The sequence below is a fragment of the Anoplophora glabripennis genome, unplaced genomic scaffold (genome assembly GCF_000390285.2).
Source record: "Anoplophora glabripennis isolate ALB-LARVAE unplaced genomic scaffold, Agla_2.0 scaffold63, whole genome shotgun sequence".
NCBI lineage: Eukaryota > Metazoa > Arthropoda > Insecta > Coleoptera > Cerambycidae > Anoplophora > Anoplophora glabripennis.
Window position 1 is genome coordinate 139504 of NW_019416222.1, and position 72089 is coordinate 211592.

General features: G+C 32.7%; 3 protein-coding genes across 3 annotated transcripts in view; all 3 read right to left on the reverse strand.

Annotated features, from left to right (window-relative positions):
• LOC108912729 (UDP-glucuronosyltransferase 2B7-like) overlaps nt 1–390 on the reverse strand; it is a 5782-nt gene extending 5392 nt beyond the window's left edge. Inside the window, exon 1 of the mRNA XM_018718055.1 lies at nt 1–390. This exon is cut by the window's left edge and continues 426 nt beyond it. Within this exon, the coding sequence (XP_018573571.1) occupies nt 1–384 (384 nt within the window). The 5' untranslated portion in view covers nt 385–390.
• A 10772-nt stretch (nt 391–11162) lies between these two features.
• On the reverse strand, nt 11163–26094 carry LOC108912727 (UDP-glucuronosyltransferase 2B15-like). The gene is made up of 4 exons (XM_023454434.1): nt 25753–26094; nt 16839–17061; nt 14600–14822; nt 11163–11617 (listed from the first exon to the last, which is right to left on the reverse strand). Exons 1-4 carry the CDS (start codon nt 25960–25962, stop codon nt 11320–11322), a joined length of 954 nt encoding a protein of 317 aa, XP_023310202.1. The 5' UTR covers nt 25963–26094; the 3' UTR covers nt 11163–11319.
• Nucleotides 26095–26851: 757 nt separating this feature from the next.
• On the reverse strand, nt 26852–52082 carry LOC108912726 (UDP-glucuronosyltransferase 2B33-like). The gene is made up of 5 exons (XM_023454463.1): nt 51430–52082; nt 47612–47645; nt 38251–38473; nt 36528–36750; nt 26852–27225 (listed from the first exon to the last, which is right to left on the reverse strand). Exons 1-5 carry the CDS (start codon nt 52080–52082, stop codon nt 26928–26930), a joined length of 1431 nt encoding a protein of 476 aa, XP_023310231.1. The 3' UTR covers nt 26852–26927.
• Nucleotides 52083–72089: the final 20007 nt, after the last annotated feature.

The following is a 72089-nucleotide window of genomic DNA, read 5'->3' on the forward strand; positions in this document are numbered from 1 at the left end:
TACGTCAAAATGCTTCTGCTTGTTATGTAAAAAATCTTGAATTTGTTGTTGTGATAATAATGCTTCTGATATATTGTATGACATATCATGAGCCCATTTATGAAAACTCCACATGGTCAAAGAGTTTTCGGCCAGATCACTTATGTCTGCAAAGAATTTGTAAGCCCAGTTTATATCGATTTCTGTTAGATTGGTCAGAGTTTCATTCTTTTGTGGATCTGATGTAATCACAGTCACTTTATGACCTCTTAGAGACAATTGATTCCAGAAATCGTAGTAAGCTTTTTGATGACTGTACGATGGGGTCGGTATAATTGCCAAAATATTGGCACAGAACGCAACAGTCGCGACGTGAACGACTAGGATAATATATTTGGAAAACATTTCACGTATTCACCATGAATTAGTGTATAATACTGACGAATTGCATAAAATATAGTTATATTTAACAGTCTGATAAGATAGTAAATTTAGACAAAACGATATGGTATGCATGATTGCATGCATATTACTTGCCTAGTCCAGTCTTCGTACACTTAAAAAATTCAGTGTTCTATTCATGCCATATAAGAGAGATGTGGTAATTGATTTAAAATTTGTTCACTGGGTCACTGTGGACGTACCGCAGTAACCTTCTGGAGAGAGCAGTTGAAGCAGGAAGATGATATGTTCCCATCGGGATCCCTATACTGACAAATCTCGGGTGGGAGATGAGAATTCAGGAGGAAGACAGAGATATCCAGGAAAGTTTTTCACTGACTACATAAATATCACAGTCTTTCAGGGAGAGGTTTTCGCAAGTAAGGAGAAGGTATGGAGCTATGTAGAGGAGAGGCCGCATTCATGGAGTTAGCTCGCAGAGAACAAGGTCCTTGTTCAGGGGAGATGCCCTGGGGTTACTGGCAGAGTTAGAGTTGGTTTAAGTTCCGGGCCACATGGGTATCTCTAGACAGAGCAAACCATTTGACTCGTCTTAGATTCAGGGGACATGAACAGGGACCTAAACCAATTCTCGGAATTACACACGGTAGCATTAACAGGGCCCTTAATAAATGGACCTATCAAATATTAGGCTAAAATAAGAGGATGAATAGAGGATGTAGAGTCCATAGTTTTATGGACCTAACAAATCTAAGAAGATATGGCTGCTGAGTCTTGATCAATGAGCCCTAAACTAAATTATGAGGATCTTGACAGGTCAATGCATACTTAGGAGGCACTTAAGCTTAATAGAAATTGAGGAGGCGCCTTAATGCCCAAAATCAATCTTTTAGGACACTGTGCAGATGATGAATGATATGTGCATACTGTTGCACCCCCCGTACTCTCGTACGTTACGCTTACTTTATTGTTGGCATATTTCGGAAATCATAGCGAATCCTTCTGATTAAATTGAAATGAATAGTAATTTATTAGTTAGATATTGAGAATATCTAATTAATTTAGAACGCAATTAATTTCTCCCCATGCTAATCTGTTCTCATATACTGGTCTCTACTATTTTCATGTCATTTAAAAATCTTTGAGAGCTGAAAGACCGCTGAAAAATTCGTATTTACTGTTAGACATTTAATTTTCACCCAACAACTTATTTCACATAACAAAGTATACTACCAATAAACCTTTCAAAGTAACCGTTAAAAAATGGCGTGAGCTATTTCTACAAACAGGTATGCGAGAAAGGTAAGCATATAAACATGCATTTGTACGACATGAATAAAGAATGTGTCTTTGTCGTAGTGGTGCCACTTGTTCCCAAACTTCTTTCATTAGCAAAATGCCTTTATTGTGATTAAATTAACCGAAAAAAAACTGGTGTTGGCACTAAAACGTTTCCTAATTTAATGGATATAACAATATTGTCCTTCCTCTCCTATGGCATTCAATACTCAGTCATTTTTAACTGGACTATAGTTATTATATTATACCTATGTGCCTTAATTAATAAAATTTTATCAATTTTTAACATATATTTTTTTTTGTATGATAAAACCTCTACATGCACGTTGATATATCAAAACATCACGCTACGTGATCCAACATAACATGCCAGAACGCATCTTGGAGTGAAATGGAATAATATCAGTACACAGATCCTCTTTAGTTTTTTAGCCAACTATTTTACAGTTTTTTTTTAATTATTCACATTTCCATTAATTCCGAACAATGTCATGGAATTGTTGCATATTCTTCAATTTTTTCGAGCTTTAATTAAAGAAGCTATGAGTTCCTATGACAGAGCGAAATTTCAGAAAATTCTGAGTCTTCTATTCCAGTTTTCCCCTCTGACGTCATATATATGGTTGTTCAGTATAAAGGATGATTCAGAACTTATCCAAAAAAAAATGGGAATAGATGCGGCATGAGAAATGGAGTCAATATCGTAAAAAAAAATTGTAAAATCCTTATAGTTTCCGAGAAAAAAATTATTGAAGTTATAGTACATTCAACGACTACATAGCTGGACAACTGTAGTCTCTAGCATCATTTGCAATGCCCGTGGAGAGCCACGTGGCCTCAGCGACTCCGAATACTGAAATCGTATTTTGCAATCGTCGTTGCAACAGTATTTACCTGTTATCTGTTGTGTTTACAATATTTTTTTTAGTAATTAGTGTCAAAAATGGGTAGTTAGTGTCAAAAATGGTTTGCGTGTAGTTGCTATATGGATATCGTTTTAATTTATGGTGAAGCATTTGTGTTATGGTGAAGCAAGACAACATTTGTGTTAGTTCGTAGAAACTGAGTAAGACGGACCCAAATGTGTTTACACGTTGGTGGATTTTGAACAATTGTTGTAAAATCGGGAAAAAACAAATTAATTGTATTAATTAATAAAGGCAAAAGCAGTTGAATTTGCCGATATAAAATAGGTGCGATAAAATTCTATTGACGTATTTCTTTCCTTGCGAAAGTTTTTGTCCGTTTTTATCACACCGCCATGCCGGTCGCATTGTACGAGGTCAGGTTTTACAGTGGACCAGTTTCCAGTGCCGTGCAGAAGTGTATATTTTTAAATCATTTTCGAACTGCCCTTTTTGATTATTTCTTTACAAAATTGTATTTATAAGGGTCTCCTGTACATCCAGAATTTTTTTTTGGATAAGTTCTGAATCACCCTGTATATAACAACAGAACAGTGGATTCCCATCTTTAGGAAAAAAGCATGTGATTATACATATTTTGCAGTTAAATACTCTTTTTATAACTATAATTTAATGTATTAAATGTGTTACAGGTCTGTTATTTTGAATGCAACCCTTTCCAGTACTCCTGGAAAGCTACTTTGTGACTTTGGGACGATGTTGGAATGCATGCTAAAATTTTAGCCCAGTTCGTATACTTCCGTATAGCAAGTGGAATACTAGATACGTGCGGTCAATAGTACTGTTTATTTTTGAAGAGCATATTTTAGATAGGATTCTGGTCCAAATTAATTATCTTATAAATTTATGGAGCCCTTACTATAATTGTCATTTTCCTAACCGTATAGAGAAATATTAGACAATAATATATTATATTTTAATATTATTTTTATATTATTCTATTTGTCTAAAAGATTAAATCAATTTATCAATTAATTGTATTTTGTTAGTGAAAAATCATTATTGTATTATAAAAGTTCATTTCTAAGCAACCAACAATACTAGCTGAATATATCTAATTCACGATATGTTATGAGTAAATATGAAACATGTGTAATACTTTCTGTTTATGCGCAATTAATAAAATATGTTATATTAGTACTTTACAAAATAGTTATAGTTTTGATAGTGCATAGTAATAGATCAAAGAACTTTGTTAAACTTACGCAACGATATACAGGTTGAAAATATATTGGTAACGCGGGGAATAAAAAAAGTATTAGCGAATAAACTCTTATAAAGTAATCATCAACGTTTGGTTTTACACATGGAAATCGAAATATTGTTATTCTGTGTTTTTGTGGCATATATGTATGTATATCATTTGTTTCATATGTTTTTATGTATCTTGCAAAATCATTATTCGATACAACATTTGTTATAATAAAACAAAACACTCTATAACTCAATTTAATTTATTACTTAAAATGCTACATTCAAGTAGTTATTGGGATTTTTTATTGATAAAATCAAATCTGTCACAAAAATAAACTTTAAATAAATTAAATATGTTGTACAAGAAAATAAGAATGATCAATAATGCAATCACCGTAGCAGAAATAAGGAAACCAATAACATCTAGTAGATAATACTGATATAGAGGTAAATCTGCTGCAGGATTTCTTAGGTGTTTAACTCCTTTATTCCTGATGACGTACTCCGTCCACCATATTGCTTTTTCCAAACCTGTTATTGGAGTGTCTAAGGACAGTCGCTTGATCCTCCTGACTGCATTTTTATATCTAAAGATAAGAATTAACAGTGAACTTAAATACAAAGTAAAATGTTCAATTTGTACCAATTCATATATAAATTTGAGCTTTCTGGTATGGTAACATAACAGCAAATTAGAAAAAATTTAAGATAGTTTTAGTTCAAGGTCGATTTAAGAGTTTTAATATGCAAGACTTCCCACAAGCATAGGAAAAAATAAAATAGTTAAATCCTTGTTTTGTTTAGTCTTTCTATTCATGTTTCCACTAAAAATGTAGCCCCTCTTTTATGAGATAATCCTGACTTGACACAGTACTAATAAAACGTCACTGTAGGTATCAATATATATTTCTCGTTTTTTTTCTTTAGATCTACATTGACTAATATCGTTGCTCATATCATTGGCATATCTAAATTATTGTTATTACCAGACTGTTTTATGAAATTAAATAATTTTTTTGTTAATATAATGTATTTATTCTATATTTAATATTGATTGTGGTGGGACCAACTGCCCTCACAGGTTGTACCACTGGATTCACATACAGAAACAACATATCGATTTTACTCATTAAGTCACTTACTGTAGAAGTTGTATTAAAAAATGTTGTCATGTGCGCTTGCTTCGCGGGATAACTTATATAATTATAAAAATATGACGTGTGCAAAAAATAAATGGTATTTATTATCGTTCCATTAAAATTTTGCGGTGCCTGGAATGGCGCCCCAATATTGGAATCCAAAACAGGATGAGAAGGGTTTCCTACTGCCTGATGAATATTTGTGAGCACATCAAAGGAACTGATTAGAATCACGGGACAATTATACTGGGTGTTTTCACTTTAAATTTGGAAAATCCAGGAATGTATTCCCTATCAAAAATTAAGTGTAGTTTGCTCTATAAAAATTTTTTATGAAAGCCTTTGTTTTGGAGATACAGGGCGTTGAAGCTTAAGAAAAATAAACACCTTTTTGACATATCTCGGCTATCCACTAGTAGATTTGATTTAAACTTGGTACACATTATGCGTGTTGGGGGTTCTCATAATTGACAGAATATTAGTCCTATCGCATTAGCCAGTGGCGTGCAAAAGGGGGATGCGTGGCCCCTTTTTCAAAAAAAAAAGTACGCCATTGAGTTTTTCGAAGAATGTAAAGTAAATTTAAATCTTAATAGTCCAAGAATCTCATGAACGCTGCGTATTATCGAAAAATACCAAGAGACCTTTTAGATTGCTTTTGTATGGTAGTATTTAAACTTACTTTACATTCTTCGAAAAAACCAATGTCGTAATTTTTTTTCATGCATTGAAATCTTAATAGTCTAAGAATCTCATGAACGCTCCGTATTATCGAAAAATACCAAGAGACCGTTTAGATTGCTTTTGTATGGTAGTATTTAAATTTACTTTACATTCTTCGAAAAACTCAATGGCGTACTTTTTTTTTAAAATGGGGCCACGCATCCCCCCTTTGCACGCCACTGGTTAATGCGATAGGACTAATATTCTGTTAATCATGAGAACCCCCAATACGCATAATGTGTACCATGTTCAAATCAAATCTACTCGTGGATAGCCGAGATATGTCAAAAAGTGTTTTTTTTTTAGCTTCAACGCCCTGTATCTCCAAAAGAAAGGCTTTCATAAAAAAATTTTATAGAGCAAACTACACTTAATTTTTGATAGGAAATACATTCCTGCATTTTCCAAATTTAAAGTGAAAACACCCTGTATATTAAAGCAAAACCTAAATATTTAGGATACATGAATTCCACAAATATTACATCAAAATGTCTGTTCGTATCATGTATAATATCTTGAATTTGGGGCTGTGACAATTGTGCTTCAGCTATTGCATATATAGAATCATGGTGGAAATGGTGGAAATTCCATGGTGATAAATATTTTTCAGCCTCACTGCTTATATTTGTGAGAAACTTATAACTCCAACTCAAATCAATTTCTATTAGATTCGTTAATTCCTTATTCCTCTGTGGATCTGTCGTGATCAAGGTCACTTTATGGCCCCTTCTGAAGTCTGGAGTCTGGAATTGTGGGGAGGGTAGCAAAGCTACAGCACTTAGGCCCCATTGGGCCCCTTGTACATCCTCCCGTTAGAGAGATCAATCCACCTGAGCCGCCAACCAGCCTATTACAGTGAAAAAGGTGGTGACGTTGCTCAGGGGGGTCTCTCTAATATAGGCCATTGAAGGCCAGCGCTCTCCCAACATGGACTTTCTTGTTGACGAGACGGTAGTGCATTCACATAGTAAGTGCAACACCGTCTCGTCTTCCTGTTCACTTCCCCTACAAAGAGGTGTTTCACACTTCCCCATATTGTAAAAGTGTTTCCTTAGCCAACAGTATCCAGTTTGAATACCTGTCACCAGGCGAAGATTTGACCTAGACATAGCCAGGTATTTTTTGGCTGTGTCTTTGCTAGGATACACTAAGAACTCCTTAGCAAAGTGACAGCTGATTGTTTCATCCCACCGTTTTTATGGCCCCTTAAAGAAAGCTGTTTCCAAAGGTCGCGAAATGCTGCTTGGTAACTATACATTGGGCATGGCACAAATGCCAAGATATTAACACTAGACACCATAGACTCGAAAACTACCACTAGAATTTCATATCCAAGAAACATTTCGAATATTCACAATATACTCACTAATGCCATATACTGACTATCAGTTTTTACACCGCATGAAATATTGAAATTTTCTGATAAGTTAAGAAAGTAAAAAATTTTAATGCAAACTAATTAAGTTGCATGGAAATAATGAAAATACGCAAGGAAACTTGTAAGTCGCTTGAATACTGGGGGTCCACATAAAAAAGGACATCTGCCTTATCCCAAGGATGTAATAATGAAGTAATAATAATAAAGTAATAAATATCAATTAAAATAAGTGATGCATTAATTAGTCTTAATTAATTTTACATTATTGGGAGTACATATTATTTTCTTCTCCAATATTCGCAATACCAAATAAAGGGTGTCCTATAATTCACGCAAGAAGTAATTTTGATAGAAAACACACGTCTTTAATTAAAAATGTAATTCTATTATTGATTCTGAGAGTATGCAGTATAGTGATCCGAATTTTATGCAGGAAACTTCGAGGAGAGATAGATCTCTTTAAAATAAAAGGTGTTTGCCTTATAAACATAGGTCTGGAACGGCCTCGTTTTAGAGACACAGGATGTTGAAGTTGTTAAAAAAATATATTTTTTGTTTATATTTCAGGAATCTATTAACCTATCTCAATAAAATTTGGTACAAATAATGTACGATAGTAAGCCTTACATTCCCTAAAATATGAGCTCTAAAGGTTTAACCAGTGGTGTACAACTGGACAGGGGTCACCCTCTTTTTATAGAAAAAAACCTACGCCACTGTATTTTATACAAGTTATTGTAACGGATTTATATTCTAATGCACTAAATACGTAAAAAAGGTGACTTGAATTTTCTCCCTAAGGTCCGCCAGTTTCAAGTTATTCATACAAATACAATCCCCTTGTGGCAGACACTTCAAATCATAATATTACAATAGTATATTGTGCAATAAGTGCGCTAAGTTGTCTATTGCCCACGAGAGCGCAGTTGCTCATCCGCTCAAGTGGGCAATAGACAACCGCACGAATTGCACATACTATTTTATGAAATCTGAGAATCCAGGAGCGAAGCCCCGGTGGGGTCCACATATTTTCATTCAGTTTAAGTTGACCAAATAACTGTCATTTAAATGTCACTTATTAATAATAATATTTTCGAGTGTGTAAATATTTAATTTTTGCGTGTTTTATTGCTAATTCACGTGCGACAAGTAATAATACCGCACGCAAATAAATAGAGTGGGCAAACGGCTAGTTACCGACCTAAAAAACATGCGAAAACATAGGACTTATCCGTCATGAGTAATAAAAAAATATTTATGTTTATGCTTAAAAGTAAATGCAATTTGTAAGCACACGAACAAAATTCTTTCCACATCACTTGTGAGGTAGTGTTCCTGGTGTGTTTTAGTTTTCCCTGTAGGCATTATCTTTACAAATAAGAACAATCTAAGACAAAATAATATTAAAAATACATTTACCAAGCAACAACAACTAAACAAGAAACAAAAATAACGTTACGTATTTACAGCAATTGTTTAAAATGCGAACCACCCACATCGATACATTTCTGACATCTTCTATTAATGGAACTAATTGAAGCTAATATCATGTGGTGGTTTTCTTTTAATTCATTACACCCATCTTCTATTCGCTGCAGTAGTTGTGGTCTAGTATATATTGGAGTAGAGTAAACTTTTCAGGTAGATCACCCCAGACATAGAAGTCCAGGGAATTTAGATCTGGCGATCTGGCTGGCCAAGACACTGGACCCTCTGCACCATTATGGTCTTCTACCTATCCATCATCTCATACAATTTTCATTAAGCCATTTTTGTATTATTCTCCTAAAATGCGCAGGTGCACCATCTATTTGTATCCAGCTATTTTGTCGTATATTTAATGGAACATCCTCTAATAATTCAAATAGATGGTCGCCTTGTGAACGTAGCCTCATCGGTCCAAAGTATTTCTAGTAAGAATTCAAACTGATAAAAATTCAGGCGTCTCTCTGCATCTCCCGAAAGTAAATGTTGCACAGGTTGTAAATGCCATACTTACGTAGAACTTTTCAAATTTCCGATTTACTCACCCCAAGATGCCCAGACGTTCTTCGTGTACTTAGCCGAGGATCGTCGCCTAATGCTTTTAAAATTTTATTTATGCGCCTTTCATTCCTTTGTCGTGATTTTCCAAATATTGTTTTAATCCAAAAAGATGAGTGTAAAGAATTTTGTTGATGTGCTTACAAACTGCACTTACTTTTAAGCATAAACATTAATATTCTTGTAATATTATAGTTAGAAGTGTCTGCCACAAGGGAATTGTATTGGTATGAATAACTTGAGAACGGTGAACTTTAGGGAAAAAATTCAAGTTACCTTTTTTACGTATTTTGTGCATTAGAAAATAAATTCTTACAATAGCTTGTAAAAAATACAGTGGCGTAGGTTTTTTTTATAAAAAGGGGGTGACCCTGTCCAGTTGTACACCACTGTTAAATCTTTAGAGCTCATATTTTAGAGAATACAAGGTCTACTAACATACATTGTCTGTACTAAATTTTATTGAAATCGGTAGATGGATTCCGGAGATATAAACAAAAAATATATTTTTTTAATAACTTCAACATCGCGTATCTCTAAAACGAGGCCGTTCCAGACCCATGTTTATAAGGCAAACACCTACTATTTTAAAAAGATCTATCTGCCCTCGAAGCTTCCTGCATAAAATTCGGACCACCCTGTATAGTGTTATACATGTCCGCGGATTGAGTTTACAAGAGGACAAATGGACCAAAAAGTGAAAGATACGAAAAAGAAGCATTCTTGATAAAAGTTTCTGCTCGTTTAGAAAATACCAATCACCATGACGAACTTCAATTTTGTTGTACAGGGTGGATCAAAAACAAAAAATTGTTATTTTGCGTAAGAGCATGCCATTTTGCAAGATACGAAAAACAGGCATTCTTGATAAAAACTCCTGTGATGTCCCTTAGAAATCGTGCTAAATAATTAGAAATTGTGAAAAAAGTCATATTCAGAAGATTTTAAAAGAAAATATATTTCCTTTAAAATCACACTTTAATCAAACATTGAAACAAAATTTTGAATGAAAATATTGATTTTTATAAGTTTATTATGTTTTCTAATGAATATACATTTTCTACTAATGGAATTGTAACATCCCAGTACGTCAGGTACTGGCCTCCAGATAATCCTGAATTTAGAATAATGACAAGACAATATTTTACAAAACTAAACGTGTGGTGCGCGATATCTGTCCATGGCATTATAGATCCATATTTTTACAATAACACCTGTAATAGAATATCGTATTTAGAAATGCTGATACATTTTTTAGCGATAAACTCGGTGAGGTAACACAATGGCGTAACCATAGATTTGGTCCAATATGGATTGGTGGAAATGGTCCAATTTTGTGGCCCCCAAGGAGCTCTGACTTAACATGGCCGATATGTTTTTATGAACTCTGTAAGCATGATGATGCAAATATTTCATGAGAATACTCTGTAGAGAGCTTCTCGAAATGTCCAATTCTTGATCACAGTGCAGAATTGATGTTCCTGGACTTTCAGCAATATTCTCATGAACCGCTTCGATGTTTTGTGTTGAACTTCTTGAAGGACGGCCAGACTTTTTAAGGTCACTAACTGATACCGTCTCCCTAATTTCAAATAATCTCTTCACAGTTGATGGAGTTAAGTCGCTATTCCAACCATGTTTTGTACGAAATTTGCGAATTGTAGCAGGCTGCCAAATCTTCATTATTTTTAAAATATTGCTCAATAATGAAGCGCTCCATTTTTACTAACCCTAAACTGTCATCTGTCACGATGCCTTATTTGCTATACTGTACCGCACAAATGGCGCTAAATTAAAATCTTACGTGAATTTTGGGACACAAAGTATGCATGAAAAATAATTAAATTTTCTGCAGAATAACTTCATAAATATATATTATCTGAAAAGGAAAAGTGATTAAAAAATATTTTATGGGCAATCCATTTTTATTTCTATACTCAAATGTATTCATATTTTGTTTAACAATTTACATTTAGAAAGTTGTCATCAAACATTATTAATTTTAGTCGTTTCTTTAAAAAAATAACACAATAGTTAAAGATAACTTTACAGCTCTTATAAACTAATTTTGCTCATTTATTTAATTTCAAAATTTAAAACTTTACATAATACTTATCGTGACCTATGTCACTAACTAGTTAATCCTTTTTCTCCTCTTAATGTTCTGTCGCTAGATGTGAAAAACTAAAAAATTGTCATCAATAAATAAAAGTCAATTATAAAATTCGCTTAAAGCCTATTGTGATTTTTTCTTTGTTATATCTAGTCTACCCACTAGATGAGCTTTAAATAAGTAATAGACTTTCTTAAACAAAATAAAGAGAATTGATGATGTAATCACTGTTACTGAAATTAGGAAACCTATAACATCTAAGAGGTAATACTGATATAGGGGTAAATCAGCTGCAGGATTCCTTAAATGCTTAGCGCCCTTATTTCTGATGACGTATTCGGTCCACCATATGGCCTGCTCTAAACCTGTCATTGGTGTGTCTAGGGAGAGTTGTTTGAGCCTGCGCGCTGAATTTTTGTATCTGTAAGCAGAAACGAGTAATTCATATTTACTCAGTTTAATAAAACACTGTTAGGCCGTCAGCCCGCTGCAAAAAAACCGAATGATTCCTCCACCTATGCCCTTCAAGGTATCGTTAATTATGCACAGTGTACAACCGTGGAACAAACACCGGTAAAGGTAATTGTTAATTGAAAAAAAAATCGCGTTTTACAATTACATTTACACGCATGCCGAGCATACTAAACGGTATTTTAGCAACAACAATTAATCGGAAAACGGTCGGCATACGGGCAGAGTGGAACCAAAGGGTCTGGTGACACCCTTAAAAGTGTAAATAAATATTGCATTTGTAAATGATTGTTACACGTACGCCTATTCGAAATTCAATGGTTTTTGGCATAAAGTGCATAATTTCCAAAGCGCATACAATTCCTGAAGTTCTAATTAATTTCACGCCTGTATGACTGCGTATTAATTGCACAGGTATGACAATGATAATGCCAAATTACATTAAGATTGCAAAATGACTGTTTCATCATGAACTTTTGATTTCTTAAAGGGCATACGATTATCGTTGAACTCATTCTAAAAAAACTGTTTTAAAAAGAGCAAATTTTTATTTTTTTTTTGCAGCGGGCTGAGGGCCTATGTGTTGTGTCAGTAAAGTAGACCAATATTTATATATTTCTCAGTTCATCGATCGATCTGAATAATAACTTTCTTAAAAGGTTAAGTATTTTATCTTAGGTTTTTCCTTTTAATGCACTGAATATATCTTAATTTTGAAAGCATCCTTATACAGGGTGTTCCTTAATGATATGCGAATATTTAAGGGTGTGATTCTACATGAAAAATTAATGATAGTTTGCTTTGTAAACTATGGTCCAAAAATGTTACGTTGCGAAAATACGAGGGGTTACAATTTTAGTAAAAAGAAGGAAATTAATATTTTCGAAACCGCTTGAGATATTTCAGTGATTTATTACTTGGTGATAGTTAATTATGGTCCAAAAATGTTACATTGCGAAAATACGAGGGGTTGCAATTTTAGTAAATAGAAGGAAATTAATTTAATATTTTCGAAACCGCTTGAGATATTTCAGTGATTTAGTACTTGGTGATAGTTAACAAAAACGTATGATTTTCAATACATAATTTTTAACTCTTAACAGTGGCGTGCGTGCAAGCACTGACTGATATTTTTTAAGAAAAAAAATGGTACGCCAATGGTTTTTTCCCAAATAAAAATTTATTTTTGAAATCTCCGTTCAATTCGAAAGCTAAGAGCTCTTGAGTCTTGTCCGGCCATGCGCCGTTTTCGAGAAAAAAGTAAAACCCGTTGTATTATTAATTGTAATTAATTAATGTAATTACTTGAAGAATACAATTTTGCAATAAACCTAGTTAACCTGGAATGTGTCACTTGCATTTCTGACATTTTGGAGTAAGTATCTATCTATCATTCAAACCTGTTCGCTGTGAATATTTTCTTATTATCCCAATCGTGCGTGGCCAGATAATTGGGCCTTTTCTAATATGCATCGTCATCTTCTTGAAACTGGTAGTGTCCGAAAACGTACATGAAGGTAGACCTCGAAATAGTAACACCTGAAATTGAGGAAGCGGTGCTGCACTAAGTCGAAGAACATCCTGGAACGAGTACGAAGAAGATCGTTAGATATTTGAATATTTGCCACCAAATTGTTTGGAAAATTTTAGTGGATTTTTTCCGTACTACATTTTAAGAGTATAGGTATTACTTCTTAGAGATTTTCCAATGCGTGTGGCCCTTTGTAAGTAATATTTTCATTATGTTATGCGCAAAATCCGCAATTTAAATCACACATTCACGAAAGAAGCTAATTTTTCAAGAAATGCCAATCAAAATTTTGAAATTACACAACAGTCATTTGTGGGCGAATGTAAACCCATTTCCAACAATAATTTTCGGTCAACGTATGCGCAGGAATCATTGGTAGACACTTTATTGGACCATTCTTCCTGCCGGGACGACGGACAATCTTGCCTTTGCTGCTTGAGTATGTTCCGATAGCAATAAGAAGCCGAATGTACATACACGATGGTGCACCAGCACATTTCAGTGTAATGGTTCTCAATTATTTACAAACAGTTTATCCAAATCGATGGATTGGCCACGGTAGATCTCAAGAATATCCAACAAGTTCTACCAAGTTCTACCGAACTCAATAATTGGTTAGGTTCATTTTTAAGGGGCCATCTTAAGACGCTAGTGTACACAAGTCCCATTAATACTGTAGATGAATTAAGAGAAAGAATAATTGCAGTATTTGATAGAATAAAAAATACTCCGGGAATATTTCAACGAGTGCGCAATTCTATGAGAAGGGGGGCGGAAGCATGCTAATTAAGTGAAGGCGGTTATTTTCAACCATTTTTATTTTTAATAGTTTGATTGTTAGTTAGTTGTAATGTTATGTAAATGCTATATGTTGTTAATTGTTATTGCTCATTACACGCAGGTGCCAACCTGTAATGTATTTAATTTTTGCTATTAAATTATTAATAATTCTGATTTTTTTTTACTCAAAAACGGTTAATCGCAAAACAAAAATTCAAGAGAGCACTTACCTTTTGAATTGAATGCAGATTTGAAAAATAATTTTATGTGAGGAAAAAAACATTGGCGTACCATTTTTTTTCTTTAAAAATATCAAAGTCAGAGCTCGTACGCACGTCAGTGCTAGAGTTAAAACATGCGCCTTTATTAACTATCACTACGTACTAAATATCATTGATATATCTCAAGCGGCTTCGAAAATATTAATTAATTTCCTTCTTTTAGCTAACATTTTAACAGCTCGTATTTTCGCAACGGGACATTTTTGGATCATAGTTTATGAATCAAACTATCATTAATTCTCCATGTAGAATCACACCCTTAAATATTCGCATATCATTAAGGAACGCCCCGTATAAGTAGCAACACTAGCAACAGCTAGGTGTTTCCATTTTAACATACTTTGGGTTATTAATCACTTCAACAATGGCATTCTTGAGTTCCTTTTTCTTTACGTACGGGTGTCTTCCAACTTTTATAGCAAAACCTTTATTATTCATCAACCTAGCATTTTGCTCCTGATCACCAAAGAAAGGTATTACAACACATGGAACTTCATTATGAATTGTCTCCTCCATCGATTGCAAACCTCCTTGAGTTACGAATAGCTTTATGTTTGGGTGAGCTGTAATACATGAAATTGATTAAAAATAAAAATTTACTACTAATTTTAAGGCGATGACACATTATTTTGACGGTATACCACGATACGCTAGCCGTGCTTAATTAATAAAACTATATGAAATTTTTATGTTATTTATTAGTTTTAGTTTAGTTTTAGTTTTAGAGTTTTAATCCCGTGCTCATAGTTACTTTTAGGTTTCTGAGTGCTCAAACTTCAAACAAATTTCGATCTAATTTTTTTTTAAGATATTTTACAGGTATAATAAATTCCGATCATATTATATATATCTACATTTTCAACATGTGTCAAAACGGGAACGTTTTTGAACATTTACTGTATTTTGTAAGAAATAATATTCATTTGGAGTTTTGGTTGTTCCTATGTATTTTTAAGAATTAATTTGTCATAATGAAATTAAAATTGTATAATGTTTTAATTTTGACGCAACAACTTATCGATTTATGTATGACCAGTAAAGTTTTATTGTAACGTGTGATGGTAATAGTTTAAGTAACTAGATGGAAATCACAGGGTCTAATGACACTTAGAGTCTACGATAATTCAATAAACATAGCAATCTAAATAAAAAATTTAGATAAATTTGGAACGAATACATTGAAGATGAACAAAAAGTTTGAATCTGGTTCGGGCTGTATTGGGGGTCATTAAGGTTTGCAAAAAATGTAATACAATTTCCAGGGTCGTATTTAGAAAAATGAAGTTGATGATGGTCCCGGAGAGACGAAACGTTACATATAAAATTGATTATGCCATTCGATAGAGGGCAAAAAGTTGCCATGAGTAAATGTTCTTCTTTTTTCAATATCACCTCAAACAAGGCTGACATGAAACAAAAACGGATTTCCAAAATTTCGGTTTTTTCCAAATATTTCGAAAACCAATCATGTTAGCCTTGATTTTTTAAATGCATAATGTTGGTCCCCTAAGTATGCAACTTCGCCCCCATTTAACGTGGTCATATCCCTAGCCGAGACATAGTCAAATTTCTGGCGATTTTAGGTACTGAAATCTTGAAAAGTAAAACGTGTAGAACAAAAGTAAGCACAACAATAAAATCCTTGATGTTCTGTTTATTCATTGTTACTATTTAAATTTATTCAAACAAAATAATAACTAAAAAAAGCATTTGTAAAACATGCTTCTGCTGTTATCCTAACCCCACATTTTAAGAATTATTTTCACGTACTTATAAATAAAAGTAAACAATTTTATATGTAGGACTAAGCAAGTAAATGTTATAAGAATATTTACATGTGGAGTTTATATAAAAAGTTAGTATTTTCGTAGACTTCAGTACCTAAAAGCTTGATGGTTTGATCGTTTTTTGCACCTCTTTATTCATTTTACTTCGGTGTCTTTGAAAATACGCAGATGGCATGACATAACATTCCTATTATTTGATAAGCTTTAGATTATTCAGTTATTAAATGTTTGAAATTATTTGTCTTTGTGGAAAACACTATTTAAAGAATACGGCGCCCTTAAGCTACTTCATATCTCTTACCGTTTCCGATATCCCTGTAGTGAGAAGCGAATTTGTAACAACCTGTATATTCTAATCTATAATAATCTAATAATCTCTACAGTGTGTAACTTTTAGTGGGGGTCAGTTTTTTAGGGGTAATACTTCGTGTTCCCCTGAATACGAATCTGAAATTCTTTTTTTTAAATCATATAAATATTCGAGTTAATTAGTTTTTTAAAATGCACTTTAATTAGATATTATGCATGGATTTCCTTTTTGCAATATCAGACTTTTGTCAATATTAAAGAACAGACCAGTAAGACATTAAACGTTGAAGGCATAACGGGTGTTATAGGATAATAATGCCCTTGATGTACTTGAGTCAGAGCTCTATCTCGTCAACATTGACGCATTGTTATCCGTATATAGATACCTTATTTACTATTTGTTTCTGTAATAATTATTTCAATTTAAATTAACACATCAGTATGCTTCTTTTCTTAAATTATTAATTTTACTGAATTACTCACCTAATATACCAAGCTGGGGCGCCCATTTTATTAGTTTCACATTATCTGGTTTACCAGGTAACGTATCTGCTTCAAATTTCCATAGTACCTTATAGGGCAATTCACCCAAAGTCTCAAGGATAGCGCTTAGAGACTCCGCCTGGAGATCTTTGCTTTTAACGTTACTTCCTAAACTGAAGTAGATAAAACCGTTGGCAGCACTGTCCAAGAAATTTTTTATGTCCTGTAATAAATAGTGTTTGATTTATTATTATTTTATTCAAAAAACAGTTTAATATGTTATAATTTGTTATACTTTGTGACGATAGCGACTAAAATTTTAACAAATATAGAATATATTTCATATTGTAAACCATACAAAAGATTATTTAATAGAGGAGTATCTGGAAACAAACGGGCCATACTGTAAAGCTAACTCATTTGAATGAAAATAGACTGATTTAAATTCAATTACCTTTATTTCATACTGTACTGTAACGAGTTATTTCCCGGATTCATTTAAGTCCGGGAAATAACTCATTACAGTACTGAGTCCGGAAAATTTTTACTTCCCGGACTACTTTAAAGAAACACAATATTCACATTTTTAAAAGATTTTATCTTTAACACTACAAAATCAAGCCTATAAAAACTAATTATAATTATAATTAACAGTAACTGTGCAATGTGAATTTCCTTGCAGGCTGAATGCAGGAATACCTTTAGGGACAGAATCTTCACTAGACACGGTAGTGGTGGTGGATATAGTTGTTGCTTGGTCTGAAGAACCTGTATAAAGTTTTCTCCATTTTGAATCATCCTTGCTGCTTTTGTTTTGTTTTCTAAGGAATCTTCAATGTATTGTCCCGCAACAGATGAGCTTCTCCATGCACCATGACGCTTCAGTGTTGATAAATCAGCTCCCGCATTCGCCAAAATAGTGGCAGATGTTCTGCGGAAACAATGCCCCGTATATTTTTCTGGGTGTTCCAACTACTTCAAATATCCCGCAATTTTTTTTGGTGCACCCCTTCCCCCCTCAATGGTATGTATGCCCGCTTTTGGGAAACACATGTTCCTCTTCTATAACCCAAACAAAGACAATCTTCTTTCATATTTTTAGGTCGGAGCTTAACGTATTCTCTGAATATTTCCAGAAAGTTTATTCCTTCATTGTCGTCACTCAATACAGTGAATACCCGTTTTGTATTCGTCTTAGAAATGGGAATGGTTATAATTAGTTTGGTGCCACAATCTTCAATGTCTTTTAGGGTCATATGGTATAACTCTTCTCGCCGACAACCACCAGCAATGCCTATCATTGCGNTTTTGTTTCGGCAAGCTGAATTTATCACTGTAGATGCTAAATATTATGTACAGTAACATATTATTCCACAGTCATAAAAATGGGGGGAAGATTGTTTACACGGTGGTTAATTGTATAATTTTTACGTAAATTCTTGTTTTTCGCTTATAACTTTTCCATTCATTTCCACGAGAAAACAGTAAAGTACTTTTTTTTCGTCTTCAAAAGACCTACAAAACTGGCCCTCGAGCGTCAAAAAATATTGATTAGCTCAAAAGTTATAAACAGAAGAAATTTATTTATGACTTTTGAATTAAACATTTATAAACTGCGTTATTATTACCAGAACGTTTTGGCATCGCATCCTTTCATTCCTTATCACTGTCTAATAACTCACACGAAATCTGGAATCGGTAAGTTGAATAGTTTACAAGTTATGGCCTTATAAACAAATTAACTAATTATTAGTCTGGACGATCCCCAGGATCTTCCACGATCGCACTGATTTTTTTCAAGGTAGATTTCATAACAATACGTTGAAATCTATATATTTTTTTAATTTGCAACCTGAAATTTTTTTTATTTTTTAGCCTTAGTTGTAAAATGAAATAATCAACGCACGAACGTGACATAGTTATATTTTATTACATATTCGGAAAGCTTATGAAAAAAATATTGTCAAAATTCGTTGAAAAACAACGGAGTTACCGACTGTCAAATATATTATTTTTAAGCGAATTTCCCTTATTTAATGGCAGGACTATGAATATTATCGTCATTTTCTTCGGACTCGCTGTCGTTCGCTTCCCCCACCCTTCCACCGCGCCACAGCTCGCCGAAAATCAATGGACTTTGACAATATTTCTTATGCACTTAAAATACTTCCACAAAGCAAATATTTTTACCTGGGAAAGTACTAGAGTATCAACTTAATTTGTTGTTTTTCAACGAATCTTGACGATTTTTTTTTATCTTAAAGCTCTTTTCATAAGCTTTCTGAATAATATATAACTATATCACGCTCATGCGTCGTATATTTCATTTTGCAACTAAGGCTAAAAAATAAAAAAAATTCCAGGTTGCAAATTAAAAAAATATATAGATTTCAACGTATTGTTATGAAATCTACCTTGAAAAAAATCAGTGCGATCGTGGAAGATCCTCAGAATCGTCCAGACTAATAATTAGTTAATTTGTTTATAAGGCCATAACTTGTAAACTATTCAATTTACCGATTCCAGATTTCGTGTGCGTTATTAGAATGAGAGGATGCAATGCCAGAACTTTCGGGTAATAATAACGCAGTTTATAAATGTTTAATTCAAAAGTCATAAATAAACTTCTTCTGTTTTGTAGGTCTGTTGAAGACGAAAAAAAGTACTTTTATTTCATACTGTACTGTAATGAGTTATTTCCCGGACTCATTTAAGTCCCCCAATGGTATGTATGCCCGCTCTTTGGGAAACACATGTTCCTCTTCTATAACACAAAAAAAAGAAAATCTTCCTTCATATTTTTAGGTCGGAGCTTAACGTATTCTCTGAATATTTCCAGAAAGTTTATTCATACATTGTCGTCACTCAATACAGTGAATACCCGTTTTGTATTCATCTTAGAAATGGGAATGGTTATAATTAGTTTGGTGCCACAACCTTCAATGTCTTTTAGGGTCATATGGTATAACTCTTCTCGCCGACAACCACCAGCAATGCCTAACATTGCGATTACATGTAACAATAGATAAAATGGTTTAAAACTGATTGTCAAATTGATGAAATTTCGACTAACGAAACCAAGAAATGTATTTTTTGTAATTAATTGACATTGAGTACCTATATCATTCAAGATGCACATTGTTTAATTCAAAACTAATGAAAAGGTTAAACTTATTTACCTTCATCAAAAGATACTCTTCTGATGGGGTTTCCTTCATGAATCTATTAACTTCTTCTCTTGTTAAAACCTTTGATTTGTTTGCCTGATGACCAACTGCTTGCCTTTTTAAGAAAGCCACCAGTTTTGGATATTTTGAAATATCACCTCCTCCTTTTATCATCAGTATAGACTTGAGCATCGAATATTTTGCCCACATTGTCACAGGATTCATCTTTTTGGAGATATCCAAGAAGTATGCCAAAAGGATATTCTCATTCAGGCCGTTTTCCACCTTATAGGTTTTTCTCCACACGTTGAAGAGCTGGTATTCCTTCTCATAACGAGCAGAAGACTTCGTAGGCACCAATTTACTGGTTGCTTCAGCACATTTTAGCTCGATTTCTTCCATTTTTTACGAAAATTATCACAAAATACGCACGGGATGACAAACTGTCAAATTTGTTATTTTTGTTTTTAGATCACTAAGCTAAATCAAAAGCCATGCGATAAAACAAGAATCGAAACCATGCTAACACCTACATACAGGCAGGTTATGTAAAATAAAACATTAAAATTTCATTTTTAATACAACGCAGTATGAAATAAAACGTTGTACGATACACGGCCGTGAAATGTCATTAAAGTACTCGTCTAGAAATTCCTGACTCGGCTCCTTCGTCGCCTCGTCCGTAAACATCTAGACTTGTACTTTAATATACCATTTCCCGGCCTTGTAACGTAAATAACTATACTATTTTCTCGTGGAAACGAACGGAAAAAAGTTATAAGCGAAAAACGTGAAGTTACGTAAAATTTATACAATTAACTACCCTGTAAGNATTTTTAATACAACACAGTATGAAATAAAACGTTGTACTATACACGGCCGTGAAATGTCATTAAAGTACTCGTCTAGAAATTCCCAACTCGGCTCCTTCGTCGCCTCGTCCGTAAACATCTAGACTTCTGTACTTTCCCGTCCTTGTAACGTAAATAACTATAGCACAATGTTGCCTCTTTAAAAAGTTACGTGTCTTGAAAGACATTTTATGTCAATAATTTTTAGTTAACCTTTTTATCACAATAATTTTCACTTTATTTAAAGTTATTAAGATAATTCAAACGCATTTAAAAAAATCCTAAAAATCTTATCAAATAAAGTCAAATGAATGTTCTTCGATAACAAAAATCTGGGTATGCAACGGACATTTAATGTCACTGTCAAAATTATTAACTGATGATATTATGGAAAATAGTTACATTATGCTACACTACACTACTCTATATAGACAAGTCTATGCTTTGTAATATTCAAAGCCTAAAAACATAGAGCATATCAAACATAAAAAATTCCATCATATAAGGGAATTTTACAATGGCACATCACAGAGGAGAATAACGTTCAAGATGTATTCCGTTATGTCCTATGTTCCTTTTAATTATTTCCGCTGTTGTAATATTTCTTGTAAGAGAGTGCATCGTACTTTAATATTCTTCTACTTATTTTCTTTGAAATTAAAACTTAATACTAAGAAGGAGGTTTCCGTGCAAAAACCACATAAGCCATGGTAAGTACAACATTTTTTTCTTACCAAACCATTCATACTCTTCGAATAAAAATGTTTTTTACAAAACAGTTTTTCGATTCTACTGAAAATTAAAATTTCTTGACTTATGTTGTTTTTGAAATGAACAAGAAGGAAATGAATTGAAACTGTAACATTCTAGCGGCTATTCAATCCCCGTCACCGACATCTAATAACGAAGCACTTGTCGTCGTCAGAAAAACGCGATTCATAAGTTAATATTTTGTCCAAGCACCATTTTTGTCTATAATACTTGCAATCTACGTGGTATTGATTAAATTAATGGTCATGTGTAATCCTTAGTGATGTTATCCCATGCGTTTTCAGTTGCCTCCCAAAGTTCTTCGGCGTTAGCTGGATGGAAGATTCTGTCGTAGATTTTTTTCACCATAGATCCCCAGGCGTTCTCGATAGGATTGAGGTCAGGGGACTTTGAGGGCCAAGGTAAAATATCGATGTTGTTATCAATGAATCAATCTGACGCAACACTTGAGGTGTGAATTGAACAATTATCCTGCTGGAAAGTGAAATTCTGATGGTACAGTATAACATTTTCCATTATGCGCACATAGCCGAAGTCCAGTGAGACGCTCTTCCATCCACCAACAAACACCAGACCCTTGGTAGCTTATCTTAGTCCAAATGTTAATGGAAAATCTTCCGTTGCACTATATGGGCTCCGAATACCTTGTATTCTTCGGTCAGTAGATACGGACAGAACCATCGAAACAAGTCTGAAAACTTTTCTCCTCCGAAAATATAACATTCTCCCAGAAGTTGTGTGGTCTTCCTACAAATTGTCTTGCAAACTCCTACCTTTGTTCTCTATGCTGGGGAGTCAAAGCAACTTTATCTGCGGCCACATAATTCTTCACCTCCGAATCTTTCATCCGCTTGCTTCCTTGTCAGAAGGATTTCTTTTTAGGTGGTCAAGGAATAGATTATCTTCTCCAATGCTGCTTACATTTCGACGCCCACCTCCGTGAATATAACGTACATGCAGATCAACCGCAACTGCTTGCAATGACCAACCAGTCTGAAGTTATGATAGTTCTCACTTCTCTGGTTCCGTTAAACGCAACATCTTGAATTACCAAGCAAATTCGCTAATGACACTGACATAAAAACTTGTCATAATAAAAAAGCATACCACATCACATTAGAAAAATAAATCGCCCCCTTTCAGGGTCGGCACTGTACACATTCCTCAAACTTTAAAACATGCTAGAATTGAGTCCCTTTATGTTAATACAAAGCAAGAGTACACTAAATTTCATTCAAATCCATCAGCGCATTATAAAGATATGACAGAAAATATAATTTTTCTTGTAAACTTTAACACAGGGTTTGATACAGGGTGTATTTCAAATAACGCGCCCCCAGGAAAAAAGCCTATAGAGCAAACTGCTTATAATTTGTCAATTAATCTATTCCTGCAATTTCTGTATTTAAAGTTAAATCACCCTGTACATTAACAATTTGAAACATCTGAGTTTTTTATAGTAATTTATATATTCCAAAACTAAAAAAAGAGAAGCATGTTTAATAATTTTAATAAGACGCTGTAAAATTTGTAGTGACGTCATTAGTGATTTTCGAACATTAGTTTTAAAATACCTGTTCTGGAATTCTCTATCTAACAAAGGAATAGAATGTAATGGGCATTTAAAAAAAATAAGTATTGTAAACTGTAATAAAAAAACGTTAAATTCAGTTGAAATAAAAGCAATTATCATAGAAAGAAAACATTTTTCCATGATTCAACGAAGTATTTGATGTAATTTCCTGATTACATACACACGATGCGATAACAGAACATTAACACTAAAGTAAATAAATGGATTTTTTTACAATCACTGCCTATAATTAAGATAGATAATAAACACAATCTTATCCGGTTTGTCAAAGTCTTCTAATTAATGGATTCTTAAGGAGAAAAATTAGAAAATGTCAGAAATAGTTAGAAAGACGGTAATTTAATTAATTAACCCAAAACTGTTATAAGTACAAAAATTTTACAAGAAAGAAATTTTTTCCTTTAAGACAAAAAATAAAAGCTATTGCATGATTTCCGACATAATTATGAAAATTGTTCAACGTAGGCGGTATTTTTGTTAATCCAATTTCTTCGTTTAATATGTCATAACGTGACATTTATATTAACGAATTACAGAATTAAGAGAATTAAGAATTAATTCAGAATCAAAGAATTAATTAAAGAATTTAATAGAATCTTAAAATTTGTAGAAAATTTTAATATATTGTCAGAAGCACAACATGATTTTCGGAAAAATCATTCTACTCAAACTGCAATTTTAATTCAAAAACTTGAAAAATATGGGTTGCGTGGAAAAATTGAAGACTGGGTAATATCTTATCTCAGTGACAGATCACAGGTATTTGCGGTAAATGGATCTATTTCGAAAAAATTAAATATAAAACTTGGGGTGCCTCAAGGTTCAATACTTGGTCCGTTACTTTTTTTAATTTTTATCAATGACTTGTCAACCCACTTTACTAATAATTTAATAATGTTTGCTGATGATAACTCATATTTGTGTTGTGGAGACAATCACATAGATAGATACTTCATCCTTTCTACAAAAAGATATCACAAAATATGCTGAATACTTCAAATTAAACAGATTATTTTTAAACATTACGAAAACACTTTTTATTATATTTTCACCTAGAAATTCATTTCGCGACAAGAGTAGCTTAATTAAAATAGAGAATAAATCTATTAAGCAGTCAGATACTACTAAATTCTTAGGACTTACCATTGATTATGCTTTGAATTGGGAAACACATATTAATATATTAGCATGTAAACTATCTTCTACATGTTATGCACTTTACAGATTATCAAAAATTGCAAATAAACAAACAGTTTTATCATTTTATTATGCAGAATTTTTATCAAGAGCATCATATGGTATAATTTTTTGGGGTGCATCTCATAGTTCAGAAAGAATTCTTAAAATACAAAAGAGAGGTACTCGAAATATATTAGGAATGTCCAAATATGCATCATATAGAAATACTTTCAAAAAATTACAAATTTTAACTTTACCGTGTGTACATTTTACAAATCCTATTATATGTAAGAGATAATAAGGATTTATTTTTACCAAGAGACTACTATCATAATTATCCTACCAGAGGAGGTAAAAATCTTATGATTCCCCTACATAAATTGACAAAATATGAAGAGTCCTAATATATAAGGGAATATTAATATACATCAATATAAAAACATCACTGGTAATAAAACATTTAATAAACAAATAAAACATTATTTAACTGAAAACAGTTTTTACTCAATTAATGAGTTTTTGAGCATGTATTAGTGGATCTTCGATTATGTTTATTGTCATTTTGCTAAATTATATTTTAGACTGTATTACGTAAGTTTTAAGTTTTATACTAGATTTAGTACTTATTATACACATTTTGTGTTACTTTGTAGTTGTGTTTATGATAAATATTGCATTTTGTACTGACTAATCCTATACCAACAGTTCACCAACCTTCAACAAAATTTTACAAGGCGTTTCACAGTTATTTGAGATTTTTTTTTAATTTCTTTAATACCCTCTAAACAAAGTAAAGGGTAGAGGTAAGTTGAGTTAAATCTGTTTATTTTGATCAGAAAGCAATATTCGTTCATTCCATATAAAGCAATATTTAATGCATTTGCAAAAATTAAATACGGTATATGGTTTTATTAAATCACAAATTTCAATATTCTTCAGATATTTGTTCGAAAAATTTTAATTTTATGTTTTTGGTTACAAAAAACATGATAACATTTTATTTATACTTTAGAAACTTAAAAATTTAATACAAAATGGCTTCTGAGATATTAAAATAACTCTTGATCTGTTCCGACCCTAAAAGTAATTGCTTTGTTACATAGCCAATTACAACTTTTAATTTCTGAGAAAGCTTAATTAGCTTCAATAAATAGATATTTATCTTAACAACCACGTGTTTATCTGAATACAATACAATGTTGCATCTGTATTTAATAATAATAGTTTTTTCATATAAGATGTATTTAAGCGCTTTAAAAAATAATGTAGCTGTTAACATTGCACTATAAAGATAATGGATACAAAGCACAATATATTTAGTTATTACGAAACAAATCGTTGTTAATACGTACCTGAGATAGAGGTTTGGCAGACTTATCTCTCATACTACCGATATTGATTGTAGTGGGACCAATAGCTCTAACATGTTGCAAAACTGGATTCACATTAAGGAAAAGCATGTCGACGTTGTCCAATAACTCGTTTATTGTTGAAGTAGTGTTGAAAAACTTGGCCATAAATTTGTTCTTCAAAGGAAAACTAAAGTAATCGTAGAATAACATTGTATATAGGTAGTAGATCGTACTTGTCACCCTTTCTTTAAAACTCAGAGGATAGACGAACGGTGATCCCAAATCAGGATATAAACCAGGATGCGCAGGATTTCCTATTTCAGTGTGGAATCTTGTGAATACTTCTAAGGAGCTTATTAAAATTGTAGGGCAATTATATATTTCTGAAAATNGTATAACAAAATAATTTCTAGTGCCACTATCGATCCCGGACAAGTCAAATTAAGGACCTAGGATGACAGAAGACACTTCATTTGATAATCCTGGACCAATATATTTCGATGAAAGTACATGGTGGATCATCCAAAAAGTTATCCACAAATTTGCGTTCCTACACGGTACAACAAAATAATTTCTAGTGCCACTATCGATCCCGGACAAGTCAAATTAAGGGTTTAGGATGACAGAAGACACTTCATTTGATAATCCTGGACCAATATTTCGATAAAGGACACTTTACTTTCAGCAATATTCTCACGAACCGCTTTGATGTTTTGTCTTTTTTCTTGTTTGCAACACTGTACCGCAAAAATGGCGCTAAATTCAAGGCTTACGTCAATTTTGGGACATAAAGTATGCATGAATAATAAAATTTTCTACAAAATAACTTCGTAGATATATATTATTAAGGAATGCTCTTTTTGATTGGCAATCGATTTTAATTTCGATACTTAAATGTATTCATATTTTATTTAACAATTTTCAATTAGAAAGCCGTCATCAAACATTATTAATTATAGCCGTTTCTTAAAAAAAAATAACACAATAGTTAAAGATAACTTATAAACTAATTTTATTTCAAAAATTCAAAATTTAAAACTTTACATAATACTTATCGTGACCTATGTCACTAACTAGTTAATCCTTTTGCTCCTCTTAATGTTCTGTCGCATGTTGTGAAAAATTAAAAAATTGTCATCAATAAATAAAAGTCAATTATAAAATTCGCTTAAAGCCTATTGTGATTTTTTCTTTGTTATATCTAGTCTACCCACTAGATGAGCTTTAAATAAGTAATAGACTTTCTTAAACAAAATAAAGAGAATTGATAATGTAATCACTGTTACTGAAATTAGGAAACCTATAACATCTAAGAGGTAATACTGATATAGGGGTAAATCAGCTGCAGGATTCCTTAAATGCTTAGCGCCCTTATTTCTGATGACGTATTCGGTCCACCATATGGCCTGCTCTAAACCTGTCATTGGTTTGTCTAAGGAGAGTTGTTTGAGCCTGCGCGCTGAATTTTTGTACCTGTAAGCAGAAACAAGTAATTCATATTTACTCAGTTTAATAAAACACTGTTAGGCCGTCAGCCCGCTGCAAAAAAACCGAATGATTTCTCCACCTATGCCCTTCAAGGTATCGTTAATTATGCACATGCTGACCAGTGTACAACCGTGGAACAAACACCGGTAAAGGTAATTGTTAATTGCAAAAAAAATCGCGTTTTACAATTACTTTTACACGCATGCCGAGGATACTAAACGGTATTTTAGCAACAATAATTAATCGGAAAACGGTCGGCATACGGGCAGAGTGGAACCGAAGGGTCGGGTGACGCCCTTAAAAGTGTAAATAAATATTGCATTTGTAAATGATTGTTACACGTATGTCTATTCGAAATTCAACGGTTTTTGGCAAGTGCACAATTACCAAAGGGCATACAATTCCCGAAGGTCTAATTTATTTCACACCTGTGTATTAATTGCAAAGGTATGACAATGATAATGCCAAATTAAATTAAGGTTGAAAAATGACTGTTTTATCATGCACTTTTGATTTCCTAAAGGGCATACGGTTATCGTAGATGCCATTCTAAAGAAAGAGTTTTAAAGAGAGCAAATTTTTAGGTTATATTTCAACGATAGCGCCACGTATGGCATTGTTATTTTTGTTAACCAACGATAGTGCCACGTATGCCATTGTTATTTTTGTTAAATATCTACCTAATTATGCAAGATTTTAAACGGCACACAAATCGGTTGGACCAACATTGATTTTATCTGATACGATGGCTGCGCGAATTATCATATTATCAATTTGTGAGTTTTAGCATCGAAATTACTCCATTTGTCGAGTTGTAGCTGACACGCGGCATACCTGAGACTTGGAGTATACAAAACGCGTACAGGGTGATTCACTATATTTGAGAAACTTTGTTAATTTAAATGGAACACCGTGTATATTTTTTCGTATTTCGCTAGAACACTCCCTGCTGAGCATAATCATATAGGGTTTGTTGGATCTATCTCCAACAATAAGTGAGATACTATTGAAAAACGAAAAGAAGGTTTTTTTTATTAATAAAATAAGACGTCTTGTAATTGTTAGACGTCTTTCAGGCATTTATGCCTTATTCCCAATTACGTAAGTATTTACAGATTTAGTTGTAATATATTTTCACATATCGGACATTGATAGGAACGCGGATCGGCATTTTAACTAAATCTAAAATTCTAAAATCTGAATCTGAATTAGGCCGTGAGAGACCTAATTACTGATGGACAATGTTATATGGTAGGCCGTGACAGTGACAGGTAATGTCATGACAACATTGTTATTGTTTGACAGCTTGTATTATTATTTAATTAAAACAGAAGTAGATAATTCAAATATTATAGGTATTAAAATAGAGAAAAGTTCTTCTCCCTACTCTATTTTACAATGGGTGGCCAAATTATTAGGGACAGTACTCAGTTTCTTATATTTTCTAGTTTGACTGAATTATTTTGAGCAAACAGTTGGTTATATGGCTTGTAGCTATTTTTTATTCAAAAGAGTGTATTATTAAGATCATAAAAACAACGAGTTACGTGGGAGAAACTATTATTTTTTTTCGTAAAAACTATATATGCGCATCAATAAAAATCTGCTAAAATTAATCTTAATATTTAGTGATGCACCTTTTGCCGCAATTAAAGCTTTTATGTCTCGAGGCATTCTCTCTATACAGATTTTACAATTCTGTTGGAGTTCGACGTTGTGATGCCATTCTCTGATGAGAGTTTCAACCAATTGGTGCTTGGTGGTGATCACCTCATTAGCAATCGCCCGTTTGGTGAGTTCCCAGATGTTCTCTACAGGGCAAAATGGTAATGTTTTTTCGGCCAGAAACGCACTAACACTCCTGACTTTGTGGCTCGGTGCCGAATCGTACATAAAAATGAACTCGGCATTACCAGGGAACCATTCTTCGATATGTGGCAGTAGCAGGATTTTTTGTACTCGCTTGTACAGATCCTGCCTCATGATCCCCTCCACGATGTATAGACGTCTTATGCCCTTTGCTGAAATCACAGACCATACCATGACACCAACCGGGTATTTAACCATCATCACAAGGCAGTCTGGATGGAACAGCTCTCTCTAAGACGTCGTCGGAGAAATGAAGTTTTGTCGACCAAAATTTGAAACGCTGATTCGTCGAAAAATATTGAGATAATCACAAAAAAAATCTTTATTAACACTATTTTAATTAGTTGTTCTCATTCGAATGCAGTCAGCACCAGACATATTCTGGAGTTATTGGGCTCATTGCAGCCGCATCTTCTTCATGACCTCCATCAGAGGTGGTTTTTGGGTCGACAACGACCGATCAGGTTTTCTTCTACCAATCACTTTTGGACTGTCATTAGGGAAATTACAATTCCTTCATTGTTTATTATAGTAATTCTTTACGAAATATCAATAACGTTTTGATAATTTGTAACAGGAAAAACTCACGAAAAACGATTCAGAAATATTTTTTAGCATCTCACCGTAACAAAAATTTTTAACAAATTACCACCATATGAAGAGTAACCTCACTTATCTGATAAATGATGCAGAATATCAGGTTGCCACTCAACAAAAATATTAATAACAGTACCAGCTGCAATACAAAATAAAAAAACCTTGTGGAGACCTATTTGTTTTTTCAAAAAAAGAAATTNCACCCACTACTTCCGAGAAAAAGTACATTCAATTTATAAAAAAACAGTATTTCACGAAGACACCAGAGAGAGGTACTTATTTAGAGTATAAAAGTATTCTTTTTAACTCTTTTGTCTTCCAAAGATCTATGTGATGGGTTTCTATTTCTCTTTTTATCTCTAAATCTTGAGTTCTCTTTTCAAATCGAGCATGATATCCCACTCACCCTAATACCTTTTTTCATTTGGTAAACCTAGGTCACTAATAAAATCATCTAACTTCCTCCGTTAAAAGTTTACTGATGTTTTTTCATCCAGTGAAACTAGGTTATCTATTCTATATTTAGAAGTCTATATCTCAGTAGGCGTGCATTTTTGTATATAGGTAAGTTAGGCTAAATAGTCTTCATCCAAGGAACCTGTGGTCAAGCGTTGTCCATTCTTTTCAGGGACACCCTGTATAAATATATACACGTATCATACAGAAACGTTGAAAGTATTTCTCATCGTATTGTTTACCGTCAAAATCTTGACGTTTTCACAATTCTCGAGAAACCAATATCCTCCTACATGTACAGGCTGGTCCATTTTCGGTGGGATTTCAGGGTATCTCAGAAACAACTAAAGATATAAATCTGACACCACGTTCTCGAGCTCGATTTTCATGGCAAACTCGACTGTCAAATCAGAAATTTGCTATCTTCATTTGTTTCTGAGTTACAGGGCGTTTCTTGTTATTGTGACACATTTGAACATGCCTGTATCTCAGCTGTTAAATAAGTTAGAGTTAAAATGAAAACTGCTCAAGACTAATTCTTTGACGTAGAATTGAATGCCGGTATTAGATTTTTAGTAGGTCTTAAGATTCCGGAGTTATGACCCAAAGTTATATTTTTTTAAATGGAAATCGTAGCTGGTCATGATCTAAAAAAATGGAGATTATTTTTTGCTTTTCAGCAATATATCACATGCTATAGTTATTTTTCCAAACACGGAAGATACGGGGTTTTTATACATAAATTCGACCCTTTTTTAACATTTTAATATGGCTGGCTATGAAAATACATACAAAACCATAATTCTTACTTTTACAAAACTCATATCTAATTAATTAAAATCTATATTAGAGATAAGAAAAGACAAAGTTTTCAAATTTTTATTCCACTTCAACTGAAGTTACAATATTAAACGTAAATTAAACAATAGTAAATACTACATCAATAAAAACTTTCAAAAATTATAGCTAAATGTTCAAATTGCAGTCCCTCAACTGTCACACATTTCACGCATCTTCTGGCAACGCTTCGGGTAGCATTCATTAAATGTATATTTGAAATATTATTAAAAAGAATTTTAAATATAATGTCTTTTAGAAAACCCCAAAACAAAAAGTCCAACGCACTCAAATCAGGTAACCTAGCTGATCATTTGATCGGTCCATTTGTTCCTATCCACCTATCTCCTAAAATTTCGTTAGTATTATATTATCACACGAGTATATGTTGTGCATTTAAAATAAACGTCATATTTTTACAACAGATATAACTTTTGTAAAAGTAAGAATTATAGTTTTATCTGTATTTTCATAGCCATTAAAAAGGAAAAAAAAAATATAGTTTATATATAAAACACCCCGTATCTCCCGTGTTTGTAAAAATAACTATAGCATGTGATATATTGCTAAAAAGCAAAAAAAATCTCTATTTTTTAGGCCATGGTCAGCTACGATTTCCATTTAAAAAAATATAACTTTGGGTCAGAACTCCGAAGTCTTAAGATCTACTAAAAATCTAATACCGGCATTCAATTCTACGCTAAAGAATTAGTCTTGAGCAGTTTTCACTTTAACTCTAACTTATTTAACAGCAGAGATACAAATGTTAAAAAATGCGACAGTAACGAGAAACGCCCTGTAACTCAGAAACAAATGAAGATAGCAAATTTCCGATTTGACAGTCGAGTTTACCATGAAAATCGAGCTCGAGAACGTCGTGTCAGATTTATCATATCTTTAGTAGATTCTGAAATACCCTGAATTCCCATCGAAAATGGACCAGCCTGTACAAGAATGTTTTTTTATCATGTTTTCGGCATTGTCTTCGGAAAAATATCAGAAAAAAAGTCTATCTATTACACTTTGGGGCTGGATCGAAACTGCATTGCGGGTGCATAAACTGCATCTTGGAGTGCATCAATTTTTCCGAATTTTCTAAAAATGGTAAAAATTGACTAAAAGTTGTAGAAATTTGTGTGCACGGATTTTCGGGGTCGGAGATTCCGAATCTGACCCTGAAAAATATGCCCGACGGCCCTGGGGCCCCCAGAGGGGCTAGGGGTGGGGCCATCTGTAAAACATCGAATAGCTCAGTAATTGCCTTCTAAATTTCCACTCGGGGGTTTTTGGGGTCGGAGATTTCGATTCTGACACTGAAAAGTATGCCCGACGCCCCTGGGACCCCCCAGGGGGACAAGGGAGGGCTTCTGTAAAACATCGAATAGCTGAGTAATTGCCTTCTAAATTTCCACTCGGGGGGTTTTGGGGTCGGGGATTTCGATTCTGACACTGAAAAGTATGCCCGACGCCCCTAGGGCCCCCCAGGGGGGGGCAAGGGAGGGCTTCTGTAAAACATCGAATAGCTGAGTAATTACCTTCTAAATTTCCACTGGGGGGTTTTTGGGCTCGGGGATTTTGATTCTGACACTGAAAAGTATGCCCGACGCGCCCTGCCCCCCCTCAGGGGACAAGGGGGGACTTCTGTAAAACATCGAATAGCTGAGTAATTACCTTCTAAATTTCCACTGGGGGGTTTTTGGGCTCGGGGATTTTGATTCTGACACTGAAAAGTATGCCCGACGCGCCCTGCCCCCCCTCAGGGGACAAGGGGGGACTTCTGTAAAACATCGAATAGCTGAGTAATTGCCTTCTAAATTTCCACTCGGAGGTTTTTGGGGTCGGAGATTCCGATTCTGACACTGAAAAGTATGCCCGACGTCCGTGGGGTGGGCTTTCTGGAAAACATCGAAAGGCATATCAGATTTTTGCAAGAAAACTGCTCCACCTGCTTACCAACCAATGCTGTTTCGATCCAGCCCCAAAGTGTAATAGATAGACTTTTTTCCTGATATTTTTCCGAAGACAATGCCGAAAACCGCAACTCGATCGGTTCATCAGAAAAAAAATTCCATATTCTGGGTGATTTTGGTATAACTTGCCTGGACTATGTCATTTATCTTTTAGAAATAACTTTTGTCAATTGAAATGCAGTTGATCGATTATACTTTTGCATAAGTTCTTGCATCTTCATTGAAAAATATGATGGGTACTTGTTAATGCTCATATCAATAATTGAGTATCTGAATATATTATAATTTTTTTTCTCAAATTCAAAAGAACTTGCCGATAATTTGAACCATTTTGACTATATTTTACTTATTTAGTAGTTATTATAGCTCCAAATTACCAGAGTTCACCTTTATTGTTTTTATGGATAGTAAATACTTGAGGGGAAGAGATTTTAATTACAAAAATTGGCTAAAATCAAAGCCTGTACGGCAGACTGCAAGGCGCAGAAAGGTACTTAGGCCAGGAAAATAAGCTGGGAAATGACCTTTTTGTTTCGGCAAGCTGAATTTATCACTATAGATGCTAAATATTATGTATAACAACATATTACTTTCCACAATCATAAAAATGGGGGGAAGATTGTTTATAGGGCAGTTAATTGTATAATTTTTACGTAAATTCACGTTTTTCGTTTATAACTTTTTTCCGTTCATTTCTACGTGAAAACTTTTTTTTCGTCTTCAAAAGACCACCAAAACTAGCCCTCGAGCGTCAAAAAATATTGATTAGATCAAAAGTTATAAACAGAGGTAGTTTATTTATGACTTTTGAATTAAACATTTATAAACTGCGTTATTATTACCAGAACGTTTTGGCATCGCATCCTCTCATTCCTTATCATCNTCAAAAATGATAGCTAAATGTTCAAATTGCCGTCCCTCAACTGTCACACATTTCACGCATCTTCTGGCAACGCTTCGGGTAGCATTCTAATGAATGTATATTTGAAATATTATTAAAAAGAATTTTAAATATGATGTCATTTAGAAAACCCCAAAGAAAAAGTCCAACGGACTCAAATCAGGTAACCTAGCTGGCCATCTGATCGGTCCGTTTGTTCCTATCCGCCTATCTCCTAAAATTTCGTTAGTATTATATTATCGCACAATATGTTGTGCATTTAAAATAAACGTCATATTTTTACACTTTTGTAAAGGTAAGCACCTGTACCTGTATTTTCATAGCCAGTCATATTAAAAAGGAAAAAAATATATAATTTATATATGAAACACCCCGTATCTCCCGTGTTTGTAAAAATGACTATAGCATGTGATATATCGCTAAAAAGAGAAAAAAATTCTTTATTTTTTTAGGCCATGGTCAGCTACGATTTCCATTTAAAAAAATATAACTTTGGGTCATGACTCCGATATTTTAAGATCTACTAAAAATCTAATACCGGCATTCAATTCTACGCTAAAGTATTAGTCTTGAGCAGTTTTCACTTTAACTTTAACTTATTTAACAGCTGAGATACAGACATGTTCAAAAATGTGACAGTAACGAGAAACGCCTTGTAACTCAGAAACAAATGAATATAGCAAATTTCCGATTTGACAGTCGACTTTGCCATGAAAATCGAGCTCGAGAACGTCGTGTCAGATTTATCATATCTTTAGTAGTTTCTGAAATACCCCGAATTCCAATCGAAAATGGACCAGCCTGTACAAGCACTGACTTTGATATTTTTAAAGAAAAAAATCGTACGCCAATGGTTTTTTCCCAAATAAAAAAATATTTTTGAAATCTCCGTTCGCATTCAAAGATAAGATCTATCTTGAGTTTTGTCCTGCTTTGCGCCGTTTTCGAGTAAAAAAGTAAAACCCGTTGTATTATCCGTAAATGTAATTACTTGAAAAATACAATTTTGTAATAAACCTAGTTGGCCTGGAATATGTCACTTGCATTTCTGACATTTTGAAGTAAGTATATATCGTTCAAATCTGTTCGCTGTGAATCTTATCTTATTTTTACAATCTTGTTAATAATGGTGAATTATTCAAATGTTGAAATGGTGCAAATGCATTACGTGTATGGCCTCGCCGAAGGTAATTCAGGGCAACCCAGACGTATTTATCACCAGAGATATCTCAATCGTGTGTTGCCAGATAGTCGAACCTTTTCTAATATTCATCGTCGTCTTATTGAAACTGGTAGTGTCTGAAAACGTACCTACATCTGAAGGTAGACCTCGAAATGGTAACCCCTGAAATTGAAAAAGCGGTGCTGCACGAAGTCGAAACCTGAAACGAGTACGAAGAAGATCGCAATATATTTGAATACTTCCATCAAATTGTTTGGAGAATTTTAATGGATTTTTTGTTATATCCGTACCACATTTTAAGAGTACAGACAGTACTTCCGAGAGATTTTCCAAAGCGTGTGACCTTTTGTCAGTGGTATCTTCATAATGTTATGCGTAATTTAAATCACACATTCTGTTTACGAACGAAGCTAATTTTTCATGAAATACCATTTCAAATTTACACAACAATCATTTGTGGGCGAATGAAAACCCATTTCCAACACTAATTTTCAGTCAACGTATGAGCAGGAATCATTAGTAGCCACTTTATTGGACCATTCTTCCTGCCGGGACGACTTGACGGACAATCTTACCGCAATTTCCTTCAAGAACAATTGCCTTTGCTGCTTGAGGTGTTCTGACAGGAATAAGAAACCAAATGAACATATACGATGGTGCACCAGCACATTTTAGTGTAATGGTTCACAATTACTTATAAACTGTTTATCCAAATCGTTGGATTGGCTGGGGTAGACCTCAAGAATGGCTACCAAAGTCCTCCGACCTCAATAGCTTAGGTTTCTTTTAAGAAGCCATCTTAAAACGCTAGTGTATACAAGTCCCATTAATACTGTAGATGAATTAAAAGAAAGATTAATTGCAGCATGTGATAGAATAAAAAATACTCCGGGAATATTTCAACGAGTGGGCAATTTCATGAGAAGTAGAGCGGAAGAATGCTATTAAGTGAAGGTCATTTTCAACAATTTTTGTAATAATAATTTTATTGTTAATTAGTTGTAATGTTATGTTAGTTTTGTATGTTGTTAATTGTTGTTGTTTATTACAAGCAGATACCAACCTGTATTTAATTTTTGCTATTAAATTATTAATAATTCTGTAAGATATTTTTACTCAAAAACGGCGCATCGCAGGACAAAAATTCAAGAGTGCACTTATCTTTCGAATTCAACGGGGATTTTAAAAATAATTTCACTTGGAAAAAAAAACCATTGGCGTATCATTTTTTTCTTTAAAAATATCAGTCAGTGCTCGTGCGCACGCCACTGCTACAGCTAAAAATTATGTTTGTATTGAAAAACATGCGCCTTTCTTAACTATCACTACGTACTAAATATCACTGATATATCTCAAGCAAACTATCATTAATTTTCCATGTAGAATCCCACACTTAAATATTCGCATATCATTAAGGAACACCCTGTATAAGTAGCAACACTAGCAACAGCGAGGTGTTTCCTTTTTAACTTACTTTGGGTTATTAATCACTTCAACAATGGCATTCTTGAGTTCATTTTTCTTTATGTACGGGTATCTTCCAACTTTTATAGCAAAACCTTTATTATTCATCAACCTAGCATTTTGCTCCTGATCAGCAAAGAAAGGTATTACAACACATGGAACTTCGTTATGGATTGTCTCCTCCATCGATTGCAAACCTCCTTGAGTTACGAATAGCTTTATGTTTGGGTGAGCTGTAACACATGAAACTGATTAAAAACAAAAATTTACTACTATTTTTAAGGCGACGACACATTATTTTGACGATATACCACGATACGCTAGCCATGCTTAATTAATAAAATTATATGAAATTTTTATGTTATTTTTTAGTTTTAGTTTAGTTTTAGTTTTAGAGTTTTAATCCCGTGCTCATAGTTATTTCTAGATTTCTTGAGTGCCCAAAATTCAAACAAATTTCGATATAATTTTTTTTCAGGATATTCATACAAATACATCTGAAACGCTCTTTCAAAGTTGCGGTTACAGGTATAATAAATTACGATCATATTATGTTTATATACATTTTCAACAACGTTTTTGAACATTTACTGTATTTTTTAAAGAATAATATTCATTTGGAGTTTTGGTTGTTCCTATGTATTTTTAAGAATTAATTTGTCATAATGAAATTAAAATTGTAATAATGTTTTAATTTTGACGCAACAACTTATCGAATTATGTATGACCAGTAAAGTTTTATTGTAACGTGTTATGGTAATAGTTTAAGTAACTAGGTGGAATTCACAGGGTCTAACAACGAGTGTACCTACGATAATTTAACAAAGAGAAATTTGGAACGAATACATTGAAGATGAACAAAAAGTTTGAATCTGGTTCGGGCTGAGGCAGTACTGTATTGGGAGTCATAAAGGTTTGCAAAAAATGTAATAACATTTCCAGGGTCGTATTTAGAAAAATGAAGTTGATGATGGTCCCGGAGAGACGAAACGTTACATATAAAATTGATTATGCCATTCGATAGAGGGCAAAAAGTTGCCATGAGTAAGTGTTCTTCTTTTTTCAATATCACCTCAAACAAGGCTGACATGAAACAAAAACGGATTGCCAAAATTTCGTTTTTCTCCAAATATTTCGAATACCAATCATGTTAGCCTTGATTTGTTTGATGCATAATGTTGGTCCCCTAAGTATGCAACTTTGCCCCCCCAGTTAAGCTACTTCTTATCTCTTACTGTTTCCGAGATCCCTGTAGTGAGAAGCGAATTTGTAACAACCTGTATATTCTAATCTATAATAATATAATAATCTCTACAGGGTGTAACTTTTAGTGGGGGTCAGTTTTTTAGGGGTAATAGTTCGTGTTCCCCTGAATACGAATCTGAAATTCTTTTTTTTAATCAAATAAATAGTCGAGTTAATTAGTTTTTTAAAATGCACTTTGATTAGATATTATGTATGGATTTCCTTTTTACAATATCGGACTTTTGTCAATATTAAAGAACAGATCAGTAGGACATTAAACGTTGAAGGTATAACGGGTGTTAAAGGATAATAATGCCTTTGACGTAGTTGTGTCAGAGCTCTACCTCGTCAACATTGACGCATTGTTATCCGTATAATACCAGATACCTTATTTACTATTTGTTTCCATAATAATTATTTCAATTTAAATTAACATATCAGTAGGTATGCTTCTTTTCTTAAATTATTATTTTGACTAAACTACTCACCTAATATGCCAAGCTGAGGCGCCCATTTTATTAGTTTCACATTATCTGGTTTACCAGGTAACGTATCTGCTTCAAATTTCCATAGTACCTTATAGGGCAATTCACCCAAAACTTCAAGGATAGCGTTTAGAGACTCCGCCTGGAGGTCTTTGCTTTTAACATTACTTCCCAAACTGAAGTAGATAAAACCGTTGGTAGCACTGTCCAAGAAATTCTTTAAGTCCTGTAATAAATAATGTTTGACTTAGTATTATTTTATTCAAAAAACAGTTTAATACCTTATAATTTGTTATACTTTGTGACGATAGCGACTAAAATTATAACAAATATAGAATATAATTGTTAAAATGTGTAATGTTGTAAACCATACAAAAAATTATTTAGTAGAGGCGTATCTGGAAGCAAACGGGCCATACTGTAAAGCTGACTAATTTGAATGAAAATAAACTGATTTAAATTAAATTACCTTGGCACAATGTAGCATCTTTAAAAAGTTACGTGTCTTGAAAGACATTCTGTGTAAATAATTTTTAGTTAACCTTTTTATCTCAATAATTTTCACTTTTTTTAAGGTTATTAAGATAATTCAAATGCATTAAAAAAATCCTAAAAATTAAGTCAAACAAGGTTCTGCGAATACAATTATTTAATGTTATTGTCAAAATTAGTAACCGATGATATTGTGGAAAATAGTTACACTACGCTACACTACACTACACTATATTCAAGTCTAAATCTTTGTAATATTCAGAGCCTAAACACATAGAGTATATCAAACAGAAAAAAAGGAAATAAACTTATTGTTTGAAATAAAATTAGTGGACACGTAGCTTGTAATTATTTATAAAAGCTCAGTGTCTTAAAAAGAGTGGAAAATTGTCTTAAAAAAAATTAAATACAATTGACTTCATTATAATCTCATTAAAAAATCATGTTATGTTAAATCATTTCTATTTTAGTTATTCAATATACAGTTCTTATATGAGTGTATGAAAAATTGTATTACGTAAATGTAATTACATTCATCACAATGAAATAATTGTCTATTACAGTCACACTCACGATAGTGATTTGATAGGGGTTTGATAACCCAAGCAACTTTATTTGTCTCAAGCGGCTTCAAGAACATGTTTTAGATTAAACGACAATGTTCTGGTTTTATACTCGAGTGATGACATTTTATTTACTACACCTCATATCGTAGTAAAATGTGATATATTTATAGGTATAGTGCCCTTTGAATGTGGTCAACTCTTATAAGCAAATTGTCTATAATTAGCCTTTGTGAAACTGACATTATATCAAATTTAATGTGTGTCTATCATTATAATTCTAGTGAGCACAACAAATTCAAAATAGGTAGCAAATTATTTATTTTTCCAATACTAAAATATATTATGATACATTCTAACGGCCATTCATTCGCCGTCAACGAGATCTTATAACGAAACACTTGTTGTCGTCAGAAAAACGCGATTATAAAGTTAATATTTTGTCCAAGCACCATTTTTGTCTATAATACTTGCAATCTCCGTGGCATAAAATTAATGTTCTTGTGTAATCCTTAGTAATGTTATCCCATGCGTTTTCAATTGCCTACCAAAGTTCCTCGGCGTTAGCTGGACGGAAGTTTCTGTCGTAGATTTACCATACATCCCCAGGCGTTTTCGATAGGAATGAGGTCAGGGGACTTTGAGGGCCAAGGTAAAACATCAATGTTGTTATCAATGAACCATTCTGACGCAACACTTGAGATGTGAATTGAACAATTATCCTACTAGAAAGTAAAATTCTGAGGATACAGCATGGTCACCGATGGTAGCATAACGTTTTCCATTATGCGCATATAGCTCAGTCCAGTGAGGCGCTCTTCCATCCTCCAAGAAACACCAGGTCCTTGGCAGCTTATCCAAGCCCAAACGTTAATGGAAAATCTTCCACTGCGCTGTGTGGGTTTCACATAAGGCTGCAAATACCTTGTATTCTCCGGTCGGCAGATACGGACATAACCATCGGAGCAAGACTGAAAACCTTTCTCGTCTGAAAATATAACATTCTCCAAGAAGTTGTGTGGTCTTCCTACAAATTGTCTTGCAAACTCCTACCTTTGTTCTTTATGCTGGGGAGTCAAAGCAACTTTATTTGGGGCCACATAATTATTCTTCACCACCGAATCTTTCACCCACTTGCTGCCTTGTCAGAAGGATTTGTTCTTAGGTGGTCAAGGAATAGATTATCTTCTCCAATGCTGCTTACTTTTCGACGCCCACCTCCGTGAATATAACGTACATGCAGATCATCCGCAACTACTTGCAATGACCAACCATTCTGAAGTACTTAAACTTATAGTTCTCACTTTCTCTGGTTCCGTTAAACGCAGCATCTTGAATTACCAATCAAGTTCACTAATGACACTGACATATGAAAACACCAAAACACATTACTAGGTAGGTAGCCATCTTAGAAAAATAAATCGTCCACTTTCAAAGGGTCGGCACTGTACACATTCCTCAAATTTTAAAACATGCTAGAATTGAGTCCCTTTATGCTTATACAAAGCAAGGGTACACTAAATTTCATTCAACTCCATCAGCGCATTATAAAGATATGACAGAAAATATAATTTTTTTGTAAACTTTAACACCTTGTATTTCAAATACGCGTAGGAAAAAAAACCTTTAGAGCAAACTGCTTATATTTTGTCAATTTATCTATTCCTGCAGTTTCTGTATTTAAAGTTAAATCACCCTGTACAGTAAAAATTTGAAAGTTGAGTTTTCATAGTAATTTATATATTCCAAAACTAAAGAAAGAGAAGCATGTTCAATAATTTTAATAAAACTGTAGAATTTGTAGTTACGTTTTTAATGATTTTCGAAAATGAGTTTTAGAATACCTGTTTTGAAATTCTCTATCTAACTAAGGAATAGAATGTAATGGGCATTTAAAAAATAAGTATTATAAATAGTAGTAAAAAACGTTAAATTCGGTTAAAATAAAAGTAATTATCATAGAAAGAAAAAAATTTTCCATGATTCATCGAAGTATTTGATGTAATTTCCTGATTTCATACACACGATGCGATAACAGAACATTAACACTAAAGTAAATAAATGGATTTGTTTACAATCACTGTCTATAATTAACATAATAAACACTTATACGGTTTGTCAATGTCTTATAATTAATGGATTCTTAAGGAGAAAAATTAGAAAATGTCGGAAATAATTAGAAAGATGGTAATTTAATTAATTAACCCAAAACGGTTATAAGTACAAAAATGTTACAAGAAAGAAATTTTTTAACAAGCCCTTCACCTTTAAGACAAAAAATAAAAACCATTGCATGATTTCCGACATAATTATGAACAGATTGTTCAACGTAGGAGGTATTTTTCAGTTCTGTTAATCCAATTACTTCGTTTAATATGTCATAACGTGATATCTATATTAAATAATTAGTTCAACAAAATCTTACAAAGCGTAATAATAATAATAATAATAATAATAATAATAATAATAATAATAATAATAATAATAATAACAACAACAACAACAATAATAATAATAATAATAATAATAATAATAATAATAAGAAGAAGAAGAAGAAGAGGAAATACACTGGAAATAATTAGAGGAAAAATAATATTTCATAAATTTTGTAGCGACTTTTGAATGGCTATATTTTAGTGAAAAATGGTCGTGTCGAGTTAAAAAAAACATTTTGAAGCTTTAAGTGTCTAGTTTCAAGAACTTTTGACAAAGAATGGTTGATGGTTGAATGAGAAATGACAATTATACCTCATACCTCAACAACAAATCATTGCACAGTAAAACCAAGAACGGTTTTCAAAACTTGAATAAATTCGTTACAAGAATTTATCATGGTTTTCGAAGAATGAACTTTTTTTTCATCCTTGACATTAATTTGAAGAAAGTGCAACAATATTACTTTTTACGGTTTTGTAGAAAATCTACCTCTAATTTGATCCATCAAACCGTTTTTCCGTTCCAAATTATCAAAGTTTTGGAAATAAAGAAATACATACGTTTATTGCTCTTAAACATTATGTAGGTAACCATTATCAAAATGAAAAAGGAGGAGCTTTCTCGACTTTTTCCACAATTGTACATTAGACATCGTATAAATTTCAAAAAAAAAAAAAATTCTAAAATGTTTTGATTTTTTGTTCTTCTGGACAAGTTTTTGGAGATTTGGGAAAACAATATCTAGTCGTTTCTAACACGATTCGGCCTTGCATTTCATTATACTTACTAATCTGAATTTCGTCCTCGATTGGAACACAATCATACGATTGATTTTTTTTTAAACTACTTTTTTGGCAAAATATATTAATCAAATGTTTTTGTAAACGTTATTTTTTTTGTCAGAAACGATAAGATGTTGTTTTCTCAAGTGTCTAGTAACTTTCCAAAAAAAAAACAAAAAAAAAACAAAAAAAAATTTAAACATTTTAAATTTTTTTTGAAAATATTGTGGGTACACACGTCCGCAGGTTATCCATTTTAAGTATTATGTCAAGAGCGCCAGCCCAATACAAACGGAGTAATAGCTTGTTGAAAGTTGGTTCTTATTCGTCAAACGCCAAAATTGAAAGTTTGAACGTGAAATAACCAAAAACCAATGCATTTTTCAGGGAATACTCACAGAACCTTCTATAAAGTGCGTGAAAAAAACCTTTATTTTTATTATTTAGAAAAGTCCCTAACATTAAACTTAAGCGAGTTATGACGAAAATAAAGTTGGTCCGTATTGTTTTCGGCGACAAAAAAAAACACCCCTAATTACCACCCCAATTGAAAATAATCGTGACCACTTTACAATTTACTTTATGTATGTACTTGTAATATGCTCTAGAAGTTTGATGGGTTTAAAGTGCATAGTTTTGAAAAAAGTTGAGCTTGAATTGAAAAGAGAATTTTCAAGAGAAGAGAGTACAAAATTGTAGGTTTTGCATTCTTGATTTTTTTTCTGGAGGATAAAAATTAACTAAGATATGGCCGTTTAAAGTTTGCATATGTTCGTAAATAGCAACTTGTTCAAGCCCTACTTATTTGATCTTATAGCTCTTGAAAAAACCTACAAAATGGTTTTTTGAAGTACTTGATAGCATAAAAACTAAGAGAGTTATGGATAAAAAACCAATCACATATTTTTGCAGATAGAACACGTATATTGAAGCATTTATGAATACACATTATAGCTACATTTTAGCCACAGACGTTGATTATTTATCTGTTATTTGCAGTAAAAAAATTTTTGTTATAAAAATAAAAAAATTAAGATCCATATAAAAATAAATTTCTTATTTCCCCTATTTTTGATTGCAAATTTTAATAAATAGGGTTTTTTTTTAAGGTTTGATAAAATAAATACATTACATTTTAAATAATAATAAGATTGTAAGTATTATATTTTGAAGTAAAAAAAAATAACTATAATTGTTCGATTTTTTTGCAAGGGATGGTTTTTATAAGGGTTGAAACTTATAAATAAATAATAAAAAATTAAAACAGTAAAGAAATCTTAATTTAATATCACTATATGATTAAATTATTCCAAGTTGCTGAATAATATTTTTCAACAATATTTTTTAATGATTACTGTCATAGGGGGTGGTTTTTAGGGATTGACAATTTTCAAATCATCATAATGACTTATTTAAAGATGATTTCAACCTATTACATGCTCGAACCTACAATTCTATCATTATTTTCGAATAGGGGTAGTTTTCACCCCTAAAAAATAAAAATCAACCCCCGGCACTATGTCACCTTTGAAGTAGAGGATAAGTAGAACCTAAATCCAAAACTTGGTGCAAATCGAGTGCTATTTGGGAAAATTATACAGTAACGACGTATTTTACCTTCAATGACTGGACTATAATAGTTGCAAGGACAAAGAACAGACGCGGGAGACACCAGGGTTCCAGAAAGGGTCCATAGCAGATTGGCGCTCGGAACAGATGCATATACATGCGAGCGACTCCAGACCAATACTCTCCAGCGAACGCTTGCCCCAACAACACTTCTTTTCCACTAACTTTGATTGTAATAAAAATACTTTTATTTTACTGTTGAGAGAGAGTTTTATTTTGCTGTATATCGCAAGCAACACTCAATATTTTGTATATTTTTAAATTTAAACGATATCTAATGTACAATTGTGTGAAAAAGTTCGAAAAAATTTTGCTGAGACAGTGGAATCTAAAAAACAAGAAATTAAATTTTAAAATTTTTAACTTTAATGCCTCCTAATGGCATTTAATTGATGTAAAGAACATTAGTACAACCTGTATAAGACAAGTTTTTAATGCATTTGAAACTAGATTTTTTCCTAATAAAAATTAATTAAAAGATATGGTCCTGTTAAATCCTTTAAAAATATTGAATATTTGAATATCCTTTTGGTAATTCTTCACAAAATTTTATATTCTTGGTTATTTAAAAGAAAACATAATACTATTTTATTCAATCTTCGGGTATTTTTAAATATGAAAAGACCACTGAGATTAACTTGATCAGTTCCGACAATAAAAGTAATCTTGCTTTGTTACACAATCATTTATTTATTTATTTATTTCTGAACTGGGACAAGCATGTGATAAACAACTAATTTCTAAGAAAACAACTAGCTTTAATAAATAGGCGTTTGTCTTACGAACCACGTATTTACCAGAGTACAATACAATGTTATATCTCTATTTATAATTATTCAATAGTATATCCAAAAAGTATGCACTCATTTCATATAATATAAACTAGCAACCCGCCCCGGCTTCGCACGAGCAAATATAAAATAGCCTATGTTACTCCGAGGAGTTGTAGCTTTTGGTAAAATTGGTTGAGTAATTTTTGAGTTAAATCGTAATAAACGAAAAATCAATCATCTTTCATCTAATGCGACCCTAATATTAATTTTAAAATAATTCACGATATATCTATATACCTAAAGACAACAAACGAACTCAAAACTAAAAATGCAAAACCTTTAAATTTAAAACAATATAGGTAACTACCAACAATGTGAAAACAAAACGAATTAAATTAAAGTACCTATGTTCAGGACTATCAATTTTAATTAATAAGTAAGTAGTTAGGTATCTAACTACCTAAAGAAAACAAACACGAAACAAAAATGCGACTATGAAGTTTTAAATGATTCACAATAAGAAAAAAACAAACAAATTATTAAAACTCAATGAAATAAAAGTATGTTTGCAAGTATCTATGTATGTTCCGACTACCTAAAGACAACAAATACAAAACAAAAATGTGACCTTAAAATATCGAACGCAATTATAACTTTCCAACAACACCCAGAAAGAAAACACAGTCGTCAGTCGTCACCTCCATTCGCTCCAAGTCAGTTTATTAAAGGATCACGCGCGCGTTATCGTTCGGCTTATTAGCTAAACAGTAGGCAAGACGGTGCGGGGGAAGGGTCGGCGATCGCATCAAGCGAAGCGAGGCGCTTGAATTTTATTCTCGCGTCCGTAATTTTTTTGCGGTTCCTCCTTAGATATTCATAAAAATTATATGGTGTAAAAGAGTAAAATAATGTGCATGAAATGCGTAAAGCCTCTAACTTATTTTAAATTATAAGGACTAATACCGTATTTGTGTAAATAGCTTTTACATTACCGCTTTATAATTGCCATTTTTTTAAACTATTAAAATGGATACCTATAGGTAGTATGTTATCTTTAACATATAGACATATGCTATCGCGGACTTTTCTGTAGGCATATATAAGATACACAATTCCACCATACATTGATACACTACATAAACTTTCGGACCCCCTCGGCTCGAACGCGAGGCGCGGGGTCACGGGGCGCCCGCGCGGCCCGGTCGAATCATGGCGACACGAAATTAATTTCGTTGCGCATTATTTTGATTTTGCTACATCTACTAAGGTATTTAATTTGCATGGTGTAAAGGGAAAAAATAATCATCATGAAATGCTCAAGCCAACTAACGTTTTTAAAATGATAAGGATTAATACCGTATTTGTGAAAATAGCTTTCCAATTATCGCTTTATAATTGCCCATTTTTTAAAGTATTAAAATGGATATAGTATGTTATCCCGAAGAGATAGACATATGCCATCGCGGACTTTTCTGTAGACCTATATAAGGTACACAATTCCACCATACATTATTTTGTTATATCTCAAAGGGTTTAGGCAGCGTTTTCGTTGAAAGCTCCCAGACGGATTATTTTTTTCCGACACCTCCAACAAATAACGTTAATGTATACAAAAACTTAACAAATTATATACTAAAACCTTCCTCGAGAACCACTCTATTCATTGGTGAAAACAGCATGAAAATCGGTGCAGTAGTTTTTGAGTTTATTGCGAACAGACAGACAGACAGACAGANTCCGACACCTCCAACAAATAACGTTAATGTATAGAAAAACTTAACAAATTATATACTAAAACCTTCCTCGAGAACCACTCTATTCATTGGTGAAAACAGCATGAAAATCGGTGCAGTAGTTTTTGAGTTTATTGCGAACAGACAGACAGACAGACAGATAGACGCGGCGGAGGACTTTGTTTTATAATATGTAGTGATATAGTGTCCTGGTACTTAATACAGAAATTCTTTTTTTTCTATTCTCTGTTATGTGTAAAGTGTGTTTGTCAAATTTTGTTAGTGAAAATTACATTAGTATGCAGTAAGATTTTCTAGGCTCATATTTTGAAAATATGTACGGTTCTAACATAGTAAGTATGTCCAATTAAAAATTAAATACAAAAAATAGTGAAGGCGCCGCGCGATGTGCACTGCGACATAAAATCATAAATATTTCCTATACTGTTAATTTTATCGAGTCGAACCAAGAGGGTATTATCGTTGGAAAATTCTTCAGGAACCTTATTTTTTATGCAGGCAGATTGCGATCGTCTTCTATGCAAAAATTGTGGGTTGTTAGCCATTGGACATTCTTCGTCTCTGGCGTTCTAAGCATAATAAAGTTTCACTTATAACATCAAAAACAAGCTGTACCAATGTGTTATCGATCGCCAAATTTGCATCATGCTGAAGTTAATAGTTTAGAGACTGTAAATAAAAATAACTTTTTAATTTTCACCTTTGACAGCCCGAAACTTGTTAACGAAGGCCCGTATGATAAAAATTTATGTGAAGAACTGACCTCATCTATTTGTACTCGACTTTTTTGTATCAAGTACTGGGACACCCTGTATATAAAAGCTATATAAAAAAAAGTAATATGGTAGCTGTTAACATTGTGCTACAAAGACAATGAATATATAGTACAAGATATTTAGTTATTACAGAGCAAATGTATCGTTGTTAACACGTACCTGAGGTAGAGGTTTGGCAGCCTTATCTCTCATACTGCAAGTATAGTCCAAGAGAATTAAGCTCAAAACCTTCGAGATATGGCTGTTGCTTGACGTAGATTAAATATTAGTAAAAATCGGTCGAAAATAATATAAACAATGAAAATATAAGGTTGCGCCAAGAAAAAAAGTTGTGCTATTCGCAGAAAAAATTAAAAACTGCAAAAATACTCAAAAATCACGTGTTTTTCCTAACATTTTCCAATATAACTTCTTAAATATGCAGTTTACAGAAAAAACTATTACTGCTGAAATTGTTTGTTATGAAATTTGCTATAAGACACAATTGTTTTGAGACCTGCGTATTCAATATTTTTGTTGCTAGAAAGCCAAAACAGCGTAAGAAAGTGATGAAAATCGAGGTAATTTTGAAGCGTTCAACTGATAGGTAAGAAATTGTCCAATTCTACTATAAATGTACATGTAAGTACTTTAAAGGATTACAAAACGAAATTCCAAAACCCGATCGAAATCGGTCTGATAGTTTTGGTATGAGACAATTTGTTACTAAATTTCAGCGCGAAATGTCGTTATTTTTTTGCGTCAGTGCTGGGGTTAAAGTTAGGCATTTTAATTGGCGCTGATTTTTTTACACATACTTGGACTCTTTAACTATCATATAGAATCGTTATAATATTAATTTTCTTTTTTTTAATAATTTTTGGAGCGATTTTAAAAATTCGAAAAATTTTAACTTTATAAACAAATACTTTCGTGAAGCCGTTTTGCGGGTTGGAATATATACCAAAGTACTAAAAAATAGTTCTCGGAAAGACGCTTAACTTGAAAAAAAGAACGTTCAAATCGGTCACATAAGTTCCGAGATATCAAGTGTCAAAGTCAACAAGCGTTAGCTGCAAAACTATGCATAATGTAACAACAACAAAAATTGAATTTGGTAGGTTTTTTAAGAACTTTTCGTATGTGCTTTTATAAATATTATCGCACGTGTGCTTTTTATATGAAAATTCAATGAATATCGCCAAACCGACCGTTTGAGCCGCAAAACCGGGGGGAGGGGATGAATGATAGAAATTGAAATCGCGCGTTCAAAAAGAGCGCGCCCTCTTCGGCGTTCAATATCTCGGCTTCTACGGCTCTGATTTTGATGATTTTTTTTAAATCGATATAGCAAAATGAGAGGAATTCAATTATCAAGATTTCATTGAAATATTATAAAGCCTTATCAGCCTATTACGACTGCTTAAAATTTCATACATTTCATTGTTGTATATTCATGTAAATAATATCGATGACTATTGTTAAGAGGTATTAATTTTAATAACTACTTGGTAATAATGTTTAAAATCTTGAAATTTTTATGTCCTAATGTAATTTATTTATTGTTTACATATAAAATAGAAAAAAATGCAGATACAAATAATTATTATTTGATATTTATAAAACGTATCATCGCATTATTAAAAAATGTATTAAGCTTTTTTATAGCATAGTTGCTGATTTCGCTCTCAAAAATTTCTTCCTTTAGTAAACAATTAAAAATCGCACTTTGCAATTCATTATACAGGCTGTCATGCGGTGACGACCCATTAGAATATTTCGGAGACTACTTCGATTTGAATTTTGAAAATTTTTGACCTGGTGGTTTTGGAGGTTTTATTTAGAGTTTAAATAAAATAATGCCATTGTTGTAGTACTTCCGGTTATACCGGTAGTCGCCACCTATTTGCTTATTATAAATGGAACATCCTGTATATTTTTGTATATTTGAATTCTACGCATATTTTTAGAGGACTTTTATAAAGCTTCCCTATATGTATCTCTAATGGTCTAATGGTCTTCGACCTATTTCAATTTCATATTTATTGTCGAATTTGATTGACCGAACCGCCAAAACTTGGTTTTTCTAAATGGGACACCCTGTATATTTAATAAAAATCTGTTGTAGAAATTTACTCCACATCTATCCATATTACACCTCCCTATACCTATCTTTTAATTTTTCTGTTTTTGACGGATTTTGTGATAAATAAAATGATCCAATTTCTTGCGAGGATGGCTATGAAATTGCTGGCAAATTTAAAAAATCAAATTAACCAACCATAAGTCATTATTTGCTGTTAATTTAACAGTGGTACCTACTTACAATTAGTTAAGCACTGATTTGAAAATAATGGACAACAATACTTATTCAAATGCTGATATTATAAGTGAAAATACCAATGATGTAAAAAAGTGAAAAACTTTAATAATACGATAATTATGAAAGTATAATAAACACGTTTTGTAAAAATAAATAAATAATTATTTGTATCTATATTTTTTTCTATATTATATGAATACAATAAATAAATTACATATTAAATAAAGATTTCAAGATTTTATTTAAACATTATTACCATGTAATTATTAAAACTAAAACCTAGTAACAGTGGATTATGTACCTATATCCTACCATCGATATTATTATTTACATGAATATACAGTATAACAACGAAATGTGGAAAATTTTTAGTCGTAATAGACCGAAAAGGGCTTTATAATATTTTAATGAAACCTTGATAATTGAATTCCTCTCATTTTTCTACATCGATTTAAAAAAAAATCATCAAAATCGGAGCCATAGAAGCCGAGATACTGAACGCCGAAGCGCGCGCGCTCTTTTTGAACGCGATTTCAATTTCTATAATTCATCCCCTCCCCCCGGTTTTGCGGCTCAAATGGTCGGTTTGGCGATATTCATTGAATTTTCATATAAAAAGCACACGTGCGATAATATTTATAAAAGCACATACGAAAAGTTCTTAAAAAACCTACCAAATTCAATTTTTGTTGTTGTTACATTATGCATAGTTTTGCAGCTAACGCTTGTTGACTTTGACACTTGATATCTCGGAACTTATGTGACCGATTTGAACGTTCTTTTTTTCAAGTTAAGCGTCTTTCCGAGAACTATTTTTTAGTACTTTGGTATATATTCCAACCCGCAAAACGGCTTCACGAAAGTATTTGTTTATAAAGTTAAAATTTTTCGAATTTTTAAAATCGCTCCAAAAATTATTAAAAAAAAGAAAATTAATATTATAACGATTCTATATGATAGTTAAAGAGTCCAAGTATGTGTAAAAAAATCAGCGCCAATTAAAATGCCTAACTTTAACCCCAGCACTGACGCAAAAAAATAACGACATTTCGCGCTGAAATTTAGTAACAAATTGTCTCATACCAAAACTATCAGACCGATTTCGATCGGGTTTTGGAATTTCGTTTTGTAATCCTTTAAAGTACTTACATGTACATTTATAGTAGAATTGGACAATTTCTTACCTATCAGTTGAACGCTTCAAAATTACCTCGATTTTCATCACTTTCTTACGCTGTTTTGGCTTTCTAGCAACAAAAATATTGAATACGCAGGTCTCAAAACAATTGTGTCTTATAGCAAATTTCATAACAAACAATTTCAGCAGTAATAGTTTTTTCTGTAAACTGCATATTTAAGAAGTTATATTGGAAAATGTTAGGAAAAACACGTGATTTTTGAGTATTTTTGCAGTTTTTAATTTTTTCTGCAAATAGCACAACTTTTTTTCTTGGCGCAACCTTATATTTTCATTGTTTATATTATTTTCGACCGATTTTAACTAATATCTAATCTACGTCAAGCAACAGCCATGCCAATGTGTAATTCTCCTGGACTAGTATTGATTGTAGTGGGACCAATAGCTCTAACATATTGCAAAACTGGATTCACGTTAAGGAAAAGCATGTCGACGTTGTCCAGCAACTCATTTATTGTGGAAGTAATGTTGAAATACTTGCGCATAAATTTGTCCTTTAAAGGGAAACTAAAGTAATCGTAGAATACCATTGTATACAGGTAGAGGATGGTACTTGTCACCCTTTCTTTAAAACTCAGAGGATAGACGAACGGTGATCCCATATCAGGATACAAACCAGGATGAGCATTATTTCCTATTTCAGTGTGGAATATTGTGAATACTTCTAAGGAGCTGATTAAAATTGTAGGGCAATTATATATTTCTGAAAATGCTAAAAGCTCTACATAAAACCACTCTACAAGAAGCACATCAAAGTGTTTCTTTTTATTATGTATCAAATCTTGAAGTTGACGATGGGGCAGTATTTCCTGGCTTATGTTGACTGACAAGTCGTGTACCCATCTATGAAAGTTCCACATGGTTAGTGATTTTTCAGCGAGGGTAGTTATGTCTGCGTAGAATTTGTAGAGCCATTTCACGTCGATTTCCGTTAGATTTGTTAGTTTTTCATTACTCTGTGGATCTGGTGTGACGACTACTACTTTATGGCCTCTTAAAGAAAGTTCTTTCCAAAAGTCAAAGAAAGCTATTTGATGGCTGTACGACGAAGTTGGCATGATTGCCAAGATGTCGGCACAGACCGCGAAAGACGCGAAATTTATAACAAAAACTATGTACTTGAAGAACATTTCGAACGAATTAATAGACTTTATCGATAGTGCGCCTTATTTATATACAGCGGTGTAATAGGATGTAAAAAATTGCCAATCAGAAGCAGTTGTTCTATACAGTGACATTGTCAATATAATGCAGTTCGTTTCAATTACAGGCCGACAAAAAAAATCTTGTGTTTTTGAGACGTGACTCTACCCATCTGTAGTAAAATTTTCCTCTAAAACCACACAACCTCAATTCCACCCAAAAATTGAAAAATTCAAACTAACCATCCAACCCTCCTATCTTTAGTAAATTTTTCCGCTGAATCCAAATACTATAAAAAGAAATTATGACGTATGTATTCCCCTCCACACACCCTTAGTTTCCCCCGAGAAATAAAAAAATCCAAACTGGTTATCCAACCTTCCTATGTTTTCTAAAATTCGCTGAATCCGAAAACGGTAAAAAAAGTAGTTTGCACGTAAGGGTTTCCCCCTGCTCATTTGTATCTCTCACTCACTTCTTTGAAAATAAAAATAAATACAAATTAGACGTGGCAACATTTATAACTTTTATAAAATCTGTCGGTAAAACCAAAACTAAAAAAAAGTTCCCTTTGCTCGTACACTTAACTTCGCCAGATAACATTTACAAATAACGGTTGCCACGTATTTATTTTTATTTTTGAAAGAAGCGGTGAGGGATACGGATGAGTAGGGGAAATCCCTCATGTTCAAACAATTTTTTTACCATTTTCGGATTCATAGGAAAATATTACTAAAGATAGGTGGATTGGATGACTAGTGTAAGCTTTGGTATTTTTCGCAAGGAGAAATAAAGGGTTGAAAAGGGTAAGAAGGGTAGTAATCGGTTTTCGATTATTACGTTGAAAACATGTGAATATTTGTTATCTAATCTTGCGGGTGTAAAAATATGCGTAACTAAAGAAAAACGTAAATACCTAAAACAAAATTGGCCTCTTGTCGGGGCAGATCAGGATTTGGCTATTGTGATTGTGCGATTAGGCGATCCTTTCTTAGTGGGTGCCACTAATTACTGGGTATGTCAATGTACTGCGCTTCTATTTGTAAATATGACTGTGTCCATTTAACATTAAACATGTACATGGTGTGATATATCTACTGCACAATCAATAAACAACTGTGATACTGTCTATCACCATTAGTCCAGGCGCTATCTGTTTCGGGTTGGGTAAAACGCATATGATCGGAGATTTTTGCTTTAATGGCTTCTAAACAACATCAGAAATCATAATATTTCTATGCAAATAAAAAAAAAACGTGGGCTTAATTGTTATTGCAAAAAAGTATAAAAAAATTGCAAAAAATTTCATTTTTTTCTTGAATATCTCGTCGACAACTTAGCAACTATTCATTTTAGACAAAAATGGAACGGGAAAAAAAGTTTTGTTATTAAATTTTGATCAAGATAGAGTTAGTTGCAATTCGAAAAAATAATTATTGTTATTGCAAAAATCGGAAAAATCATTTAAAACATTGCAAAAATGCTAGTTTATTTGTCAATTTTGAACTTGACACTTGAATAATACCTAGGATCTTCATACTTTTCCCAATTAAACTTCTTAGTGTATAGAATCATCACACCAAATTTCATCCAATTCTGTTATATAATTTTTACATAATAATTGTTTAAATTTTTTATTTTTTTTAAATTAAAAAATTTTCAAAATGAAATTTCTAAAAATCTAAAGCCTTTGAATACTTGAAAATTTCACCACAAAAAGAAGAGCTCTCAAGCTTTAAAATGGTTTTTAAATATTTCGAATCGGACGCTTAGGTGAGCCGTGGTGATTGTTTAAACACTTTCGCAATTTTCACGCTTATAAACAATTGCAATAATTTAATGTTTTTTCAATTTTTTTTTTATTTTAAAATATGGTTTGAAAGTACTCGGAAAGACGAATATTTAAAAAAAAAACTGATGATCCGCCCATTATTTTCGGAGTTATAGCCCGTTAAAGTTAACCCTTGTTTACAACAAAACTATAAGGCTATAAGGGCTGTTTTTTGAGCTAATAGGCTTGTCATTCCGAGTACTTTCCAGATATCAATTTTGAAAATTTGCAGTCACGGGCGTCCCATTTAAAATGTCACTCAAAGATATTCAAAACCGCGTGAAATCAATGAAATATCAGTGGTGGGGGGAGCAAACACACAGCTACTCCGATCTGAATTCTCGAGTTCAAAAATGCCAAGGGCAAATGTGTAAAAATGCTTACAAAACGGTGAAAGTAGACGAGTTCAGAGTCGTTAGAAAATGATATTTTGCAGTTGCACGAGGAAATCGCCGACAAAATAGATTGTGATAATACTGATGAGGCATGTGAAAAATCACCAACTAGTAAAAGAATTAGATTAGATTAAATGTAAATAAAAATTGAAATAAATAGTTTAAAATTTGAAAAAATCGTGAAAAGTGTGTACTGTTTATTGAAAAGATTCTTATATATTTTTTATATAAATAAAAAATAATTTTTAGATAAATATTTTAAGAGTAAACGAAAAAATTAAAATTGTAATTATTCACAATTTATTTTTTTTTTAAAGATTTTTTAAAAATTTTTTGTACAAGGTGTAACATGCAAAAATTTTGGTCGTGAATATTAACATAGTAAATAAATAAACATAATAAATTAATCATTTTTTAAAGTAACTGTTTATCGGCATGTCAAAAGTCCAATAATTAATAATAAAAGGTAGTTGAAAATATGATAATTGAATTTTTTAAGTTGCGAGACATCGATTTAAAAAAAAATCATCGAAATTGGTCCATTACAAGCTGAGAAAGAAATTTTTCCGAGCGTTGCAGTTTTGAACTCGAAAATTCAGATCGGAGTAGATGTGTGTGTACCACTGATTTCACGCGGTCTTGAATATCTTTGAGTGACATTTTAAATGGCACGCCCGTGATTGCAAATTTTGAAAAATTATATCTGGAAAGTACTCGGAATGACATACCTATTTGTTCAAAAATCAGTCCTTATACTCTTATAGTTTTGCTGTAAATAAGGGCTATAACTCCGAAAATAATGGGCGGATCATCAGGTTTTTTTTTTAAAGTACTCGTTTTTCCGAGTACTTTCAAACCATATTTTAAAATTAAAAAAAAAATAAAAAAACATTAAATTATTGCAATTTTTTATAAGCGTGAAAATTGCGAAAATGTTTAAACAATCACCAGGGCTCACCTAAGCGTCCGAATTGAATTTTTCAAAAATCATTTTAAAGCTTAAGAGCTCTTCTTTTTGTGGTGAAATTTTCAAGTATTCAAAGGCTTTAGATTTTTAGAAATTTGATTTTGAAAATTTCTTAATTTAAAGAAAAATAAAAAATATAAACAATTATTATGTAAAAATTATCTAACCGAATTGGATGAACTTTGGTGTGATGATTCTGTGCACTAAGGAGTTTAATTGGGAAAAGTATGAAGATCCTAGGTATTATTCATGTGTCTGAAAAAAATTGACAAATAAACTAGCATTTTTTGCAATTTTTTAAATGATTTTTCCGATTTTTGCAATAATAATAATTATTTTTTCGAATTGCAACTAACATTATCTTGATCAAAATTTAATTACAAAACCTTTTCTCCTTTTCCATTTTTTGTCTAAAATGAATAGTTGCAAAGTTGTCGACGAGAATTCCAAGAAAAAAATGAATTTTTTTGATATTTTTTTATACTTTTTTGCAATAACAATTAAGCCATCGTTTTTTTTTATTTGCATAGAAAAATTATGATTTCTAATGTTGTTTAGAAGCCGTTAAAGTAAAAATCTCCGATCATCTGCGTTTTACCCAAGTATACCCTTTTTAAAACAGATACCGCCTGGACTACAAACTATTTCATATATTAATCATCTAAACATTTTCGTACTGTTCTTGACCCCTCCCGGTGTCAACTCCAGGTGTGCAATGGATGTTAGGGGTAAACTCACAAAACACCTACCCAGAGTGCTCCCATCTTGTGGCACCGATTAGCCTGAGATCACCTTCCCGACTAATCCACCAGTAGCAGGTGTTAATCGATGCAAAGAGCAAACTCGCGATGCATCCCAGATGGGTACCGTGCCAAAAACATCACAAGACTCACTCAAAAATATTATATTCATCAACATATTACTAACACAAAATAATCCTTCCTATAACAACCCTTATTATTACTCAAATGACATTTTACTATTACTGGGTATATCCCGAAATATGATTTTACTAATCTAAGCAAAGGACACTTAATTATTTCTTCAAAAGAATATACAATCTAATTAATGATGCTCGTCAAGTTAAATATCTAACTTCTCAATAACTTGACAACTTGACAACATAAAATAGAACAATACTAACAATTGCTTTCCAAATTTACTTTATGTGAATTAGCTATAATTTGTAATAAACAGTTATAACTCAATGCGGAAATTCACGAGTTATATGAATTTGCTGTGAGAAAAACTCACAAATTCTATGAATAAGCCAACTAAACAGATACGCTCAGTGAGAGAATTCACACATAATATCATTATTAGAGTTTTATTCCCGTGTCCATAGTTATTTCTAGGCTTCTCGAATGCTCAAAATTCAAACAAACTCCGATCTATTTTTTTCAGGATATTCATTCAAATACATCTGACATGCTCTTTCACAGTTGCAGTTACAGATATAATAAATTCCGATAATATTACGCTGATCTTCGTTTTTAACCTCTGTCAAAACGAAAATGGTTGAACATTTACTGAAATTTTTTAAAGAATGTTCAGGTGGTGTTCTGGTTGTTCATATACATTTTTTAGAAATAATTTGTCATAATAAAATTAAAATTGTAATAATGTTTTAATTTTGATGCAACAACTTATTGAGTTATGCATGTATAACCAAGTGATGGTAATGGTTAATAATAATAAATGTTTTATTGTAACGCGTGGTGGTAATAGTTTAAATAACTAGATAGATTTCACAGGGTCTAAGGACACTTACAGTGTACGATAAATCAATAAACAAAGAAATCTAAATAAAAAATTTAGATAAATTTGGAACGAATACACTGAAGATGAATTTTTCGGGACAAAACGTCTGAATCTGGTACGGGCTGAGGCAGTACAGTATTGGGGGTCATGAAAGCTTGCAAAAAATGTAATAAAATTTCTAGGGTCGTATTTAAAAAAATGAAGCTGATGATGGTCCTTGAGAGACGAAAAGTTACATATAAAAATTGATTATGCCATGGACAGAGGGCAAAAAGTGGCCTTGAGAAAGTGTTCTTTTTTCAATATCACCTCAAATAGGGCTGAAATTAAACAAAAACGGATTTTCAAAATTTCGGTTATTTACGCACTACAGATGTAGAAAATATGTCTGTTAATTATTATAAATAATGAATTCCTTTCTTATTAAATAATAGGTCATTCGATTTTCTCAAAAATGGTACAAGATGTCGACTAATATATTATATATGTTTTTTTAGCAAAGTGAGAGGAATCGAACTATGAAAGAAAAATGTCAAATTTGACAACGCTGTAAAAGATGTATAAATTTAAATGGATAATTTCGTCTGCTTCTGTATATCTAATCCAGGCATATTGAATATCAGTTTAAACTACTTGGAAATGAACATGACCATGAGTTACTTTAATTGCCCAAATTTCATTGTTGTCATGGTAACGACTTAGACGTTATAATTGGAATTTGTTTTTCAAACTTCTTTCTTTGAAGGCGAATAACCACAACGAAGCCCGATAGGAATTTTTTTTATAAAGTACTACATCTATTTTAACCTCCCCTGTATATTCCTTCTTTTTTTGACATGAACTTTCCGGACACCCTGTATCTTTACGAGTTCTTAAAAAATTCACTGCTTAATTAGACATATTTTGCTCAATTTTGTTTGTAAATAGCAGTCACAATTTTAATAACCTACCTAATTCAATTATTTTGATATTAATGTATGTACACATATTGTGTGAATATTGTATCTGTTGCAACAAATTAGCTAATCTTATCTAATACTTCACTAATAGAATAATACAAAAATAAGTTAGATCAAATTGCAAACATCCATATCTATTTTCTTCAATAGTTCTAGGGTTTTTTTTAGATACCTATAGTGAAGTGTTTCTTCAAACAAAATAGTGTAAGCGATATAATTATACACACGAAAATGAGAAAATATTTGTTTGACATTGTTATTGGCACACGATAAATTAAAGGTAAAAAATTCATCGTAGTATTATTATATCAAGAAGAAATATTCTTTATTTTATTAGAATTTTTTGTTTTATTCAAACTCTACGGCATTCACACAGCACTCTACGGCACGATAGTATATTGCAAATGGTATTGAATCGTTGTGTATTCTACTGAGAAACATATTTCTTTTTGCAGCCGTAATTTTTAATTTCAATTTCACGATCTAGCAAAAATTAGAAAGCGTATCAGCTACCATTTTTTAAGAAAAAACTGATAGCTTAATTTGGCTGTACATATCTACATTTGCTGATACCAAAATTTCACTTATATGGTCCGTACACAGTCACTGGTTTTTATCTATGACTGGTATAGTAAGTTAAATTTTTAAAATCCATGTACAAGGTGATTCACTCATAATGCCATTAATTTTAACTACTTATTTGGAAGGCCTAATAAAGGCATAAAATTGAAAAAAACAAAATTACTGGACCTTTCGAAAGGTAAGCAAATTATCCTTTAACTTCCAACATCGCATCACATTTCTGAACGGGAACGCGCCAGCTGGCCACACAGAGCGTTCGAAAGTTGAAGCGAAACAGCTGATTTCTCCAGTCGTCTTGAATTTTACAATTGGTTTCAAAACCAAAATGCAGCGGATCCGAACTTTATTAACAAAGTGCTATGGATGGATGAGTGTTTTAGCAGTACTGGTATTTTAAATAGGTAGGTACCATACCACTCCTTGAAAAGCACTAAGTCACTAGTATACGTATTATAAACTGAATTAACTGAACACAATATTAAAAATTCATATTCAATTATAAAACATATTGAAAACGTTAACAATATTAAAAATACTAAATTGCAATAACTAACATTCGAAAATAACTATTATTCTTATACATTTGATTTCATTAACAAATAAATAATACCTCTTAGTAAAAAATGTCTTATTTATCAATGTGTCTAAGTAAAAAGATTCGTTTACTCCTTGTCGTTCACTACGCATTAAAAACGCAGTAAATACTAGGTTAGTGACCGAATAATATGGTTGGTCAAGATTCTCTCTCGATGAACCTTTGTGGGTCAGCGGTCAGGAGCGGTCTGAAAAAGGGGTTAAATAACGATTTGAAAATATATTTTTCAGTGTCAATATGCATTTTAATTATATTCTATTAATTTTTCCCTATCTTCCCTTAAAATTAATGATATTATGACTGAATCACCCTGTATTTAGAACGCGCTTTAAGAAGTCATCTGTACATTATGGTGAGTCCTTCCAAATTGATATTGTAAAAAAAGTCATTGTACAGAGCAATAAAAGTGTTTAGCCAGTTAAAAACTAATGTCCTGTATTTAAATCAATACACGAGTACTCCATATTCTTAAATAGTGTGGTGTATTAATTGTATGTTTATGGGCCTCAACTATAGAAGTAAACATGTTCTCTGACAATTCCTACATATTCCATATTGAAAACTCCATTTGTGGTAACTTGCCAATTTTTCCCATGATCTCATATGTCCACTTCATATATCAATTTCAGTTAAGTTCGTCAGCTTTGGGTCAAAGTCACTGTTCGCTGCTTAATCTCCAGTATATTCTTATCGCATTACAACTTTAAATTTACATACGAAATTACTTGAGATTATGTTTCCCCATTTGTAGCTGTTGTGAGATAATGGGTAATAAGATGTAAGCAATTTGTTTATATTAGTATATTAAACAAATATGAAGAAGTCTACACCCAGTACTGTCTCAGGCGTCGTTTGCACCTGGTAACAATTTCTATCCGGTAACAATGGTTTTCGGATAATGTTTTAATTTAAAAACATTATTATGAACATTAAACATTGATAGAACATGTTTTACGTACTCTCCAATTTTGAGTACTTATTTCGTTAACACCTTGTATATTACTTGGAACATCTTCTAAATAGTGTAACTTTTATGGGGTCATAATTAGTCGTTTTAGTGAAATATATGTACGAGGTCTGTTAGAAAAGTATCAGATTTTTGGCCGAACAAAAAAAACTGGCATGCCTGGAGCGTTGGAAACCTAATCACCGTCGAAGTAGTCTCCTTGGGGCTCCACACACTTCTCCCAGCAGTGATGCCATTGTTGGAAGCATTCCGAGAAAGCCTCTTTCGGAATGGAGTATAGCTCGGCTGTCATTGCAGCCATAATGTCCTCTCTTGTCTCAAGTCGTTTTCCTTTCAATGGCCTCTTGAGTTTGGGGAACAGCCAGAAGTCACAGGGGGCCATATCAGGAGAGACACCTGTCGAACCACAGGAGTCTGGTTTTTCGCCAAAAAAGTCTCAATCAAGTGCGAGGAATGTGATGGAGCATTGTCGTGATGACTGCACCAATTTCTTGTTGACCACAAATCTCTCTTGCGCCGCACAGTATCACGTAGGCGTCTGAGGATATCCCTGTAGTACTATTTGGTAATTGTTTGACCCTGAGGTACGTGGGTCACACTCGTGGTGTGTCATACCGTAGAAGTCAAAGAAAGCAGTCAGCATCACTTTGACGTTGATGTGCACTTGGCAGGCCTTCTTTGGTCTTGGTGACGTGGAATGCTGCCACTGTGACGACTGGGATTTAGTTTCCGGGTCTTACCAGTACACCCAAGACTCGTCACTCGTCGTCGTGGTGTTCATGAAGTCGATGTCACTATTTGTAAAATCCAGCATATCCTGTGAGACTTCAACACGAAGTTTTTTTTGGCTCCGCCGTGAGCAGCTTCGGCACGAATTTATATGCAACTCTCTTCATGGCCAAATCTTGGGTCATAATGGATTACGCCGAAAAAGTGCTGATGCCCATCTCTTCCACAGCATTCACTTTAGCAATGACCTCGTCATTTCGGCATGTTGATGGCCGACCGGAGCCTGGCTCGCTCTCCACCGAAGTGCGGCCGTCTTTAAACCGGTTGTGCCACAACTTAATTTGTGTGATGCCCATAGCATCATCATCGAAAGTCGTCTGCATCCTCCTAATGGTTTCCACTTGGCTGTCGCCCAGTTTCTGGCAAAATTTTATGCAGTAGTGCTGCTCCAGTCGTTACGTCATTTTCCTTGCGATAAAGAAACCGACGAGTGCACTACACACTACCTCACTCAAACGCTGCTTGCCAGTGACTGACGCTATAGACAGACGGGAAAAAATTCACGCATGCGCACAAAGGTTTAAAGGTGGGTACAAACTAGAAAGCACATGCGGCGAGTCCAAGCGAGAACGCATGCATATTTTAGTGTGGACCGTTGATTCGCAGCTTCTCATCGCATACGTGGCTGCTCACGAAAGGTTGCAAACGAGAATGAAGCGAGCCGAAATCTGTCGGTTTTTGAGCACCGCTCAAAGGGAATTATGCGTCGCAAGTTCACGCATGCGTTCTCAGTGTGGACGACACTAGGACTAGAGATGAGAAATCCGGTTCATTTTGTTGACCCGATTCACCGGTTCCGGTTCCTCATACGGAGCCGGTTCAGTGAGCCGGCTCAATTGAGCCGAATTTGTCATGACTATCCCTTCCCTTCTTTTCTTTCTAGTACACTGCGACCCGTGTAGCCGAGTGAATGTATTGCGTAGCTCACTTAATAAAATTATTAAACAGATACATAATAGTACATTATACTATAAGGGAGAGAAATGCGTTATTTTGGCAGAGGTGCAATTTGAGCTACAATGCACCGAGGACAAAATAGCATCTCTCCCGAATGGTATATACTATTTTTTCCACGGTCTCATGAACTTAAAAACACATATTTTGTCATTATGAAGTAAGTGGCTCCAGAATTATTGTATTCGGATTTGAGCATTTATTTAGTAGTGGTTGAGTTATTGTCATAACTACAAAGTAAACAAACAAAAAGAATTGTCAAATTAAGGTGCTAGTTTAGTTTAGTTTAAAGTTTGTTTAGTGCACAATGAATAATTGTGACTCGGAAGAGATTGTGGAGGCTGCAAATATTGCAATAAGCAATTTGCTGCCTACGAAGTCAAGATCTTTATACGATATAGCCTACAATCGGTTCAAAAAGTGGTGCGCCGAGAAAAATGTTCAAGTATACAGCGAGAATGTTTTGTTGGCATACTTCAGTGAAAATGCAAAGAATTACAAGTCTTCCACATTATGGGCGCAATATTCTATGGTTAAGTCATATTGATAATTTACGACAACATAGATATAAGCAAATTCCCCAAGCTGATCGCATTTTTGAAAAGAACCGGTGACGGATATCAAGCGAAAAAATCGAAAATATTGACAAAGGGTGAAATCGACCGTTTTCTATCAAGTGCAGATGACAAAGAATTCTTAATGATAAAGGTAAGATTACTTTTGTTGTTAGGTATTTCAATTATTAAGTATTTTGATTTTTTATAGGTTGGATTAATTCTGGGGATTGCCGGAGCTTGTCGAACTGATGAACTAGTCAATTTAACTGTAGATGATATAGAGGATGTAGGCTCTTCCTTGATTGTAAAAATTCCAAACACTAAGACAAAGATTCCACGAACCTTTGTGGTTACCGATGTGGGAAATATGCTTGAATTGTTTCGAAAATACCTGTCCCTTCGTCCTCCCCACGTCAAGCATAAGCGCCTTTTTTTGTACTACAAAGCAGGAAAATGTAGTTCGCAGCCAGTTGGCAAGAATACCATGGGAAAAATTCCGAGTGTAGTAGCTTCGTATTTAAAATTACCTGATGCTGCATGTTATACTGGTCACTGCTTACGAAGATCTTCAGCGACATTACTGGCAGATGCTGGTGTGGATATCACGACAATAAAGCGTCATGCTGATTGGAAATCAACGACAGTCGCTGAGGGTTATGTCGAGAACTCCATTGAAAATAAGACCAAAATTGCTAATCAGGTTGTAGTAGGTACCACTAGCGCAATCACAAAAACTGTAAATGTAAGCGAAAGTAATATTCCTTCTAATATTAATTTTGAAAATTGTACAAATGTAACATTTAATTTAAATGTCAATAAATAATATCAATGTTATCTTTTTTTTTGCATGAAAAACGTTGTCCATAATGTAAACTCCCTTGGGAGCATTATACTCCCTTGGGAATAATCGACTACTTCTGTTTTAATTTTGATGTCATAGAAACTGATTTCTACTTCCGACCGTGGAAAAAATATATTGTTTAATATAATTAATATTATGTATTATTTTTATACAAATATATTAGAATCAATATTATGTTGATTATTAACTAGCAATTTAGAAAGCACGTAAGGAGAAAAAAAAGAAAATTTTGGAATTAATTTTTATTAAATATTATTTTTTGGTGAATTTATTTTTTTGTATTTATTTGAATGAAAATTTGTTTTCACTACATATTTATCATTTGAAAAAGTACCGAATCATACAAATAATACACCCGATACCTGCACTGTATGAATTGTGCGAGTGCGGGTGCACTACTCTTGATTTCGGTTCATCACTTCCGACATTCGATGCAAAGATCCGAGAACCGGGACAGATCTTTGAGAAGGTACCGGTTCACTCGGCTCAGTACAAAGAACCGGCTCAGTGAGCCGAATCAGTCATGTTCCGTCCATCTCTAACTAGGACACTAGTATACATTTACGTTCGACTGAGGTGAGTCGTTAATGCATGTGTGCAATATGTCTGAATCACAGAAATGGTCAAATGAGCAATGTTTGCAATTAATAGATTATTATGAAGAATACCGAATAAGAATTGTTACGGGATCCTAAACACCCGTCTTATTATTCAAAAACTAAAAAATCCGAGGCCTGGGACGCTATAGCAGAGAAAATGGGAATATACATGAAAACTGTACGACAAAAAATGTTAAGTTTAAAATTAATTCGTTTATAACAAAAAAGGCAGCTTGCGTTATAACAACTACTTCATCTGAAGACATCTTTAGGATGAATGAATGGAGCACAGTGAGAAACATCGCATGCGTTTGAGGAAAAGTTTCACCATAATCATTGAAGAGCGAGAACGCACGCATATGCGTTTGGTCTCGCTTTGACTCTTCGCATTTGCTTTCTAGTTTGTACCCACCTTAAGGTAAGCTCATGCAAGCGCGCTTGATTCAAATCCATCAGGTTTTCACAAAACAAAATAAAGTCGGATACTTTTTTAACAGACCTCGTATAAATAACTATAGAACTATTCATTAAGGACGGTAAATCTCTGAAAATTGACTTCAAATTATGACAGTTGATTCTGAATATGTTTTCGAATATTGCTCCTTTTCGTTCTAATGAGTGTATTGTAATATTTTGAGTATTCCTGGACGATTTATGTTGAAAAATTGCACACCCGTTGTCATTCATTATCATACTTGAGTACGCACTGATGAATATCAACGAAAGGAGGTACACTGTAAAAATCGGTGTGAGTGAAAGCAATAAAGGTACGGAGATTAAATAAAATTATTGAGTAATTTTTACTGAATATTGAGCATTTTGATAATTATACTAATTTGCGGTAATATTTGCACTAAAATTGAATATAGGTACCCGTTAAATAAATTCTGCAGATAAACTCGTATTTGCTACACTTGTAGCTAAATTGGAGTAAATGTCATCATTAGTGAGTGCATGAGTGATTCTATGGTTGTCGTGAGTTTCTTTGTTTATTCCCATCCTCCCCATTAGTTCATCTCGTGACGTGTTGTATGGGGTGTAGTGCTGGTCAAGTGTCTGTTAATCTGGTTATTTTGGTGAAAATTATATTTAAATGCAGTGGTTTGATTACAATAATTAAAACAATAATATATCGAGTTTCGAATAATATTTGGTTAAATAAACGAATAGTTAGATCGTCACCTATACTTACTTACGTATCTGTAACATACAATCATACAACATAGGTTATGGCAATCTATTCGTTCGATCACTTAACCAATTCCTTTTGTAGAGACCTAAAATATTGTCTCTAAAATAGATCTGTGTAGAAACCACTGTGACAGCTTAGTAGTTTATGACTTTCGTACAATGGTATTTAAATTAAACTTTAAAGATAATATAAACTGGTGCAAAGCCACTCTATATATTAATGAAGAAGCGGCGGCTTATGCGGGGAGGGAGGCCTTAAAAATTTTTGTAGTACGAAATTACTCAATAATAATTAAATTTAAATCATATTAGAAAAAAAGTCAACTCTTAATTGGTTTTACATACTCAGAATAGAGCACTCATAAAATTTTAGTTGTACTCATACTACTAGAATGAAAATTTTACTCAATCGGATGTGGACAAAAATTGATACATTATTAAGTAAAATTGAATGAAATTTTTTATAGTAGAGTATTTTTATACATAATAATTACGACAGCCTGTACAAAAATGTGCTCATGTTTGGAAGATTACAAGGACCAGAGGCTAAAAAAACATGTGATAACTAAAAATAGAGTATATGTATTTATGAAATAATTCGATTATTTAGGTTGGTAATTTCAGATCATCAGCATACATCAACCTATTACAATCAAGTACATCAAGTTGTTAAATTTGTAACTGATTTAAATGAAGTCTTGAATAAATGAATATCGGGCTACTGAATTGTATAGATAATTTTCGTAATATTAGTGATATGAATAACTACCAGAAGTTCTTTTTATAAACGCTTTTGTTATCCAACACGAGGCACTCATTTCGTATTTAAAAACTAATTTGTGTTTTAATTACAGAAATGTTATGAAACATTAATTTTAATGATCACCGAAATTAATTACCATTTAACCAGCCGAATTATGATGAGGAAAATGGAAGAAACCTCTATAGAGTGTGAATAAGTATTTTAATCAGTAAGTCACAATTATAAATAAATTAGAAACTAGGAAAATTTACCACATTTGAAACTAATCGTTTAACAGCAGAGTAATGAATAACGTCTATTAAAAAATTAAATTTGTGTTTATGAAAGACCGTTGATAACGAGTTTTCAATAAAACATTATAAGAATTTTTTTTACTTTATTAAAAAAGTTTTGAAGGAAAAAGCTCGTTGAAGAGGTCATTAAAGGAGGAGGAAAACGACCACTTTCCATTTAAAAAATTATCTATTACAATATAGGTCAAACACAGAACATTTATATTTCTATAAAAATTGTTGTATCTCATTACCATTCCGAAAAACGTTACCTGATATTCTATTAAATATACGCATCATTTTATCGTTTTAGTACTTCCTGTAGAAGTATCTATTAGACATCAAACAGTTGATTCCAGTTCAGGAACTTCATACTCAGAAATCTTCAATACATACGAACTCAAACTCACAAACTCCAAATCCACAAACCCACAAACCCCAAACCCACAATCCCTAAACCCACAAACCCCAATCCCACAAAAACCGAACCTACAAACTCCAAGCTTGTAAATCCCAAGCCCACCAACTCCAAACCCACAAACCGTATGGGTATGAAGTTTCTGATTTGCAATCGACTATTTGATGTCTAAGGGATCCTTCGTAGATTTTCGCATATTAAGAAACTTAAAAATTTCAACATGTGATATGTTAACGAAAAAAAAAGGGATATTTGAGCAAATTCAACGGCATTCGAAGGAGGAAGCTTTGTACTTTTAGATTCAATGTATTAGTTTTTTGAAAAAGAATAGATGGCATTACTACGTAACCTCAAATATGACGAAAAACAGTATTTTTTGCACTTTTAGGTTGGAAACCTGACGTGATAGAGCAATTCTGCGACCAGATTCGGATTCAGCTCACCTAAATCCATCGGAAATATATATTAAATTTTCTGCTTCTGCTGTTATTAAAAATCAATTATTTTCTTATTAAAGGATACTTCAATGGATTAGATAAAATTTATAAACGTATTATAACTGTACGAGTTCTTAACAAATTCGCTTCTTAATTAAATATATTATTATCTAGTTCAATTTTGTTTGTAAATAGCTGTCACAATTAATATAAAATTAAGTCACAATTTTAATAACCTAATTCATTTATTTATACAGGGTGTTTCAGAAAGACCTCCCGTAAATTCAGGGGATGATAGTCGACAAAAAATAATAATTTTTTGTCATATGAACTATATGTCTATCTCCTCTTGTTTTCGAGATACAGAGTGACAAAATAAAATTTTTTAAATAGAATTTTTACGAAAATTTCCAAACGGTGCGAAATACTTTTGTGAAATTTGGTACTCCGCCAAATCCGCTGGTCTAATTATTTTTTGGATATTTCATAGAGGGCGCTAGTTACGCTACATTCCTACTACATTTTAGGTTCTATTTTTTTTAAAGTTGGGTTTTTACCATTCGGGCTCCAATTCCTAATGTACAATTTTATTTTCTAAAATTAATGTACTCTTGTTACAACTTCCTAATGTGGACGATTTTCGAGATAAAAGGTTTTTAATTAAACTCTTACAATATTACTGTGTAGAAAATAAGTGACTTTTCTCAAAGTAGGCTTATGTCAAAACTTATTGATGGATGTCTCATAAACAACGCATACATTCTCAGTAGTATTTTAAACTCTAATTAACTTTATATCAAAATTTTAGTGATTGTTAGTGACTGTAGTTAGTAATGACTAATTACAGAGGAGGTAGACATATAGTTCATAAGACAAAAAATTCTTATTTTTTGTCGTACTATCACCCCCTGAATTTACGGGAGGTCTTTCTGAAACACACTGTATATTAATGTACATATGTATATTGTGTGAATATTATATCAATTTACGTTTTTGTAGGCTAAACGTCTGTTTCATAATTTACGTAATGATAAAAAACACATTCTTAGACAATTAGTAATCAGACACCAAACAAAACTTACGTGCGATTGATAATGACTGATAATCTCGATGTAATAATATCCACCATATCTTTACGATAAAATTAGGTACGGAACGGTCATAACTTGGTACGGTTTAGAAATATTTATGCACAAAATTTCATAAAAAATACGAACATCTGAAATGTTAACATGCAGAGTAACCAATAACAGGGTATGAGGTAATCTTATAATCGATAAATTACAAGTACCTAAACACTAAAACAATAACAAATAATTATTAATAAAAATTAATCTTCAGTATGAAGTTTATGAAAAATAATTAATATTTTATTTATGGAGAACTATGTTCCCAAGAAGCTGAGAATACTCTGATATTAATTTATTATTTAAAAAATAGCCAATACTATTTCCTCAATTTTGTCACTTGGTTAATAAAAATAAAATATAGTAAAAAGTAAAATTTTTAGTGTTCTACCTAAAAAAGGGAATCGACTAATAAATACAATATTTATCGGGGCTTTGAAATGGGCCACTCTATACATTATCTTCCCAAAAGCACTCTTGTCACCATGCATAATCTTGTGGCTTGATTATTATTGGAAAAAAACAATTTTATATCTAAACGTTGCTATGGATTGTTATCAGTATCGTTCTTAATTTCAACAGGTGTCTATTTCCCGACTTTTAATAATGGTCTTAATAAATACACATGTTTAGATAATAATTGAAATCACTGGATGTTAATGTGTGTTTGCTATAATTATAAATAATGAATAAATGCGGCCATAAGTGTCAGACTTTCAAAAATATATATTGATTAAAAATGTGACGAAATCTGCAAATTGGCGATAATACTAATAAATCATAAAAGTATCATGACAATGCAAAGTATACAATGTTGCATTGTCATGATACTTTTTTCCTGATAAACTGTAGTATAATTCTTTAAATTTGATTGTGATATAAAATAATAATAGGGAATGTTTAAGGTCTTACTTATGTTTATACTGTTTCATGTAAGAAACCATTATCATTCTGTTTAGTACTGTAGTGTTTGGTAAAAAACGAATACAATTTTTTTTAGATAAAATAAATGTTTTAATCAATTAGGTACATATATTTTTAAATATTCAAGGAAGTATAACGAAATATTTCAGTTCAGAATCAGAAGAGGATCTATCTCAGGAAGAATGTACTTATGCAAATCAGTGTCTAGCAAAAATAAAACAAAATCCAAATTAAAATTTTCCCTAAAATAATTTAGGCAATAATACACAATATTATACAAAAATAAAATTATTCAGATTTTTTATTACTTAAAATATTTCCATTGTAATATCTAGAAACCACTATAAATTATTCTAAAAAATAAAAGCAATAGTAAAAATGTCGCACTTATTACTAAAACAAGAAAACCGATAACATCCATGAGAAAATACTGATAAAGTGAAAGATCTGCGGCAGGATTCCTTAGATGCTTGGCTCCTTTATTCCTGATGACATATTCCGTCCACCAAACTGCCTTTTCGAGACCAGTCATTGGAGAATCTAAAGCCAGTTGCTTCAATCTTTCGACCGAGTTTCGATACCTGTAAATTAAAATGTACAGAATACGAGCACGGAAACTTACTTCGAAATTATCTCTACTGCACTTTAAGATAAATGACGTGTAAAATGCTTTAGATATAAATCGTACGTATTTAAAACTCCTTAAGATTTCCTAAAACTTTTGTTACTTTTTTCGTATGTAAAAATTAACATAAATGTTCACATCATTGTAAGTAAATGTTACGAAAATAATTTTTGCTGTCATGCATTTTGATGAAATAAAATATTACAATTGAATGATATTTTAACTATTTTTTTGCCGTGTTATTTATTTTGAGGTGCATCTAAACTTTTCTTAAAGCGGGCATACAGAAATATGAAAGTAATTATGCGTTTCGCAGCTATGATAAAGTAATCAATTTGTGCAAAAAATTTAAATTTACTTTGGATTATTTATAACTTCCAATATAGCACTCTTCAGTTCTATTTTATTTAAGAAAGGTACTCTGTTAACGACTACAGCAATACCTTTGCTCTCCATTATTCTCGCATTTTGTTCCTGGTCGCCAACAAAGGGTATTACCACAAACGGTACTCCACGATAAAGTGACTCTTCAAAAGACTGCAATCCTCCTCGAGTGACAAATACCTTTATATTTGGATAAGCTAGAATAAATGTAGTTAAACATTTTATTAACACCAGATAATGAATTTAAGTTACCAAAATGCAACAATAAAAAATGTTTTCTAATATCACCTACACAGAATAGTCTGTTGTAGGGCCCCATTTGATAATTTTAACGTTATCTGATTTATTTGGCAGTTCGTCATCTTCAAATTTCCATAAAACTTTGTACGGCAACTCTCCAAGTGCTTCTGTTATAGCTTCGCGCATCTCATTACTTAGATCTTTACTCTTTACGTTGCTGCCTAAGCTGAAGTGAACAAAACCATCCTTAGCATTGTCTAAGAAGTCAGCTATTTCTTATAAAATCAATGAGATAGAATCAATACATTTTATGTTCAGTTACCCTTTTATAGACACTTGAAGAATTGATTTTAAAAATTGATTCTTTACAAAAAAAAAAAGGATTTTTCATTACAGTATGCAATAAAAATAATAATATGAAATAAAACTATGTAGGTACTATTTTTTTTATTAAATTAGTTAAATAACATTCTGCCATTTAACATTATCGAAAATAACCTAGTTAAGAGATTTCTAGTCGAGATATATTCAAATTTAAGAGTACTTGATTAAGATTCTGATGCTGCCAAACTAAATTTGTACATTTTTCTTTCCGTTATCGCCCAAAAATTATTATTTTTGTTGATGCAAAAACTAATTAGTATACTTATTTGCTTTTTTAAAATCGTATTTAAGCAAAATTTTCTAAAATTCTCATAGTACTCAATGTATTACTGATGATTAAAGTTCGGGACTCGGTCTGTTGATCATAGCCATCGCTTTGGCCTTGCTTGGAGGTATTGGATTTAAAACAAACTTTGGGTGTAATTTTTAATATAAAAGATATTTAAAAAAAACATGAAATTATATCGAAAATCTGTCTGTTTTTCAAGACGAAGAGAGACAACGATAAAATGGGATAATGACTTGAACACTGTTTTGTATTATTGATATCAAAGCAATGGAAGAAACCTTCCTAATTGGGACACTCCGTTCATTGTGAAATATGTTTTTGTGACTTGCCAGTATTTATCTTATCGTTGTGAGATTACAGGATTACACGAAGGCACAATGACACAACTAAATACATTTAGATAAAAATTATAAAATTACAAATCCTTATTGTCTTAGATATCAGTTTTTGTAAAATTCCAATAGGAATTTTTTTGATTAAAGTAATTTAACAACATGCTACTTTCCTTTCAGTGGTTTGGCTTACTGAGATTTTTTTTCAAGAATCGCAAATTGTTCCTGCAAATGTGCAGAATTTGCCGTTTTCTCAACATTAGTTAATTCAGCAAAATTTAAATGGATGTAAAATAAGAATGACACCTGAAAACAGTTGTAATATTCTTGGAAATGCAATTTACAAATACAACCATCCTTAGGGACCATTTAAGAAAAATATTTGCGATTAATTAGATTTTTTGTATAAAAAACTATAAAAACTATAAAATGGAACACATCTGTTTTTAAATTACCTTAGGGAGAGGAATAGAGACGGTCACGTCTCTGTTACCACCAATCATGATGGTGGAAGGTCCAAGCTCTCATGGGTTGTAAAACTGGATTCGCATTGAGGAACATGTCTACATCACTCAGCAGTTCATGCACAGTTGTTGAAATTTTGAAATACTTCTTTACAATTTCACTCCTGTCATAAAATGATTTATAATAGTAGAAGTAGAACGTATACCAGGTGTAGAGAATACTTGTCACCCTTTCTTTAAAATTTAGTCAGGGTACAAAATCGGATGCGTTGGGTTTCCCAAAAGGTGAGGATGAGTGATTGCGTAGGTATCTAACGTAGAAAATA

Excerpts from the sequence above, each read along its gene's own strand:
- LOC108912727 (XM_023454434.1), bottom strand. The coding sequence starts at position 25,962 with ATGTTATTCTACGATTACTTTAGTTTTCCTTTGAAGAACAAATTTATG. Across the intron at positions 17,062-25,752 it reads CTGCCAAACCTCTATCTCAG|GACATAAAAAATTTCTTGGA; the intron begins GTACGTATTAAC and ends TATTTATTACAG. Across the intron at positions 14,823-16,838 it reads GCCCCAGCTTGGTATATTAG|CTCACCCAAACATAAAGCTA; the intron begins GTGAGTAATTCA and ends CATGTATTACAG.
- LOC108912726 (XM_023454463.1), bottom strand. The coding sequence starts at position 52,082 with ATGTTCTTCAAGTACATAGTTTTTGTTATAAATTTCGCGTCTTTCGCG. Across the intron at positions 47,646-51,429 it reads AAGGACAAATTTATGCGCAA|TATGAGAGATAAGGCTGCCA; the intron begins GTATTTCAACAT and ends CTATACTTGCAG. Across the intron at positions 38,474-47,611 it reads CTGCCAAACCTCTACCTCAG|GACTTAAAGAATTTCTTGGA; the intron begins GTACGTGTTAAC and ends TATTTATTACAG.